We start from the raw sequence: 58,793 nt of genomic DNA, 5'->3' as shown, positions 1-58,793 counted from the left end.
AAGCAACAATTAAAGGCTTCACTTCAAAGTTTCGCTTCTTAGAACAGTTTGAGAAGCAGAATGCGTCCAGAAGTGTCCATGCCCGAAATAGGGATTCAAATTATCAAAAAGGGAAAGGAAGTTGTAAGACTCTTGCCTGCCCTCTTAGTTTCTAAATCGTGGACTCAAATAGAAAATCTGGTATAGCAGCACCTTCAGAAACATGTTGAATCACATACTTTCACAAAATTTACATTTACAGAAATTCTTTATTCATCAGATCTAAACACCGCTAAGCATCATCGTTATCAGCACCAAGTATCCTTTGGGAATGATCACCTTCTTTTGGAAACTTTCTGCATATTGCAGTTTCACAATATGCATTCTGAAAGCCTGGAGGAGTTTTTCTTTATATATAAAAAAAAAGCAAGAAAGAAGAGGCTTGTAAAATGGACAGAAAATAGATACAGCTGCTCCTTAGAGCCTCTCACTCAGCATCAAAAGCAAAGCTTGAACCATGGAGTGCAATAAGTTACCCTTGCATATGCTTGTATGCAGAAGTACGTATACAGGTCTGGGTTTGGCTGATCCAAGTCCTCTTTCCACGCATTATAGGTTCCATGCATGAGGTTTTAGTGTTTGACATATTAGTAACTTGTAGGATGAGATAAACACCCAGTATTGGCACAAGAATGGAAAGGAAGTACCTTGGGGCAGAACTCCTTTCCAATTTATTTTTATTCGGACCTGGGCCACACTCCAGGAGGCAACAAGACTTGCATGCCAAACACCTACTTGCAGACAACTTGACTAAACTGCCAGGGCGTTGGGTGGAACCAATTCCGAAGTCCTCTTTCAGGAATTCTTAGCACGAGCATGTACGGTAGCAAATGTATGAACAGCAAGTCTTGTGTTTGAACCCCCATCAAAAACATTGCAAGATGAGATGACAGATTGCAGAGCCTGAGCATAAGCTGAAAAAAATAATGGAACAAAATTAGCTTTTGGTATAAGCTTGGGAAAAAGAAAGAAGAGGTGGGGAGGAGGTGATGGAGAAAGCATGATAAGAGGTTTCTAAAATTATACGTAGTGTGACAGTAGATAACTTCTATACCCTCTCCCACAGTATAGGACACTGATTCAGTACCTACAGAAATATTTTTTCCATGCAATCCATAATTTGAGTTCATTGCCACAAGATGTGACCACTGGCTTATTGAGTGCTTTAGGTAAGTCCATGGAGGGTAGGTCTGAAAAAATGGCTATACTAAATGCCACTAGATAGATACCAGTCGCTAGCAGGCAACCGTGGAGAAGTGTTGTGGCCTTCATATCCTGCTTGTGGTTAAACCGATGCAGCTGTTAGGCACTGCCAAGAACAGGATGCTAAAGGGACCTTTGCTCTAATTCCCCAGGGCTGCTCTTATGTAAATGTTGTTAACTTGGATACAGTTAACTCAGAATCGGTATTGTTCTACAGCTACTTGCTGAATCAGGAATTGAGCAAAGAAGACAACCCCTTGCTTTTGACCAAGATGCGCTTCCCAACGTAAAGAACATTCACAGGATCCATGGGAACTGCCGCAGCGCCACTGAGCAGCAGGCACGGTTTTAGCATGACCGCTCAGAGATGCAGCTGCTAGGAAGACAACAGTTTGGGGAAATAGTTTAAAGTTTCAGAACAAGCTAAAAGGCATACACAAGTGCTTGCTACATTGCAACCTTGGTAGAAGAGTCTTGGCTTAGAATGCATATTTGTGGATCCAGTACAGTGGTACCTCGGTTTTCAAACATAATCCATTCCGGAAGACCTTTCGAGCTCCGAAACGTTCAAAAACCAAAGCATCAATTTACAGAAAACTCAATACAGAAGCCGCGTGGCATGTTCGACTTCAAAAAAAGTGTTTGAAAACCGAAGCATTTACTTCCGGGTTTATGGTGTGCAAAACCCGAAACATTTGTCAATGGAGATGTTGGAAAACCGAAGTACCACTGTATATATCCAACCACAGGCTTACTAGTAAAAACAATTTGAATGGCAACATTAGTTGCTTACCAGCAGCTGCAGCCTAGTCTCAAAGCCCTTCTACTCACAGAACTAAGATGTTCTGTAGCTTGAGCAGGGCTAATGGAATACCCCAAAGTATTCCCTATATGGAAACTATGAAGAGAAAAGGATAGTTGAAAAGAAAATGCCATGGGATGGATGTTTAAGCAAAGTCATTCAGAATAAATTCCAGTTGGTATCTGGTTAAAAATCCACTGGCATTTCTGTCTTTCATGAGACTGCAACCTACTCTGCTAGGTACTAGGTGTTTCAAAATACGCTGGTATCCTCTTCCACATGAGGAATGCTAAACAGCTGCTGGGAGGAGCAACAGACGCCAGTAATAAAGAATGTCAGAAAACCTTGTACCTTTGTGATTTTTGTAGAACACACAATTGTTGGCGCAGCTATCAGGATGAGAGTCCCAGAAATCCGTCCCACAGAAGCACAGCAGAGGCAAGCTGATATTATACTTTTTGATCTTCTCTCGCATCTGGGCTCGTAATGCTTCTACATATCTGAAACAAAACACACACAAAAACACCCTTACTTTTGTCTACTAAAAACAGATAGAAACTAACTTTTGGCCCTGAAAAGGAACCCCCAAAGTGGTTTACCAACACAAAGCAAAGCCAGTTTAAACAATAACAGGATTGATGCATTAAAGAAAAAGGGCCAATCTTTAATGAAGAGCTGTAATAAAAATGCTTTCACAGCCTGCCTAAGGGTATTCAGGGATGAGGGCAGCCTAACCTCCCAAAGGGGTGTTTTGTGTGTGTTGGTGACTGATGGCCTTACGGACTGGCCAATTATTAGGCCTTGCGATTAGGTTGCCCAAACGAATATGGGGAGCAGGCACCTGGGTTCATTGCAGTCCTTGAACACTGCATTGACCCACATGGCCACATAGCCCTGTAACCACCACTAACTTTGGTGGTTGGCTGCGTTTGGCTGCAGCCGTTGCAGTGGCTTTGCTGGCTGCCAAGAGCTGCTGCAATTCCTCTTATGACTTGCAGGGATGTTGGCTGATGTTGCAGGCTGACTGACCACATAGTACCTAGCTCTCAGGAACACCTGGGGTCTACTGGAGTTCAGCTATCTTTGCCAGTATGTCCTCCCTCTGAATATGGCTGCTGGGGACAAAACAAGGGAGGGGAAGGGCTCTTGTCAGCACACTGCGTTGGTTTGCCATTGCGGAAAAAGAGATGCTAAAAAGAGAACTAGATGGGCATTTGGTCTGTAGAACGTGCTCTCTGTTGCTGCAGCTGGGATTTTAGGAAGAGAAACAAAGCCCCCCTCGAATATTTCAGCTCACCTAGAATATTCTTTATTTCTCTGTTGCCTTTCCGCTACCTTTTTCTTCTCCAGCATATCTCCCAGTTTAAGATGTTCCAGTTTTTCATAAGCTTTCCCTTTGGCATTAGCATCTCCTTGGGAGGCCCTCTCTTGTATCTTCAGTTCCCCTGCCTGGTATGTCTCCTGTATCCTCGGTTCATTGTCATAGTGCCTCTCTTGCACCCTTTGCTTCTCCTGCATCCTCTGTTCCTCTGCATGGCGTCGAAGTTCTTTTTCCTTCTTTATTCTATGGGCAAGAAGTGTAATTCTATTTATTCTTTCACAAGATCACATGCAAAAAGTGCAGGCATAAGATTTAGAACAGGCATCCCCAAACTCGGCCCTGCATATGTTTTGGGACTGGTCCTGTTAGCTAGATCACTGGTCCTGTTAGCTAGGGATGATGGGAGTTGTAGTCCCAAAACATCTGGAGGGCCGAGTTTGGGGATGCTTGAATTAGAACAACATTCTCACTTCTGCTGTTACATTCCTGTGTGGAATACAGTAATTTTAAGATGGTAAGCACTGGTTAAAATTCAACCAAACTTTCCTTTGGCTCCAGCATGGTCCAGGCTTGGTAAACTCTAAAAAATTAACAGTCCCTAATGTGTTTCTGTACTGTGAGCTGCATGACACATTACATGTTACTACCATCTTCTTACTTTGCCTGTCTACATTCAACCTCTACTAGGTGTACTCCAGAGCAAAAACATGGGCCATGTATGGTAGCATCCAGGAGCGACCAAGTCCTTGCTTCAAAACTTAGCCATGAACTCATTAGGTGGTCTTAGGAAAGAGCATCTACAAAATAGGAATACTATTGGTCTAACCCAGGGTTTCCCAAACTTGGGTCTCTAGCTGTTTTTAGACTACAATTCCCACCATCCCCGGCCACTGGTCCTGCTAGCTATGGATGATGTTAGTTGTAGTCCAAAAACAGCGAGAGACCTACGTTTGGGAAACTCTGGCCTAACCTTATAGTGATGTTTTTGAATCCTAAGAAAGAGCAATAATCAAGTAATATTAATAAATCTGCACAAGTCGATTTTTAAACAAATTATTTGTTTAATTCATAAATAACATTTATATTATGCATATCTTCAATAAATCCCCAGTGACAAATAACCATCAAAAAACCTATGCCAAAAAATAAAAAATCAAGGATCGGGGGGGGGGGGAACCCCAAAGGTGACTGAAAAACAAACATTTTCCAACAAGCTGGATTACTGGCAAACAGGGAGCCAATGTAATCTCCCATAGCAGTGTGTTCTGTATATGAGCTGCTACTTTTTTACTCACTTTAAATTATAAACTGCTTTAAAAGCTCCATCAAAGCAGTTATTAGCCATAAGTGCTAAATGGAACTTCCACATTCAGAAGCAGTATACTGTGGACAAGTGGATGAGGCCTAATGCCCCCCTTGTGGACTTCCCAGACACACCTGGATGGTGACTGAAAACAGCAGGCTGAACTATATGGACCTTTGTCTGAATGAGCAATACAGTGCGCAATACAGATTTGTTGCAACTGCTGCCAACTCGCTAAATCAAAGCTATTCAAATAGAGAGGAAAGGCACAAGAACGTAAAAACATTTACTTAACAAAGTCATGCTGCTGGAGGAAAATAATCTCATTTGACACTTCTCTTCCCCCTGCAGCAATTTCCTTAATATTCAATATTTAAACAAACTTTACTGCATCATAGTAAAATTTTCATCTATAAAAGCCATGGGAGTATTGGCAGGCCAACCTTATCCTAAATAATTATAAAAAGATAACTAACTCCTCCCCACCCAGCTAGTAAACTGAAACAAATATGCACAAATCCGCCATGGAAGTACAAGATTCTTCACGTGTTATCGAAAACACAGCTGGCTCAAGGTGCATTTTCCTTGGGTGATCTCTGTACTATGAGGAGACTGAAGGAATCCACCTGGATGCATTTGATGTTATGCTGAAGAGGCTCTAATTAATTATAAAAATTATTTTATCGTTTGGCAATTTCTCCCTTTTTATCTTAACAGCAAAAATGTGTTTACGGTTTTCAGTGACTCCATGGCTGCCATGATACGGCCCTAATAAACTGAGAGCAAAAAGATGGTCATGTGTGGAACACGTACTTCTCCATTTTCCTCTGCCACTCCTTCTGCCTTTGCTGCTCCTTTACTTGTTCTCTTTCAATATCCATGAAGAGGCGCCTGTATCTCAGGTACTGGCCTTGGCGCTATAGGAAAAAAAGACGCATTTTAGAGCAGTAGCGGACACGGCACACTTACCATGCTCCAGATGCTATACAGAGAACTATTAGCAACCATTCCACCTGGCTGCAACAAAGAGAGAGGCTTGGACTCACTGCCATTTAGCTGCCTCTCTGCCTGAATTCTCTCCGTCAGTAGCTATTCCGTCTACTCACAGAACCTTTACAACAGTGAAGAATTTTGTTTTTTTAATGCACTTATTTTCACAGTGTCCTGCTTTTCTCTTTGTGCTTTCGAGTCACATCTACTAGACTGCCCATCTGTGTTTGTTCCTTCATTTTTGCAGTGACAAGGAAGCATCGGGTACTTTATCATTACTTTAACAAACAAAACTGAGATTCCAGAAAGTAGGGATTCACTTTTTCTGGATTAAATAATCTAGCATTTAAGAGTACATGTTGCAAATACCCCAGGATCTTGAAAGTGCAAAATGCTTATCTATAGAAGCGGCTGCCAGGGCTCTTCCTGTACAAAATCTAACATACTACATACTCTTATTGTTTAATAAGAATTTTTTTGGTGCTTGTCCCCACAAGTGTATTTACAGAGCTCAATAAAGTGGCAGCATTCTGCAACTACAGTCATGGTATTACAATTTATTGAAGTGGTTCAGTTACAAGACACAAAGACCTCCTGAACCAGGTTTCCCTCTGCTGGCCAGCATTTAAATCACAACTCTGTATTTTGCTGTGACTCCTTATTTATGAAAGTGGAAAATTCTAATGCCTGGTTTATTCTCAAGTTTACCCTTGGGTTTTAAAGAACTCACACTCTGCCAGTCACTCATATCTCATTCGAAGTCCCAAACCAGAAATGCATCTCTGTTTATTTATATTGCCTGCTCTGGAGATGTTTTTATAAAAGAGGTAGTACCAAAACTGCATTTTAAAAGGTTTTGGTACGTTAAGTACAGGAGGCAGCACTTAAGCAACTCCATGTTTGAATTCTGGCAGCACTAGAGATTTATTATAGTGAATCCAGTTAGGAAAGTTTACCATTTGTCCGCTAACCAGCTGCTAGAAAATAGCAGAAGTGTGAACTGTCCTTGCCCATCCCTTTCCCCTTACTTACAGCTGTTTAGCACCATCCTAGGCCTAAGTCCCAGTAATTTAGGATGTGGCAGCAGGGCTTAATGAAGCAGCATAGCCACATCATCACCCAAAGCCCATAGGAAGGCTGGGGGAGGAAGAGGAAAGGAAGGAAGGAAGGAAGGAAGGAATGTCTCTTTGCTAAGCCAGTTCTCAGGCTGGTGCAGCAAAGAAGCACAGATTGGGCTGTCTACCATCACCTGAGAGCAGCTGGGACATTTCTGAATCCAGCAAAACTTGTGTTGGCCCAGGTCTGCTCCCTCACCTCCCCCAAAACAAGTGGTTTCCGCTTGCTACTCCAGCAAAATGGGGCGGGTGCAATGGGACTCTCCCCTGCCATCAATAGAACTCCCCTGCTGAAGGCGGCAAGCAGAGGGATACCTCCATCTCCTCCCAGTACAGTAAATTGGGGAGCTGGATTCCTCTGCCCAGCTATAACCAGTGGCAGTCATATTTTTATAATGATGACACGTGTGTGTGTGTGTGTGTGTGTGTGTGTGTGTGTGCTCGCACACACACTGACTCTCAGTCCAATGTCCCTTAAAAGGTAAGCAGAGACAGAGGATCACAACTGCTGTCACCACAGCCTTGCATTGTTTCCTCATGAAAATTCATTTGCAAGGTAAATTAATACAAGACTGTATACCTGCTTCTTTGATTCTTCTTTCTCTGTTCCAGACCAGAGTACCATGGCATCTCGAGGTTCATTGCCAACTGTGGGATAGGTACTTTTCAGTATCTCATTATTAACCTGCAAGGAAATCAGAGCAAGTAGCTAACTTCTCACCTTTTGACATACATCATTATAAAAGGCTTCCTCTGAAGTTTTAACATATAGCCCTTCTCCTCTCTTAGACTTTGTATTTATATAGTTAGATATTGATATAAAACCCAGCAATGGACATGATCCAGCCACAGCAAAGCAGTTTTTTGTTTCACTGCTGTTCACTGAAAAGGTTCATGCATCTGCTTAATTTTCTCATGGATGTCAATGGGACTTTAAACTGTTCAGCTTTGGGGGGAAACATATCCCATGTTTGATGTAACATTCTAAACTTCTGGTGTGCAATATTTTAGGTTTATTTGAGTCCAGTAAGTAGTCTGGAAGCAGGCATTAATCTTATTGGTCCATTTTATGAGAAACCCATAAGAGAATGGGGCATTTATATAATAAACATACTTTAGGCTGTAAATGTTTAAAGAACCATTGCAATGGATCAAGTAGATGTAGGAATGTTAAGGAAGGTGAGAGAGGATATATTGTTTTGATATTATCCCTCCTCACTCATGCTAGTGAGTAAACAGCAGAGCACATTCCCTTTGTAACTTACTGGAAGCAAGTTGATGATTTGTTACAATCCTTTAATTAAGCAATTTAGTCTGGCTTGTCCAGTCTGGATTGTTCCTGTTAAGTTTCCCCTTTATTTCCCTCTTAAAATAATAATAATAACACAACACAGTCTTCTTTGAAAGAATAAAGTTTTGCTCACATTCAGCTCACAGCAGTAATCTGAAGGCAGGCTTTATCTTGTGGTTACAGTGAAAAGAAGTCTGAGCTACATCTCAGACTTTCAGCTTGTGGGCTCCATCCTATGGGAAGGTTGAGCCATGCACTGGCTGAGAGTCCAAGAAAGTAGGAGTCCAAGAGAGAGAAATGGTTGCATGGCCAGCCCTTTTAGCTGGTCAGCTAGGGTCACGCCTATCTACCTGGTCACACACAGGGGGAAGAAGCTCCAGAGCAGGTATGACAGGAAGTCCTCCCTGTCTGGAGCCACATTCCTGTGTGTCTATTCTAGGCAGCAAGAAAATGTTGTACTTGACTGCTCTAGTAATAATACGTCCCACAGTATATACCCAACCCAATATTCCAGGGTCTTTATTGTTAAGACTGTCCTATAAAGCAGGGGTGAGAAACTTGTGTCCTCCAGACATTGTTGGACTCCAAACCCCCCCCCCCCCAGCATCCCTTTCCACAAGCCATGCTCATCCTCATCCCTGCAATAAAGAGCGGTTCAAAATTAGTCTAGCAAACTATAGGAAAGCAAGCATCTGTTTGCAGCTAGGAAGACATAGGAAGTCTCATGCAAGCCATGAGAAGAGTTTAATTGTCTTCCTCTCCTTCAATGTCACAGCCTCTCACACAAGGAAATAGGAGAACAGCAAGGGCAATATTCTCCTGAAGCAAGTGTCTCTGCTGAACACAGAACTAGTACAGCTAACATCAGCTGCAAGACTGGTATTGGAGAAATCTAACATTCTCTACTGTATAGTATGAGTCTTTGTTCCGCTGTCCTTGTTCCTGCTCTCGAAGTTCAGCTGGAAGGTCGTGGTGTCCCACAAGAAGAAACTCGTCCCTGTCACCCTCTTCTGCATTGCCTGGAATTGTCTTGGGAGATGCTGGCTTCTAAACAAAATTGAAGACATTATTTCAAAAGCCTGTTACATGAGCCTGCTGAGACTGAATAGCTGTACTGAAACGTGCAAGTCATTTTGCACTGCATTAGCCACTTAAGGGCAGGGACACGGGTGGCGCTGTGGTCTAAACCACAGAGCCTAGGGCTTGGACGATCAGAAGGACGGCGGTTCGAATCCCCACAACAGGGATTGCTCGGTCCCAGCTCCTGCCAACCTAGCAATTGGAAAGCACATAAAAGTGCAAGTAGATAAATAGGTACTGCTCCAACGGGAACGTAAACGGCGTTTCCGTGCGCTGCTCTGGTTCGCCAGAAGCTGCTTAGTCATGCTGGCCACATGACCCGGAAGCTGTCTGCGGACAAAACACTGGCTCCCTTGGCCTACAGAGCGAGATGAGCGCGCAACCCCAGAGTCGTCCGCGACTGGACCTAATGGTCAGGGGTACCTTTACCTTTACCCACTTCCGAGAGTTTTTATTTTTATTTGAAAATTGGTACATGTAATATTCAAAATAAACACACAAACCAAACAGGGGAGATGGTTTCCTCTTCTGAAATCCTGCCCCAGTCTTGAGACACAGTAGCCTGGTTCACATGTCACATTAAACCATAGTGTGTATTGAGCAAGCAGCATACTCAAAACATTCCTATAGTACTCTCCCCTGCTCCTGCTGTGCCACAGACGAAGCAAGCTAGAGTCCAAGGAAATCAACCATTAATTCCAATTCAGATGACCCAACAAGCCAGACTGGCTTGTTTTGTTTAATGTGGTATGTGAACTGGACCGGGATATTGGCAGATCCATGTGTCAGGGACAGGTAAATCATTTGCCCCGCCTCCAAAAATCCCCGGGCAAAACAGTCTTAAGAGAACAAAGTCCCCCCACCCCACCCCAGCTGAACTTTGAAGGGGGAATAATGCTACAGGAGAAATCTGCCATTAAAAAACCTGCTTGCTGGTAAAAAATATGGAGGAAGGGTTTAGTTCACCTTTTTCGTCCATGCTGTGCCTTAAATCACAGATGAATTTCCCTTCTGTTTCATAGGGATTTGGCAGGGCCTAAGTTGGGTCATGCCACTGCCACACAGACATTTTCAAAAATGGCAAAACATCACTCTTAACAGGGCAAGTTTCCCACATAAGAGCTACAACTTTCACCTGATTGCTTGATGTTGTAAACAGCTAGATAAGCTATCATAAGATCATGTTCTCATCACTTCAGGCAATTACCTAATAGGAGATAAGGCTAAACACACATTTGGTATCACATTAAGTGGACTGTCTGAACTCACCTAGCTAAAGTCACCCAATAGCAAACTTTAAATACATCTCTTGGTCTGAATGAAAACTCCCACTCGTTGTCCTCTGGGCTGGTATTACTTTGAGATTATGAACAATTATGTTTTTAAACAGAAAGCTGATTAGTGTTAGGAAAGCTACATAAGGCTTTAGCACATAGGTCGGCAACGTCCAGCCCATGGGCCAGATTGCAGCCCATGAAGGCCGTTTAACCGGCCCATGAGCTGCCCGGTCACCGAGCCACGCGCTTGGCAAGTCCTCCACGTGCTGCGCTAAACCGGCGCAGCGCGGCGTGGGGGACTCACCGAGTGGTGCCGGAAATCACTTCTGTGCATGCCCAGACACGATTTTTGGCTTCCGGACATGTGCAGAAGTGATTTCCGGAGCCCTGGACATGGGCAGCACGGCACCAGAAATCGCTTCTGCACATGTCCGGTGAATGTCCAGCCCACAGACAATTGTCCGTGGGAATCATCCGGCCCACGACCGGGAAACGTTGCCAATGCCAGCTTTAGGAATACTGGCCCTATTATCTTAATGCATAGTTATGCTAAAGATTCAGAAGTGGTAGAATCCAACTCATTCTTCATTTATCACAAAATCAGCTTCCTCTGTTTGTATGTCTGAGGGCACTGGAGAAGATTAGCATGGCAGAGAACCCAGAAGCACAGAGCAGGAACTGAAAATAAAACTGGTAAGTTGAAACTCAGAGATTACCTGTACTTGTCTATTTACAATTACTCCCAGGTAATTGTATAAAGGACCACAGCAGTGATGGCGAACCTATGACACGCGTGTCAGACGTGACACACAGAGCCCTCACTGCTGGCACGCGCCCCATCGGCCCATTCACGCTGTTGTTGTCTCTCCCCCCATTTGTTCTCCTGCTCCTCCTACAGCTTGTCTCCGCTAGAGCTTGTCTCCACTACAGCTTGTCTCCACTGTTAAAACCCGGATCCTTTTTTTTGTTGTTGCTGGTAGCCAGAGATTGGTTTTTAACCCTTTCTCTGCTGTTTTTTCTGGCACTTTGGCAGACTATGATTGGGTGAAACAGCGTTCATTTTTTAACCCGTTCTGTGCTGGGTTTTTTGGCGCTTTGGCAGACTATGTCGGTGCTGCGTGCTAGTTCCAGCGAAGGTATTATTCATCATTTATTTCTGTTCTCTTCCCCCCCCCAAAAGCACAGCAGCTTTGGGGCACCCCCCCAAAACAAGCAAAGCAACTGTTGCACCCCCCAAAAAAACCTCCAAAACTTTGGTCAGCAGCTCCCCCAAAAAAGCTCAACAACTCTGGGTACTTTGTGATAAATAAGGGGTTTTTGGTTTGTTTTGTTTAAATAATTAGTTTTTGGTTTATTAAATACAGTTATATATTACAATTATACATTTTTGGTACCGTATTTAAACTATAAATATCGCAAAATTATGGTTTTTGTCTCGAAGTGACACACCACCCAAGTTATGCTTGGTTTTTTGGCGAATTTTGACACACCAAGCTCAAAAGGTTGCCCATCACTGGACTACAGCCTCAATCATGCTTCAGAGCTAGCCAAGCAGGTTATTGCAAGACGATATTGCAAAATGTACCAAAATAGAGAGTATTTTCTCCAGTTGTCACCTGTATGCTTGGACGGCTCTCCCAAGCACCTCCTGGAAGTTCTGGAGCAGGATCACTTTCTGACACAGATTTCCGGGAAGCCAGCCTGCGACGGACCTGTTGCACAGTTTTTCTTACCTATGAAACAGAAAATATATAAAATACTACTCACATAATCAAGAATTATAAGCAGGCTCTTTTATTTTTATCTGACTGCTCTTTTATTTTTATCTGCTCTTTTATTTTTATCTTATTCAAAAATAGGTGGCCTACTAATAGAAAGTATTGATTTCTGGAAGTGCTTTTCGTTTTTTCAACAGCCTAATGAATATTTAGTATTTTGTTTTGTTAAGTCAAGAAGAGCTAGATAGAAAATATGTACTTGCAGATTTGAGCTTGCTGTGCAGCTTGGAAGGTCTGTGCAAAAAATGGTGGCTGGGGGACAGAGCATTAAAATAATTCTGGAACAGACTCAAACAGGCCTCTCTGAGCAGCATGCTACAAGTATTAAAGTCTGCAACCAAGGGCCCCATGTTCTACTCCCTAATGGATCTTTGTCTTGCAATGAACTGCAGAGCCCCAATAACATGCTATGAAAGCACTGATAAGGCTTTCTTCTCATGGGGCATTATCAGTGTTACACAATATGTATTGACTCGTGTAAATGTGCTCATCAGCAGGTCAATACACACACAAAGAGTAAGTAGCACAGTATGTACGCATGTGAATCTCTGCTTGGGGTGAATCTCTGCTTGGGGTTATCTCTACCAGAACTTGCATTTCATTTTGAATGTTTTCAATCATGTTGCCTATAGCCACAAAAGCCAAGATCCTGTACTTCATGTGTCTGTAGCAAGTATGAATTGCCTTCCCTGAGCAATACAAATATTTCTGCATTTATCTCACATTTTGGGCAAAAGTCAGAACAAACATGGTATTTTTAAGGACTGATGTTTTTATTATGTTTTTAGATATGTTGTAAACCGCTCAGAGTGGCTGGGGAAATCCAGCCAGATTGACATTGTATAAATAATAAAATTAATTAATTAATTATTAATTATTATTATTATCCAGGTGCAAATAAAAGTTGTGTATATATCAGTTTTGCATTAGTAAAAAAAACATTTGCTGACTATTTATTGGATACTTAAGATACTTAAGGACTGAGGCATCATATGCCAATGAGACTTAAACTTAAAATGCCCACAAAACTCAACAGAGCAAAAGGTTGCTACAGAGAGAAAACACTCACAGTTTTAGCATGCTCTGAAAACTGAACATCTAGCACCTTTTCTTCCAAGTCCGCCTCGTAATCAGGCTGCTGAACAGAGTTGATTTTATTACCAGAACTACAGATAGCAGAATCGGTGTTATGTCTGTACAGACACGTGCTTTTCTTGGGGGTCAATTGTAATGCAGAATCTGAAAACCCTATCACAACAGAGCTTTCTTTAAGAGCCTGCAGAAGAAAAAGGTAAAGAACAACAGAGTAATAAGAAGACGATAGATACAGTACATCCTAGCCTACTTTGTTATAAGCAATGATAGTCATTTAAAGGGTTTGGATTGATAAAACTGACCTCAGAGGTCATACCTCTTTATCTTTTCTTATTTACAGTGTATTCTAGTGATTCTAAGACCGATATCAAATTGTTATTTTCCTATCTGGTGATAAATTAAAATGGGAAAACAGAAGTGAGCATATTTGAGAGATGTTCCAAGGTGTGGTCTGAATGCAAATGAAGCCGCAAAAATGCTGAAGCTAAGCAGGTCTGCAAAGGGGCAACCTGTGCCCCCCAAACTCTTTTTATGTGGTCTCTAATACCCACCGAAGCTGTCCCATTATTTCATGCCATAAAAATCCCTTCCTTCCTGTTTGCTCCTATCGGTAATTTTCCCGACCTTTAACAATGTTTTCCACCTCTTCCTATGTTGTTTTGGAACAATTTGGAAGGACAGCACTTTATTTTATTTATTTTCCATACGTCATTTATATTTAACTTTGTACTGACTACATGGCTTGGTGAAGAAAAAATTGTCGAAGCCAGAAAGAAATTACTTCTACTTGCTTTCCTGACCAGTAACTGTATTAGTTTGCTGTACTTTTATAAATATCCTCCTTGTGCTCATTTATGAACGATTCCATTCAGGGTAGTCTTTCTTCCGGATTATTTAATCCAGAACACTTTTGTTTTTGGCTCCTCTCATCAGCAATGCCATGCAGCCCTCGATAGATGACACCTGAGGGAACATGGTCCTTGACAGGGGAAAAGGTTGTACTCCCCTGATGTCAGGGGCCATAGGTCCTAGATTAATGGAACTCTACAGCTTGGAACATCATGATGCAAGTTATCACCACAAATCCTAAAACCAAATTAATAATCTTTTCCATTGCACACGGGCTTCTACTTATAAAACAATGTTACTTGCAAGGAAAGAGCCTACATGTGTAGTTAACAAAAGAAGCAGATATAAGGAGACACTGTCTTACTGCTTCATAGGACTTCTGAAGCTGGTGTTTTCTCCTCATCTTGATGTGCTGGTTCACCCTGTGCTTCACCTCCTCTTGAAAGCGTTTCAGAAGCCTCTCTTTTTCTTTTCTTTGTTCTTTGTATGCTTCTTCAATTTGAGCTGCTGCAGCCTAAAGAAGATTGAAGATTGTTGAAACCAAGAGTGGGTGGAAGGTAAACTGAAGTTCATCCGTGAAACATTAGCCAATTTTGTGTAGAGCATCTAGTTGGTGGGATTTTGCAAATAATGCTGAACTAGATAGAAATTGGTCCGATCCCACAATGCACTTAACAAAAAATGCAGTCTTAGCATCACCTTGCACAGATTAGGTATTCCTTAAATGTTACTAGATCCCAAGTATTCAGTCTTGCTTGGAACTCTTAATACACTGGCCCAAATCCCATGTTAATGCTAAGGCAATATATGACTTACCGGTAGCTGCAGGTAGCATGGCCAGGGAAAGAGTGAAGTAGTCACAATTTTTGCTCTCGCTTGTTCATACTAAGCAATAGTTTGGCTTAGCATTACATGTAAACCAGGCCACTGACAGACAGTAAGGTTTGTGTGTTTTTGTTTGTGTATGTGTCTTTAAAGGGAGACCAAGATCACTCAAGACTCAAATATGCCTGCCTCTGGTTTTAAGAAAGTTATTCTGAAAGAGAATGGCATATCACCAACAACATAGGATACACAAGTTATGCAAGAATAGAAGCTGGGTTTGTAACATAATTATATAACCTAGATTTCAAGAAAAGATTTTTTAAAACAAACAAACAAACACACACATACATACATACACACAGACATTACAAATTACATTACAAATTTAGCAAATACAATCCTGACATTATGTAGTTCCTCATTCAAAACCCCCACCACCAGCAGCTCTAGAGAGTTTGCCAGCTGGAGAAGACAGCATTGGGCTAGATGGACTACCGATCCAGCTCAGTAGAAAATATCATATTTCAGAAAATGATGTTTTGGAGCGTTCAAAAATACTGTAGCATATGGGGTGTCCTTTCTTAGTACTTACAAAAACTGTGTTCTCGTTTTGCTCTGCATCATCTTGGGCACTCTCCACCCAAGCCCCAACAGCCACCACACGCTGCGTCCTCTCTGCTAACACGTTCCAGTTCACTGCTGCTGACTGAGGCCTCCCTTTTTCCTCAGTAGATCTCCAGGGATGCTGCTGCTGCTGCTTCTTGGAAGGTAGCATCTCAGTAGCAGAGTAACTTCAAATCAGGGACATCTGGAAGGAGTCTCTGTTGAAATACAAGATTGGGCTCAAGATCAGCTTCTAGTTGCACTAACACACCACTACCAAGTCAAACTTAACATGTTCAAATAGGGCAGGGGAGATAGACCTGTGGCCCTCTGTATGTTGTTGGACGTTCAACTACCACCAAACCCAGAGACCATGGCAGTTTTATACATGCAACTCCCCGTTTGCATGGGGTGTGTGAGTGTGTCACATCCCAGGTCACCCATTCAAAAAGCCTGCAAACAACCCGTTCCATCCCTGCCCTGCCCCTTTTGTTACAGGTAGGTAGCCGTGTTGGTCTGACGTAGTCAAAACAAAAATTTAAAAAATCCTTCCAGTAGCACCTTACATAGCTGCCAAGTTCCCCCCTTTTTAAGGGAAATTCCATTATGCTGAATAGGCTTCCTCACGAGAAAAGGAAAAACTTGACAGCTATGGCACCTTAGAGACCAACTAAGTTTGTCATAGATATGAGCTTTCATGTGCATGCACACTTCTTCAGATACACTGAAACAGAAGTCACCAGACCCTTATGTATAGTCAGAGGGTGGGGAGGGGTATTACTCAGAAGGGTGGTGGGAATGGGTGATTGGCTGATAGGAGTAGTAAACCTGTTGAAGACTGTTAACGACTGTTAATGACTGCAATTGGTCTTGCAGGAAAAAGCAAGGGATGAGGTGCTAAAGAAAGCTTTATCATGTATAATGAGTTAAGACTCCAATGTCCTTATTCAGACCAGGTCTCTCCATGGTTTTAAGCTTGGTAATGAGTTGGTAATGCCCCTTTTGTGACGTTTTCTGGTCACTTCCATCTTTGGCGCGATGCATGAGTGTGCAGTCATGCATATACCCTGTTTCTCCGAAAATAAGCCGTGTATTGGACGTGCCTAAAACGGTCTAGAAGGCCATGCATTCTGCATCCCTCAACTGGGGTCACCAACTGGCATGAACCCCCCCCCCAGCCTAGCCCAGCTTGTGTTTCTTTAACAGAGTTTTGATCTTCAAAAAATCAACTGGAGAAGCTTCTCCAGATTGTCATTTAAGCTATTTATATGCAATTGTTTATAAGTTTATAAACAACTAGCTGGCCCTGCCAGAAAAGTGGAGACCCACTTTTCATATAGATTTAACTATCACTAAGCAATGTGGGGTCGGGAGGGGGAAAGACACCTTATCTTACTCCTGCTTCCTTCATCAACACTAGGAGCTTTTCCACAGAATGGAACTAAAACAGGGTCCTTATGTCTACCAGGGTTAAGCCTATGTTTTCAGCATTTGTATATACAAACTGCTTTAACTTTTCTTTTTACAAAAGAAGAAGAAAAAGAAGCTTTAAGCACTTCCCACCTCCAAGGAAATCGCATTACCAGAACTTCCCCCGGGGACCGAGGCTCCTTGCAGGACGTTTTGAGCCCCTCCGCTTCTACCCACAGCATCCCGGAAAATTGCCTCCGCCGTTGTCATAGCAACTCCCTCCGTCCCCACCCGCGTACCTGCCCTCACGGACGCCCGCCGCGACGGGTGGCGGCTGTTGCCATGGCAACCGCTTCAGGCCTCGTCTCTCTTTCCGGCCCGCCCCGAGCAAAACTCTTCCCCAACCGGAAGCGGGCTGCCAGAACCCCGTGCCCCCTTCCTCTCCCTCCCCTCCCAAACCGTTCTTTTTTGAAAACTGCCGCTTCCGCCCCGGCAGCGTTCTGGCCCCGCCTGCCCCCTTTACAGGCAACCAATCCGGAAGCAGAAGCGGCTTCGACGTCATGGTCGCGACGCGCCCCCTTTTAGAACTTTAGAATTTCGACGCGCCTCTTTAGAATTGGCCACGCCCCTTAAGGGATGACGCGTCCGCCTGGCACTTGGTCCTTCAGTGTGAGTTGCCTCGCTTAAGTTGGAGGGAAGTTGGCATGGGCTGTTCCATGGTGGACATATTGTGAACTGCCCTAAGATCGATGGGTACATAATAATAAATAATAATAATAAAAATTTTTAGGAGCCTGACAGAAAATAAGTTTGCACATGCTCAGAGGTACTTTTGTTATTGGAGCAGAGCTTTATGTATTACATTTATTATTATTATTATTATTATTATTATTATTATTATTATTATTACTACTACTACTACCTGTCCTTCACCCAGAACAATTAAAACCCAATATTAAAAAGAATTTAAAGCAACTTGCCATCACAGACATAAGGTGGGTTGTAGAAAAATAAATCCCAAGTGCCAAAGACCAGGGCGAAGAGGTGTGTCTTCAGCCTTTGCTAAAAGCTGTGTGACAAAGGGCCCAGATGCACCTCTGCAGCACTTACTAGAGCTCACACTTTCTCCAGCAGGCTCCAGGTAGCATGCTGGCTTCCCCTCCACCCATTCTGTTTTCACAGCAACCTTGTGGGCTTGATCAGGTTGAGCCTGCCATTGCTAAAGCCACCCAGTGAACTTTATGGAAGAGGGAGAGTTTGAACTTTGGTTTCCCCAGTCCTAGTCCCTTGCTACACTACACCACATTGGCTCTCCTAACACTCTCCCCAGTGCTGATGTCCATTGGCTATGCTTAATGAAAAAATACCCTACAGGTGTGCAGGTGAACATTGATGCTTCCGGAGAGGTGTGGCCAGCAGGCACATTTGCTCTTATTAGGTTTGGGATTAGCTATTATTCTCTGTGCATCAGGATGTCTCAAAATATCTGTAAAAGGCTCCAAAATACAGGTAATCACCCAAACTTATCTGACTATATCACCAACAAGTCATTGAAAGGGTAGACAGGCTCTGAAAGATTTGAATTTTGCTATGAATCGCTTGCATTTCTAATTAAAAGCTAAAGGCTTTTAATTAGAAATTAGGAGACTCTTGAGTCTAATTCTAATTAGAAATTAGAATTAGGAGACTTGAGAGTCCCATGGACTGCAAGAAGATCAAACCTATCCATTCTGAAGAAAATCAGCCCTGAGTGCTCACTGGAAGGACAGATCCTGAAGCTGAGGCTCCAATACTTTAGCCACCTCATGAGAAGAGAAGACTCCCTGAAAAAGTCCCTGATGTTGGGAAAGATGGAGGGCACTAGGAGAAGGGGACGACAGAGGACGAGATGGTTGGATAGTGTTCTTGAAGCCACCAACATGAGTCTGACCAAACTGCAGGAGGCAGTGGAAGACAGGAGTGCCTGGTGTGCTCTGGTCCATGGGGTCACGAAAAGTCGGACATGACTAAACGACTAAACAACAACAAAGGCTGAATTTCAGCTGGCTAAAGTTCTTTTGATAAGGCTCAATGTGTTTTACAAATAAAAGCTATCTAGTTACCATTAAGTTCTATGGAGCCTACTAGTCCCAGGAAACAATGCATAAGGTTACAGTCATGCTGATCCTAATAAACTGGGTATTGTGCTATTTACTACTGTTCTTTTGTGTGGGTGTGTGATAATGGATCAACACAGCTGCCTGAATTTTTGGGCTCTCCTTTGGGGGCTGTCAGAATGGATGCCTTCACGTCAACATTTACCACTACACCTCTGCTACAAGGATACATCGCAGTTACAGTATTTCTGATGGTCCTTCTCATCTCTGGTACCCTGTTTCTCATATTTTAAGACATGCCCATAAAATAAGCCATAGCAGGATTTTTAAGCATTCAAGGAATATAAGCCATACCCCGAAAATAAGACATAGTGATAGGCGCAGCAGCAATGCCGGCCGCGGCAGGAGGAGGAGGAAAAAAATAAGACATCCCTTGAAAATAAGCCATAGTGTGTTTTTTGAGGAAAAAATAAATATAAGACGTGTCTTATAATATGAGAAACACGGTAGCAGGCTGGGCGTCATGAGGGTTTTATCTGACTATATAATCAAAACGTCACCAAAAGGGTAGACAGGCCAGCTGGAATGAAGGCCTGCAGCATTCAGCAATATATTGGCTTGCCTTGCTGAAAACAAAGCTTTTGTTTGTGACTTTGCACTGTGTGGAGGCCAAGAACTCCAGCAGCAGAAAAGAGTGTGGAGAGATTAGCTGTTTCAATTTAAAAACAGAACGGGGAAACTTATGGGATGGGGGGAAAACCACCCCCTCCTCGAAAAAATTTTTTTCCACAGGAATAGCTCAGAAATCACTGAAATGCACACACCAGCCTCCCAAGTCCCTGGCTCTGTGGATAGATTCAAAGCAAAGGGTTTTAATTGCTAGCATTTGGAAGACACAGACAATAAACAGGATCAAATGAGCATTTCGGGGACCACCACTTCTTACTTTAATCAGCCTTTTTGGAACAATTGGCATGTTCCACTTGATAGTAAATAATGAATTTTATCGACAACAACAGAGCTGGAATAAAAAGTGTTTAGTTAATTTCTGTTGTTGGCTGTGCCCGGTGACTGTGTCTGAGGCTTTGTACACATTACCAGCTTAAAACACAGCTAGGTTGCTATTTTCTCAGTTTGGATCAAGTGTGGTTTGGAAGGGAGGGGGCACAATAGAAATGATAGGATAGACACATTGTGATCAACATTCTGCAGGTATAGATTGTGGCTAAGACTGTGTGTGCACCCCTTAACAAACTAGCACAGGGTATTGAGTAAAGGGGAATGTGTACACAGCCTTGTTCAGAAGATTTGGGATGACAAAAGGAGACTAATTGGTACTTGAAGCCTGGAATGCTGGCCTAGTTAGGAGGGTGTAGGGAGGACAGCAGAGCTACCGGTAGTGCTGAAGTTCAAAGTAGCAAAACTCAATAACTGTGGAAGCTTAACGTGGTCACAATCGTTATTGTTTCTGTTCCACTACAGTTTGGTTTCTGCTAAAACCTACCTTATTTGTTTTGCTATACACTATGGTTGAAACTTATGTAATCAGTTACCTAACTCATTTCAATGCATTTCAGTAGAAGAGAAATGTTTTTGTTTTTAAAAATGCAGAAAATAACACAGTTATTTATGTAACTTTGCAGACTAAAACAGCAACACAAGCAAACACAACTCGTATTCACTTGTGTTATTTCTATTCCTGATATGTTGGACAAACATGCAGATTGTGGGGATTTCTGTTCCCATTTTTGTTTCCGGTATAATTTTCTGACAGCTTTGTGCTTTGTCGTTGTACTATGACCTATCCTCTTGAGAATCAATTGACTGGAAGGTAGAGTAGAAATCTTCAGGATAAACACATCCATTGGCCAGGGTTAAGGGTTGCTAGGCTGTGTGGGTTTCGGTTTGGGGTATGTGGTGTTTTTATATTTTTGGCATGTGTGTTTTATTACAATCTAAGCCACCCCACCCATGAAGATCATTCAGTTGAAAGGTGGAACATATGCCTTACCAATAAATGAATAATCAATGTTTTTGAACTAAGAGTGGCTCCCTAATTTGAACAGGTCAAAGACTATTGGTCTAACAAGCCTTTGCCGGATCCATTGTTGGGAAGCTATCCTGTCTGCAAATGTCACAACCTCTCCAGAAATCCTCCACCCTGCCAACTGATGCAACTCCCTGAGGCAGATTTGCCAGCTAATAGCCAAAGCCCAGGATGAACTGCCGCCACAAGGAGCACAAACTCACAGAGTACCTTTTCAAGGCCAGGGCATGCAAATGGCTCCCAGAATTCCCCTCTGTCGCCTGCCAGAACGTGCATTTCAGAGAGTTGTGGGTACAGCGTGGCATGTGTCAAGCTCCCTAGGAACTGTGGGAGTGAGGCTGCAGACAGTGATCTGGAATTCTGAGCCACCCTCCTTGTTCCAAGAAACTCTGAAAAACAAATCAGGCTTTTGCTGCGATATTATCTTTGCAAAGTTTGGGAATATTGGTCATGTGTTGTTGTTTTTTTAATGCATGGTCAGCTAATCCCTTGAAACCGAGGATGTAAGGCTCACGAAACTGGAAAACATCAGGTCTGACCAAAGGAGAAGAAAAGGGGGAGAGGGGGGGGTGGAAAAACCAACACCCCACAACAACACACAGAGGCTCTGTCTATTGAAAGAGGACTTGGCAGAGTTCAGTGGTGGCAGAACAACTCCAAGCGGTACTAAGGGACGTGCCCAGAGTGGACAAATCATGCTAATTGTGTGCGAGAAGGACCTAAAACCAAACCCAAAATGAAGAGAGAAAGAGAAGTCTTGTCCAGAGTTCTCAGCGTGTCGGGGTTTGTGCACGTAGCTTGCCTTCTTATAATCAACTACACAGGTAGGAGAGCAGCACTCTTGAAAGCCTTTGGGGGAAAGGGCTGTGCGGTTTGGCAGATGCTCTTGTGAGGGGATGAGGGTTTGGTTCAGAGGTGCTGAATGCCCAGGCACAGAGGTGAGAGTCAGTCAAGTGACAGCCCTCAACACCTTTGTGTTGCCTGACGCAACAGGGTCTCTGGCACTGGGGGAACGATTTCTTCCCTCGCATTTCAGTGTCGTGAGAAAAGACTTCATCAAAGCATTATTTACAGAGGAGATTACTGAACTGTGCATCTCTAAAATTGGGGCAGCACTTTTAACCATGTACCCTCTGAATTGGATGAGTTTTATTTTTGTAAAACAACAACAACAACTTTGCTGTGGCATGTTTGTGGCACAGACAACCCAGTTCCAACAGTGCTTCTCTGAAAAACACTGTAATGCTCAGACAAAATGTCATAGAGAGTCTATGCTTTGAACTCTCCATCCTCTATTTTAGCTTAGGCTCAATATATTGTGTGGGCTCAGAAAGCAAATTGTGTCTATGTGGTTTTTAAAAAATGTTTTTCTGGATATGCTGTGGACCTTATTTAACTTCCATTTATGCAACAACAACAAAATCACCATAACTGGTGTGATGTATGGAGGATCAAGCATATGACTTCCCCCAAATAATCTTGGGAACTGTAGTTTCCCCCCTACAGAGCAGCAATTCCCAGTACCCTCAACCAACTACAATTCCAACATTCTTTGAAGGAAGTCATGTAATTTAAATGTGCATACTTTAAATGTATGGTGTGGATCTTGCCATTGTGACAAAGAGACTGTAGCTACAAACTAGGAAGTCCTCAGTTCGAAATTCAGCACTGCTATGAACTCAACAGGTGATTCACTCAGTTTTACTCCTCTCCCCCATATCTGCTATTCAAGGGAAATAAATGACTTGCCTTTTGAGGTTATTGGAAGTATTGGATGGAAATATGTGTAAATTGTTTTACAACCTCTCAATCAGTAAATAAATGCTGTGATAGATAATATGTTAATTTCCATTAACCTGATCCTAAACATATGGGCATATTTCAATGTTAGTTCTGATATCATAGAATTGGATAGTTGGAAGGAACCATGAGGGTCCTTTAGTCCAACCCCCCGCAATGCAGGAATCTTTTGACCATTTCATTAAGTTAGTTCTGGTGTTGTTGCCATTGAAAACCATGGAGTAGGACTTAGCTATGTTACTGTCATAACAATGAAAGCCTATGCATGTTTACATTCAAGTACTGTAAATAAAGAGAAAGTGACTTGAAACAATGCAAAAATAACAACAACCAGATCTGTGATACCAGAAGCATATGTCACCTAAGAAGGAGGGAATGACTCATTTTGCAGTTACGTAAACAAACAAACAAACCACAAAACCACCACTGCAATTCTGTGCATGCCTGTGCAGCAGCAAATTGTGGTATATTCAGTGGGTTGACCAGGCTCACCAGATGATGTTGGACTACAAAGCCCATAATACATGATCATTGGCCATTCTGGATGGGACTGAAGAGAGTTGGAGTCCCACAACATCTGGCGGGGGGCACAGTTCCCCATCCATAGCTGACCTACTAAATGCATTTAATCTTGTAGCTTTAGGCAACCTGGGCAGGAATATTCACTGGACACAGTGCAACTTCTTTCCAAATGAATGGGCACCGGAGTTTGCTGTGGCGTAGCTTGAAACTTCCTATGCCACATGGCTTTCCCCACCTTATCTTATTTACAAATATCTGCTTTCCCCCCAAAATGTTGTTACGAACCTATGTCTTAATATAATTTGAGTGATATAAATGGCATTGTATTCATTTTACAAAACCAAAACAAAACACAACCCTTGTGGTTTAACTTGTGTTAAGGGCTTTCCATATTCACTCAAAATGTTAAGGCATTGCAACTGTTAAGGGTGATAACAGATGTATTATGCAGGCAATATTGATAACCTGTGATTAGTCCCAGTTTCACTACCTGCTTGGAGGTGGATGCCTCTTAGCGGTAGAGGTGTGGACCTAAGTTCCAGATATGTCTGTTCACTGGAATAGATATACTAGTGTATACAGTCTATACAAATGAAGTTACTATGTATTTCAAGCCCCATAAATATCATTTCCCCACCCCACCCCCAAAGTCTCTCTTGTGTATTCAAAAGCTGCCCATCAGAAATTAGTTTCCCCTCCCTCGTGCCAATCAAATGATTTTTAATCATCTCCTGTGATTTATTTCCCCCATCTCCTCTAAACATATTGGCCTACCAGGACTGTAAACCCTTTCAAACTTAGGCCTGATTTGTGATCATTTTCATATCCCTCTCATCTCCTCATCCGATAAGGTCCTTTTTTATTCCTACCATAGCCCCACTGTGATTTTTCCTACCTATCGCCGAAGAATTGATGCTTTTGAATTATGGTGCTGGAGGAGACTCTTGAGAGTCCCATGGACTGCAAGAAGATCAAACCTATCCATTCTGAAGGAAATCAGCCCTGAGTGCTCACTGGAAGGACAGATCCTGAAGCTGAGGCTCCAATACTTTGGCCACCTCATGAGAAGAGAAGACTCCCTGGAAAAGACCCTGGTGTTGGGAAAGATGGAGGGCACAAGGAGAAGGGGACGACAGAGGACGAGGTGGTTGGACAGTGTTCTCGAAGCTACCAACATGAGTTTGACAAAAAAGCAGGAGGCAGTGAAAGACAGGAGTGCCTGGCATGCTCTGGTCCATGGGGTCACAAAGAGTCGGACACGACTAAACGACTAAACAACAACAACAACAACAACAACAACATCCTTTTGAAATCCCATTAGCTAACACTGGCTACAAGCATGTTATACAACACATGAGCACATTTTAGATGCCCTTCTTGAGCTAACACACAAACAGCTTCCTAAAAGATGCAATATAAACAAAGATATTTCCTCAAAAAACACCCTAGCAAAGATTATGGAAAAAAATAAGAGGTTCTCCTCCACTGAAACTGCTGCTCAAACCTCTGGAAACTGCTCCTGAATAAGACGTGCTCTGGGCAGTATGGGCATACCTTGCTCTGGGAGGATTTTGCCAGCATTGGTTGGATGAAGGAGAATTCCCTCATGCAGATGATGCCTGCCAAAATCAGGTTTCTTTTCCCTCCACTCCATTTGGGCTCTGGCCTTCAGTGCCAAAATGTTTTGGCCTACAATTCCCATGATCCCTAGCTAGCAGGACCCAGTGGTCAGGGATGATGGGAATTGTAGTCTCAAAACATCTGGAGGGCCGAGGTTGAGGAAGCCTGCCATAGAATATAAGCAGGGACCCCCCCCCCAAGCACAAGCCCCAGTTTGGCCCAGCAAGGCCATTTCCCCCAAACCATGGCCACCTGCCCCACGACGGACATAATATATGACATCAGGTGTGGAGCAGATAAAGGACCCATTGGAACTTCAAATGAGCTTCTAATTGTTCCTTTGCTAGCGGGGCTTGCTGACACCACCTGTCAACAAGCCCTACTCGGGTCACCTGGAGCAGTGATAGTTGCAGGGGTTTGCAATCAGCACTGATCACCTTGAAAGCTATGCTTTCCTTGGATTCAAGGTGCACATGGAAACAGAATTCAAAACACCTTGTCGTACCAGTTACAACACATTGGCAGTTACAGAAAGCCCATTTGAACAATGTCAGGTGGGTAGGTCTGCCCACTTGTCAAAGGTGGCCTGTGGGGAGTAGGGGAATTAATTCACTACCCCTGCCATCCTGGCTCCCAACCTCATTATACTGGCGTCCTCATTATACTGGCAAGATGAGATTGAGTGCTACAGTTGTGGCCTTATAATAAATATTATTATCCAGGGAAACAGAGAGAGTATGATGAAATCCATATATTGCTCAGAGCCTGGGATATGTCCCCCTCTTTCCACCCACTCATTTAATTTACCTTTGAAGGTCCTCCTCTAAGAACTATGTAACACTTGTGCTATTTCCCCCCCCCCCTCGCTGCTTAAGATTGTATGCATCTCTCTCTCCCCCCCCCCCCCCGGACCTCCATCAGTTGTGCTGCAAGCATACTTGGAACACTGTGTCCCAGGCTTTGAAGCTGGACAAAGCTGAATGAAGAAGTGTTTCTCTAGAGCGCACAAGACTTTCATGCCTGCTTTGATCTGAAAGTGGCTCTAAACACACTTACACAGATGGTGCTTCTGTACAGAACAGTTGAGAAATCTGCAGGTTGATTGCAAGATGGTGGTTGTGTGTCCGTTTACATGCCCTGCGATGTTGCGACTTGGGCGAGGCTGTTTGCTAGCGTGTATACAGTATAAAATGAAGTCATATATATGTACACCGAAGTGTGATTTGTGCAGGAATTTTGCAGCATGTCAGGCAGCATACTCAATACATCAATACCAAATGCAATACATCAATCGCTCAAGCAATAGCTCAAGCAGCCCTGTTTAGGGAAGTTTTTAATGAGTGATGTTTTCATGTATTTTTAATCTTTCGTTGGAAACCACCCAGAGTGGCTGGGGAAACCTGCCCAGATGGGCGGGGTATAAATAATACATCATCATCATCATCATCATCATCATCATCATCATCATCATCATCATTTTCCTTTGCAGCTCTTCCTGTGCATACCAAACAGCACCTGAGGGCTGGTTCTGTTATTACTTTTATCCATGCAGGGACTAGCGAGTTTGACATGAGACTGGGAGACGTGGGTTCAAGTCCTACCAGTGCTATTTTTCTAGAGTTGCTGGAACTCACCACAAACACCTTCCTTGTCCTCTTAGAATGGCAGTGGCACCCACCTGAGAGGTGCTGGAACTGAGTTCCTGTGAGTTTCCCCTGCGGGGGGGGGAAGCCCTGAGTCATACCATTACCCATTGTTTGGCCTTGGGCAATCTGAAATGAGTGACCAACCTTCGGCCCTACAAATGTTGTTGAACTCCAATTCCCATCAGTCCCAGCCCGCATAGAGCACATACCATTTTTAATCCCCTCTCTTAAAAAACAACAACCCTCTTTCCCAAAATAAAACAATCTAGTTGAACTCTGTCTACTGTGCTGGTTCCCTAGTTGTTGGGAATTCTTTTTCTTCTAGAATCAAAGGGAGATGTAGCCTGACCTCTGCCACCAGACAGGACACTGAGAGGTTTCACCCCCTACTTTGCAGGAAGATCGTCAAGGCACACTGGAGACCAACTTTACCCTATTCATTAGCTGTTGAAGGACCAGCTTCTCTAAAATTTGCTTTCCCATTCTCTCCTCATTTCATCCCTCCCTCTCTTGCCTATCATATTGCAAGCTGGCAGACAGAGACGGTCATAGCTTTTAAATATGTGCAGTACTTAGAACTTTTAGGTGCTATATAAATATTAAATCATAATAGGCTATGTCATACCATTCAAACCAGTGTGAATTAATTCTGAATTGCAATCTATTTTTTTTTATTCGCAAACATATTGCAGATTTCAACTCAACGCTCAATCGTCCCCACTTCAATATTCCCTTCAAACTTGTTTGATAACTGCAGATGGACGCCTCTGTTTCAGGACTTGTCAATCAGTCAATCATTTCCCCTTTCCAAGCTCTGCTATATGCTGCTTTCCAAAACCAGTTTATGACCTGTTCCGCCTTCCAGAGCTTATTGTTACCTAGGTAACGCCTGGCCATTTTGCTATTCAAGGTGCTAGCCTTGCTTGTCCGTTCCCATGAAGTCATGAATAGGTGCGGCTGGATGTGTTATGGCTGCCACTCAGTATTAGGAACCCTTGGACCCGCGGAAGAAACATATGCAATGGAATGCCTTCTTGCTGAATAGAGCCATTCATCCAGTGGGGTGGCAGTTCGTTGCACAGAGATTTGGAAAACAGACATGTGCCATCATCTAATTTGCAGCTCATGGATTATATTTATGGAGGGCATTTGGTGGAAGAGTTAAGGCTGGGAAATGTTAAGGCAAAACTCCAGTTTGATTGCACATGCATTTTAAGAAGTCTTTCCTTATGGGGCACCTGTATGAGTCTGAGCATTCATCCTGATTTGCTTTCAGAGCAATTGCGTGTCTTTATTTCCCCCAGTTCTTAATTCAGTTCTCCACATGTCTTCAGCAATTTTTGATTTTTTTTTTTAAATCCTCCTGAAGATCCCGCAGCATTTTAGTACAGGTTTCTCCTAAGAAACACAGTTTGGTGTGCAGTCGACTAATGTTCAGATTTTTTGCAAGCAATTTGTCATGATAGAATGCATTTTGTGTGTTATTTCCACTTACATGTTGAATGTTATGCACACTTTCCCCTAACAGATGCATTTTTGTAAAAAAAAACAAAAAAAATCTTTTGGTAAGCATTTTTGTAAACATTAGTTTATGGGGAGTAAGTCCTACTGATTTTGTTAGTTAGTTAGTTTTCGACACCTGAAAGAACTCCTCCTTCTGGATGCCAAGATCCTTGGATGGGGCCCCACGGGTTGTGCTGCTACCTGCTCACAACGAGCAGGATGAGGGCCTTTCCCACTCTGGTGTCCAGCTTATGGAACTGCCTTCTCCAAAATAAGGCAAGCGCCAACACTGATGTGCTTTCTATGTTTCCTAAAGACCCATCAGTTCACCTAGGCATCTGTATGTTGTCCATAGTGTATCTGGGTAGTGTGTCCAGCTGCTCTCCTGCGAATATGCTGATACACCTCCTTGCCAAGGATGCAAGGGACCCTAGGTAGGGTGGCTCCGCCTCTTCCTCCTCTTAGGGTCCCAGGGGTTCTTCATCAGGTATCCACCTGGAGGGTGGATCCTCACCACTGAATCCAGCCATTGCCATTCAAGTTGTGTGCATGCAACCACATCCTGTGATTGATTATGTGGGGCGGGGCTCCCCTCCCTCCGGTATTTTATTAAACTTGGCACCCCTGGGCATGACAAGACTAGGCAAAACTGCATACAAAAACGTGTGCATTAGGAGAGATGTGCATTGAAACACTGGCAGATTTTCAGGAGGGCTTAAAAAGAAAATCACAGAGCGCTGAACGTGGAGCGCTGAATTTAAGGTGGGCAACATGAGAAAGGAAAAGAAGCCAGAATTGATCCTCCATTCCTCCCTGTCCAGAGGGCTTTTTGCCCCCTCACTCCCCTCAGGCACCACATCTGAAGGGGCGTATCAACTTGAGGGTCTGAGACGGTGCGTTAAGTGGCCCCCGAGAGTCCAAAAATGCTCTGAACTCGTACAATTGCCTCCCTTGCTGAGAATGGGGGATAAAAGAAAAAAGCAAAGCATGGCAGATGAAGCTTTGCAATTCATGGAACTGTCTGAACTGACTGGGAGAATCCGTGACAGGAGAAAGGAGACGGAGGAGGAAGAATGGAAGAAGTTTAAGACTTATTTGGAAAAGAATTATAAAATTAAAAAAAGACAATAAGGGAAGTGGAAGTACAAAGAGACTGAAGAAGCAATAAGATATAATAAGATGGGAACAAGTTTAATTGTAAAATGAGCAACAAGATTTTTAGACTATAATGAAATATTGAATATTAGGAATGAGTGATTAACAGTTGCAATGTGTATTTTAGAAAAAGAGATGATTTAAGAAGTAGAGAGTGCTGTATTAGTCAAGAATAGAAGCGTGGAAGGAAGGGAAGGAGGAAGTCAACAGATTAAGATTTATAATGGATATTGTTAAAGAAATGTTTTTTCTTTTTTTCTTTTTTTGTATTTTTAGATTTTATATCTTTTTTCTTTTCTGTATAAAATCTAATAGAAATATTTTAAAAAAAAGAAAAAGAAAAAAGCAAAGCAAATCTGGTGTGTTTCTAAGGAGAGGGCCCATAGCTGCCAAGTCATCCCTTTTTTTAAGGGATTTTCCCTTATGCTGAATAGGCTTCCTCGCGAGAAAAGGGAAAACTTGGCAGCTATGAGAGGGCCATAATGAAGGTCTCTTCTGGGGTTTGCTCAGGCTGTGCCAGGATAGAAGTGCTGCTATTGGGGGGCGGGGGAGACTCAGCTGTCTCTGCTTCCTTTGTCCAGCTGTTGATTATTACATTTGCCAGGTCCTTGATGCAGCCTAGTGAATCGCAAATGTTGATCTTCCTTACACTGCAAGCTTTTAAACTTGGGCCAGGAAGGAACTAAAGCCCAACAACTACAAGCTTTGTCTTCGGCTCCTGGCAGTCTCATTTCTGCCCCCCATAAGCTGGAGCTGGTGCCTAGGAGACCAGCATGCCCCCACCTTCCCTCTTCCTGCAGGGAGCTACTATGCTAAGGATACAAAATGTACTGAAAGAAGAACCAGCCTTCCAAAACAGTCATCCTAAACACTTTGCCAACACTTATTCCCTCACTCCCTCGGTTTAAAGGAAATAATACACCGGATTCTGTTCCCAGTATCCAAGCAGTGGAGGAGTTCCCCAAAAGAACATCTAGTCTAACCCACCTGCTGTGTGAGACAAGACCACCCAGCCACTTCTTCCCTCATCATCAGCATAAGGAGTCGAAGCAGGATTCGCACCAGCATCTGGCACCTTTGGGCAGCTGCTGGGGCTGATGCACTTTCCCATGCATTTCCCCTTCACTTTCCTCATCACGAGAAAGTCTGAACTTTGGTGGAAGTGGGTTTGTTGTATGATGCCTAATCAGCTCTAGTTGTGCGACCTGAATTTACCGGTAGATGTGATTTGACGCTATGCCAAAACATCGGCATTCTGGAAGATCATTAAATGGATCTGGGTGTGCAGATATTATTTTTGCGTTTAGCAAAGGTACCTTCTCTGGAATAGGAAGAAAATGTCAGTTCTGTTACGTGTTCCATGTTCAGTCTCTAAAGAATATGAACTCGGTGTTTCATTTATTTTCACTGTACAGTAGCTGGTTTCCACCGTGTTTTTTCTCCATCAAGTGTTAGTTCTGAATGCAAACTGCACAGGTTACAGATTCAGGTAGGTAGCCGTGTTGATCTGATGCAGTCAAAATATGTATATATATATATAAAAATTGTCCAGTAGCACCTTAGAGACCAACTAAGTTTGTTCTTGGTATAAGCTTTCTTGTGCATGCACACGTCTTCAGATACAGATCACAGAAGTGTTCATAACCTCTTGGTAATCTGAAACAGCAACGTTTCCCAGACCAGGCCACTTTGAAATGAATGTTTTCCTCTAGGGTTGGAATGCATGTTCAGGTTTGTCGTCTTGGCTATATTCAGTAGCTATCTGTGGTGTTGATATGTTGCTTAAAAGTGTGCCAAGTGGATTATTCTGCCTCAGTATTTTCTTAGCCGGGTATCCTCTTTCGGCTTCCCTGATTGCTTGGGGGCAGCGATATGGTCATGTGGGGACAGCTGTAAGACATATGGAATGACTAGGATCCTGCGGCCCTAAATTAGGTTCATTGTCATTCTTGAGTTCATCTGGAATGTGAAAGCAGACAAATGCATTCTTCAGTTGAGCAAATGCAATAGGCAATACCAGGCAAGAAGGATATCTCTATATTCATTTGCTTGCACTGGCTCAGCCTCTCCTGCATTTAACACTTCCCTTTCAATATGCCCATATTTCATTGGATGTCAGGACTGGCCACCCATCTCCCATCCATTCAGAACAGATGAGATATGGAAAGAGCTTCTCTCTGTGAGCAAGCATAGTGATGGCTAATGTGGGTCATTCCCTGCCCCCCAAACTGTGGATGGGGCATGGCTATACCATTATGTGGCCCTGTCTCCTTTTGTCCCTCCTTAAGACTTAGCAGTCATTTTGTGTTAAGTCGCACCTCCACGGCAGCCATTTTGTGACTGGCAACCATGACACTTTCTAAAAATTCCAAATGCCCCCCCCCCAAATGTTTGAAACTCCTGATCTGTTGGGTACATAGCTGCCAAGTTTTCCCTTTTCTCGCGAGGAAGCCTATTCAGCATAAGGGAAAATCCCTTTAAAAAAGGGATAACTTGGCAGCTATGGTTGGGTAAAGATGTAGCGGTTAGAGGTGTCTTCCAATTGGCAATACCCTATATCAGTCATACTCAGAGCAGACCCATGAAAATCAATGGACTTAAGGAACCTGATACCATTTATTTCAAATGGTTTATTCTGTGTATCCTTTTGTTGAAGATAACCCATTCAGTTGATCTGTTTCTTCTGCCATTGTCACAGTATAAGAGTTTGCTCCTTATGTCATTTCCAATGCTGCTCGGGTCCATTAATTTCAATGTGTCTTCTCTGAATAGAAGTTAATTTGATATAACCCAAGAATGTCTGCTTGGCTTATTTGCTGGATTTCATTTGAACTTCATGTTCTTGGTGGATAGAGTCTTGGATTTCCATCCTCATGGACTGCGGTGCAACAATAAACTTTCCTTTTGCTATTAGACCTTCCAGTTCACTGAGTTGTTCATGGTCAGTAAAGTATTTTTACTCTTCTCTGAAGCATTTCTATACCCCAATATGATATTCTGTATATCCTGTTCTGCTAATGGACAGAAATCAGGACCATGGAAAGCTCTCAGTCAACCTTGTGGGCTGTTGTTCTCCCAGCTATTACACATAATGAAGATATATTGTCTTAGCAGAGAACTAACTCTGGGGATGCTGCTGGGGGAAGGCCCAGTTTTAGGCGATTCCCCCATCTCCCAATAGCCACCATTCTTCAGGAAGGGCCCTGACCCCTCAAAGAAGCCCTTTGGGCACTGGTAGGAAAGAAGGACAGGAAACATTCCTTCCTTAAGTTACCTTAGGGCCCAAGTCAATATATTTTAAGTAATTAATTTAAGGTTCATGGCACCATCCCTCCCCTCAAGCTTGTTGTTTTCCCCTCACATATGCAGCCGTAGAACTTGGAAACTGTTTTTTCCCAGGAAGTAAAAGCTAGAATTTACAACTGAAACCAATGCATGGCATTGTTTAAATATCATGTCCACTTTGATAAATTAGATCTGGCCACAGACACACTGTGCCTGCTCTACTAGGGAAACTGAATGCAGTTTCTTCATAGCCACTGCCAACACTTCCATAATAAGGGTGGGAAGAGCTTAAAACAAACAAAAACAAACCCAGTGCCTGAGTCTAAGGGACTCATCGGAGTGCAAGCTCCATTAATGCAGAGTGTGAAGGGGGTGCATTAACAGCTGAAAAAGAAGATTGAGAGGTAATTGCATTACCGTCTATAGATCCTCTGACCTTTTGCAGAAGTAAATGGATACATTTGCTGTAACATCTCATGCGACAATAAAAGAAGTACAGAGTTCTTCCATTCATTTCAATAGGCCTGCCTTCGAAAGGCCTTACCAGGCAGTAAGAGTAGAGAGCCCATTGTCTTCAAACCCTGATTCTGCAGCTGATTGGCCAATGTGGAAGCATGATCTTTCTGCCGAGGAGCTCCAGACGATGGAGATGGTTTTTCCTGTTTAATCCTTACAGCAACACTGTGAGCTTATTTAGGCTGAGAGTGAGGACTGGCCCAAAGTCACCCAGAGACTTTCATAGTTGATCTGCCACACTTCCATCCAAAAACACAACACCAGCAGCACTTGTTTGAAAGTAAGGACAAGTCCTCTTGCCCATCATATGATGTCATCAGTGATGTCACCTGATAGGTGGGGTGTTGTGGTTTCAGGGAAATGGCCTTGTAGGCCAAGATTGGTCTGCCGGCCAGAGGGTCTCCAACTCTGCATTCCTTGAACATCTCTACCCAAAAGCCCAGTTAAAGTGATTTCCTTCTTATTATAAACAGGATCTGTCAGCCACGAAGGGCTCTCTTCCCATCCTGGTGTTTTTCTTATGTGCAAGCTGGGGGGTGGGGGAGAGATTGGAGTGTTTTTGCAGACATGCCACCTGCAGTTCTGTTTGACTCTGCATTTCCATATCACTCACAAGAAGACCCGGATTCAATTTGGAGCTATTCTGATTGGGGCCCACTTCCCGAATCTCTCCAAATCAGCCCAGTTTGACTTGAGATTCTTCTGAATCCAGTGCACACCTCTGGTTTGTTCTACTACCAGTGTGCCATGTCCCTGTATTCTGGGGTGGGGATGTCTCCTGGCAAACCAGCCCTACAAGATAGTCCTTTTCCATAAAGCATCAAAAATTGGTTATGGAAGAATGGGTTGATACACATAATGATGGCAAAAAGAAGCAAATCAGCCCTCCGTCACCATATCGTAGAAGGCATTTGTGGGTGGTTTTACCTAGCCCTTCTCCAGCTGTGATACTGCAAAAGCAACCATAACGAGTCCAACTGCATGTCACTGGAGGTGGAACAGTTCAGTGGCATGTGAGCACCGTGTGTGGCTGGCTGAATCTGCCTGGCTCTGCATGTTGATGGTGTATCTCTACATCCTCCAAAAGCAAAACAAAGATGCACTCTCTGCAGGTGATCGGAGTTCACAATGGTTGCTTGGCAGACATTCCCTGACAGCCCTCCTTACAAAAACATCCTGATGCCCAGTATACCACGCTCCCTTGGCTTTGCTACTGTTCTCACACTTTCTTTGTACATGGTGCTGGGAGGTGAATACAGGGCCAACGTTTGCCTAGCTACAAATTAGACAGGGAATGGAGAGCTCAGTGTCTCTTTAACCCAGTGATTTATATCTTTTTAAGGAAAAGCAGCCTTGGAAGGCTGAGCTTGGTAGCAGAGAAACTGTTTAAAGCAATAGGATACTGCATTAATTGCATAGTGCAAATGTTTCTGCCAATTGCGTTCCAACTCACTGGGGGTTGAGGAGCAATGAAATGGCAGGAAGGTTTCAGCTGCCTTCACTCACTCTCAGCGTTCAAAATTAGCCAGGTGCCAGGCACATTTTCACCTGGCTATTGGCCACTTGCGACCAAGAGAAGAAGTTGCCCAGGCACCAGAATGGCGCCTGATGTCTCCATCATCTGGAGGTGCATGTTTTCACACACTAGAACTGAGACCTCCCTCCCTCTGGCTGAAACCCACCCCCTGCTAGCAACACATCCTGTCAAATTCTGTCCATTATCTTTTATCTGCCAAACCAGAATGAATTTTGGGAACCCAAAAATCGTATTGGAAAAAGAAAAGACTTTTGAGCCGCTTGTCCCTCAAATAGCAACTAGGCATTCTGCTTCGGTGACTGTCATCCTGGTTTAAGGAGACATTTGGTGCCTAACTTATGCAGTCATACCTCGACATCTGAACGACTCGACTTCCAAAGGTTTCGACTTCCGACGTCGACAAACCCGGAAGTCTTTTCGACGCATGCACACTCTGGGCCTGCGCAGATTTGCGAAATCGCGCTTGGCGCATGCACAGAATGGGCACTTCGACAACAGAAGACTTCGACTTATGAAGAGCGCCGCGGAATGGATCGTCTTCGTAAGTCGAGGTACCACTGTATACAGTTGTACCTCGGGTTACAAGCGCTTCAGATTACAAACACTTCAGGTTACAGACTCCGCTAATCTCGGGTTAAGAGCTTTGCTTCAGGATGAGAACAGAAATCGTGCTCCGGCGGTGCGGCAGCAGCGGGAGTCCCCATTAGCTAAAGTGGTATCTCAGGTTAAGAACACTTTCAGGTTAAGAACGGACCTCCGGAACGAATTAAGTTCTTAACCAGAGGTACCACTGTATCTGAGTTTTTAACATTGCCCACTCTCACTGAGCTATGATTCCCAGAGTTCCCCGAGAAAGACGGGTAGACTGTTAAATTGCTTTGGAAATTGCAGCTCTGTGTAGGGAACAAAGGTCTCCATACAACTCTAACCACACTCTTAATAAATTGCAGTGCACAGGATGCTTTGGAGGAAGCCATAAGTGTTAAAAGTGGTATGATATTGGTTTAAATGTATAGTGCAGATGGGACCTTACTTCAAGAATGAAACAGGAAGCCCTTCCACCACATCCAATGACAGCAGGCTCACTTTGAGGGTGCAGGGTATGCTATCTTAGGAGACTCAAGAGGAATGGCTGCCATCCCAATCAGCATATGCCACCTGAGTTAACCACCTCCCTCTGCCTAATGGTAGGGCTGGCCTGCTGCCATCTCCTGCTTCCCAATCCTTTTAACAGCCATTTCACAGCCATTTCCCCTGTGAAAATTACCTGCTCCCAGAAGGTGCTCTGCCATGAAAGACAGGTGTGTGCTGCAGTTAATAGCAACTTTATGGAAGGATTTCTATTGGAGGAATGGCATGGGAGAAGAGGGTTAACCTCTTATTATTATTATCATCTCAACAGCATGGTGGCCAGGATCCAATCTCCCCACCCCCACACCTTATGTGACTGGTTTTAGAGAAAGGCAAAGACTCCAGGAGTTCTCCAGTTTGGCCTGGGCAGTAAACAATTAAATAAAAAATATATATTTCCACTTTTTAAAAACATCATCATCATCATCATCATGTTTCCCCGGTGCTATTTTTCCTTGAAAAAGAGGTGCCCGAACTCATCATGAACACCTCCCTCATTCTTTTAGAATGGCAATGGCTTCCCACCTGAGAACTGCCGGAACTGAGTTTCCGTGAGTTCTGGCTGGTGAAAAGCCCTGGGTTTCCCCTTCTGTTTGCATCAGGCAAAGGGAAAGAGAGAGCGAGAGAGAGGTTTGCATACTAATAGATCTCATGACTTCGGGACTTGTTTAAGCCTTTTCTTGTGCTTCTGCTCGCAGCTCCTAATCTAGCAGTTAATTGTCACCCAGATGATTCATGTTTCCCTCCACTGCACATCAATACTGGTTTTGTTTTGACCTTAGCACCCAGGCTGCAGGCTGAAGCCATTTTGGAAGCAGCTCGTCTGATACGGAGCATCTGCTCTCTCCCAACCTGGCAGCAAAAGGCATGATCTGTCCTCTTTTGCCCCGGGCTGCATTCACTGAACCTCAGTGGTGCCATTGGGCCTGGTAGGGCAGGTAAGGCAGGGAGGCTAATCACAGGTGGAGCCAGAAGCAAGGGTAACTAATTTTATTTCCACCCAATGCTAAAATGAAGGAGAAGGAAGGCATCTGAGGGCAGGGCCGGCTCTAGGTAGACCCCTGGTGGCGCGGTGCGCCAGGCCGGTAGGTAGGGCGCCACGCGGCAAAGCCGCGCGGAAACCATGCTGCGCCTTGTGAGGGTGGGGCGCTGGAGCGATCTCCACCCCTCAGCACCAGGGCGCGCGACCTGCTCGAGACTGCCCTGCCCGAGGGCCTCGGCAGACTTCTGAGGGCCACATGCATGTCAGTGACATGTAGGGCTAGAAGCAGAAGTGGGTGGAGAAACGAAATTCTACCTTAGTATAAATTTTACCTTTGTACTGTTACAGATCTGGGGTCATCTGGGAGTGATTGTTAGAAATCCATAAAGATTTCTATTCAGATAATACTTGGAGTTTTGAAGGGAAGGTGCCAGGCAAGTGAAAAATACAGCTAAGCTTCCCCCCCCCCCGACCTGAGATAGAATTCGTTAAGAATGACAAAAGGTGCTGGAAGCAAGTCATTAACCATCAACCAGGCAGGAGGCTCTGTTGGTATGGGGAGGAAGCTGCCAAGGTGATTGGGAAGCATGATACCACACAGGAAAAATATCTCCTTTTGGAAAACAGAGGACTGGATAAGAGGGGCGAGCAGATAGAGGGAAAGGAGTTACTTGGAGCAGGGCTTTTTTTGTGAAGCGGAAAGGAAGCGGGCAGAACTCCATGAGCAGCCATGAAGGCTGGAACCACCTTGGCAGGCTGGGGCAGAGTCACAGAGATGGCACTCACATAGCTGCCAAGTCTCCCGTTTTCCCCGGGAAACCCCCGTTTTTACTTACCTTTTCCCGGTGGTCCCCCGTATCACTTCGTCTCCCGTTTTTCTCCATTATTTTCTCCTGCCAGCGGCCATTTTTTTCTTTCTGATTTGCCCTTCTATGGGCACAAAAAATGGCCGCCACCGGCTTCAAACGTCGCATCTACGCATGACCGGAAGTGCGTAGATACAACTTCCGGTGTCGGCGGCGGCCATTTTGGTGCCCATAGATGGGCTGGTCTACGCAACTTCCGGTGTCACACGGCTGCCGGTCCCGGATTCTGCAGTCCGGGACTTGGAAGGTAAGCACTCAGGATGCCTTAAACCAGGCATCCCCAAACTGCGGCCCTCCAGATGTTTTGGCCTACAACTCCCATGATCCCTAGCTAACAGGACCAGTGGTCAGGGATGATGGGAATTGTAGTCCAAAACATCTGGAGGGCTGAAGTTTGGAGATGCCTGCTTTAGACTCCAGTGATGCACTGGTATGGGGAACAAGCCCCTCTGGAGATGTAATGCTCCGAACTCTTTCTGGACAAGACCTAGGTGTAAATATATGTACAATAAACCATTTTTTAAAAGACACTAATCTCAGCTGTGCCTTGATGTCTCAGCAGAAACACACCCCTAAGGGAATGCCTGGAACCCCCTGGAAACGTGCTGCTGCTCAGCAGAGATTGGGGGTGGCACACAACCTTTTTAACAGCGCATTAGGCTAGTGTCTGTAAAGATCCACACACCCTTCTCTACCCTTCTTCCCAGCAAAGTAGGAGTCACTGAGAGCATTCAAGGACATATTCCAGCCAGGGGGAAAAATACTCCAGGAGGGCTGGACCAGTCTGGGGTGTGGCAAGGGTAAAGGGTGTGGCCTGGGAAGAGGATTAAGGGCCAGAGAGAGAGATTTGGAAGGCCACATTTTGCACCAGATCCCAAGGTTTCCCACAGACCCTTCAAATGCCCCTATTTTCCAGGGAAAGTCTCGGATTTTACAGAAGCCATCCCGGTTTCTGATTTGATCTTGGAATGTCCCGCTTTCCCTTAGGACGTCCCTTTTTTCACCGGAGAAATGTTGAAAGGTCCCTGAGCCAAGGGGATAAGTAACTATGCAACCTTTCAAAGACAGCCCTGTATAGGGAAGGATTTTTTTAAAAAAGAAGTTTAATGTTTTATTATGTAACAACCCAGTCCGATGTATAGATATTATTATTATGGAGTAGGACACGCCTATTTTCATTGGAGAAATGTTGGAGGGGATGTTCCCCTTCCCTGCTATACACACTTATTGTTCCTTATCTATCTCCTTATCTATCCAGGCAAGCAAGTGGCATTGCCAGGATTCAAGCACACTTTCCTGCTAGGCAAAAATAATCAAGAAGAGTGAAAAGCAGTGGTAGTGGAGGGCATGGCCTGTGAAGAGTGGGTATGGCTTGTGGGGAGGATGTGGGGCTGCATAACGAGTATTGTGAGGCAACATTACCCCCCCCCACCCTGAGATTCTACACCCCTGCTTTAGACCCTTGCTTCTGATTAAGTTTTACCCCTTTTTGGCATCCTTTTGCAAACTGAAACCTTTCTTTCTGCATGCTCCTTTGTTTCTTCAGCATCACCCCGATGTTAGCCCAAATGCTGATGAGTTTATTCCTATGCACAGGGACACATTTCTGAATCAACAATGTGAAGCCATGGCAGCCTTTCAGACATTCTTGCTCTTCTGGGTGCTAAGGAGAGAAAAGGGCGCACAAGCTTTGCCTCCCTCCGCTGTCTTGCCTGGACCCCAATGAAATGTCAGGGCGAGGATTTGAGGTTGTTTCCAGGTTAACCATTGTGAGGCCTAGATCACCATCTACCTTGCCTCATGCCATTTAGAGCCAGGGCTGGAAGCATTAACTGCTTGACTGCTGTGTCCATGAAACTGTGTTGGACTCAAACACAGTGAATTAACTGTGTCCTGTCCTTACAAGCACAGTCCAGCCTCCACTGCTTATTCTTGTTAATTCAATTCTATCTTTAGATAATTAAAAGTTTTTAAAATCAACATCATCTTTATTTTTTGTTGTAATTGTTTGCTGTTGATCATCAAGAGACTCGATCATCTAATCATAGTATATCAGTGTGGTGTAGTTAGACTTAGGACTCAGCTACATTAGCCAAAAACAACAACAGTGTTTTAAATGTGTTATAAACATGGAACACCAGATGGTGCTGTAGAGCACAAAACATTTCCATGCGATTTTACATAGGGTTTTCCCTCCTTTTGTTATAACCATTTAATTTATGACTTATTTATAGTGTTTCTCCCCTGTGTGTAGATCTACCCTTAGAGTGTTGAACTCGTTTCAAATCCTCACTCAGCCATGAAGCTTACTGGGTGCTGTTGGGTAGATCACTGCCTCTCAGCCTCACTTACCTCACAGGGTTGTTGTGATAAAAGGGGGGGGGGTTGGGAGGACCATGAACGCCACCTTGAGTTCCTTGGAGGAAAGGTTGGACATACAATGAAGTGTTGACTTTGTTGACTCACAACAAAGTGCCATGGGTGCCAGCACAAGATCGCTTCTACTATGGGAAAAAGAAAGAAAGAAAGAAAGAAAGAAAGAAAGAAAGAAAGAAAGAAAGAAAGAAAGAAAGAAAGGTGGAGGGACTCTATAGCAGTGGATACTGTCACAAAAAGCACTGCTATATGTGATACAGTGTTACCTCTACTTACGAATTTAATGCGTTCTGAACACACATTCGTAAGTAGAAACTTTTTTTAAGTCGAATCCCATAGGAATGCATTGGGAGAAAAAATTCGTAAGTCAAAGCAACCCTATCTAAAAATTCGTAAGTAGAAAAAATCCTATCTAAACTGCATCCAAGATGGTGGACGGAGCTCCATTCGTAAGTAGAAACATTCGTAAGTAGAGGTACCACTGTAAATAAAAATAAATACTGTTTAAAGGTGCTATCCGAGGGTCCAGGGTGGCGCTTATAGAGTCATAGGATACTGCAGACCTCCCTCTCTGTGGGTGGAGAGGAAGTCTCATTACAGGGGGGCTGCAGTAAATATGTCATCGGATATTATTATGGTCACATCCACACCAGAATTGATGGGATATTTCTATTGTTAACGTCAACTGAATATGTCTCAAACTCTTATATTTGCACATTATATTTGCACATTAAAAAAAAGATATGGAGGGCCCACACCTGATCTAACCTGTAGCTCTGGTGGGGACACTCATACGCCGAGCCGACGGCTTCCGGTTTTGGCTTTTCCAGCACCAGAGCTCATACCACCTTCTTCAAATGATCTCTACCCCTTAATGCTAATGCTGAGTGTCCTTTGCTTCTTCTTCTTCTTCTTGCTAGATCTGCTGGAAGGAGTCAATATCACCAGCCCGGTGCTGTTAATCCACGGTACGGTTGGCAAGTCGGCCCTGCTCTCCGTGAAATACACCAGCACCAGCCGCGACAAACCCGTGATCAAATGGCAAGTGAAGCGTGACAAGGCTGTGACGGTGGTCCAGTCCATCGGCACTGGGATCATTGGTAACTTGCGCTCGGAGTACAGGGACCGGATTAGAATCTTTGAGAATGGCTCCTTGCTGATCAATGAGCTGCAGCTCTCTGACGAGGGAACGTATGAAGTGGAAATCTCCATTACAGATGACACTTTTACAGGGGAGATGAACATTAACCTTACAGTGGATGGTAAGTGAGCCTTAGAAAAAAATGAACCTTTTTTTTAGTTCATTGATTAAGGTATTTATTTATTCTCTAGGTGGGGGAAAAGAGACTTGGGGGAAAAGAGACTTTCATGCAGCTTCAACATATAATAACACATGGTTTGGACTAGGAATGGGCAAATCTGTCAATTTCACTTACTCCTTTTTCACATATTAAAATCCATAGAGCCTAGGGCAGGGCCATCTCAAGCATGTCAGGCGCCGTGGTGCGGAGATCGCTCCAGCGCCCTCGCTCTGGTGGGCGCTGGACGCAGCACGGCTTCCATGTGGTGCCCCCCTGCCAGCCCGGCGCCCTGGCACCCCACACCACCCAGCCTACCCCTAGAGCCGGCCCTGGCCTAGGGCTTGCTGATCAGAAGGTTTGAATCCCGCGACGGGGGGAGCTCCTGTTGCTCGGTCCCTGCTCCTGCCAACCTAGCAGTTCGAAAGCATGTCAAAGTGCAAGTAGATAAATAGGTACCGCTCCGGCAGGAAGATAAACGGCATTTCCGTGCACTGCTGTGGTTTGCCAGAAGCGGCTTAGTCATGCTGGCCACATGACCCGGAAGCTGTACGCCGGCTCCCTCGGCCAATAAAGCAAGATGAGCGCTGCAACCTCAGAGTCGTCCGTGGTCCCTTTACCTATATATATATATATATATATAGAGAGAGAGAGAGAGAGAGAGAGAGAGAGAGAGAGAGAGAGAGAGAGAGAGAGAGAGAGAGAGAATTAGCAGCATTTCAGTGCAAATTTCTCTTTTATTTAATGCAGTGTTGCCTAATCTGCACAATTGTGCAAAGCATTCCCCCCCCAATTTTTGCACGCTGTTTTTGTATGTTATTTTCACTAATTTATATACACACTTTACCCTGGTGTGTGCGCATTGTTGCACACCTTACCGGGCTGCAGAACTGCCTTTCAAAATTCAGAGAAGTGTGAATTTCAGAGGATGGCTGAGTTTCGGCTTACGTACAGTTTCAGAAAATGACAATTAGGTAAGTTCACTTTTAAACATGAATTGGATAAAAGATTTCTCTCTCGTCCAAAGCTTGGGACTAGCTGAAAACCTTTTGCAAAACATCTTCCGCAGTTGCTTCTATAAATGAAACCTCCTCCTGTATATACCCTGTAAGTTCAAATCCAGTGGAGAGCTTGGAGACACTGTACTGCATTGTCTCATGCCAGCTGGCTTGGATTTCAGTGTCGTTGTCAAAGCACCGCTGCCACCATGTGACAAACGCTCTTTCTTTTCTCTAGGCTTGCCAAGCTGGCCATTTAGCCTCCTCCTATAACCCCATGGCTTCTTTAACTTGCTGTCCTGCTCTACCACCCCACTGCCAACCTTCGCTACTCCTCCAGCCCTCATGTCTTTACATCAGGGGTCAGCAACCTGAGGCCCATGGGCCACAAGTGGCCCACGGGGGTTGTTTAACCAGCCCAGGAGCCACCCCTGAACTAAGCCGCCTGCTTGGCAAGTCCCCGTTTCCTGTGCTAAACCAGCACAGCGTGGCATGGGGACTCACTTCCATGGCACTGGAAATTGCGTCTGTGCCTTACCTTCCAAGTCCCGGACTGCAGAATCCGGGACCAGCAGCCGTGTGACACCAGAAGTTGTGTCAACGTAACTTCCAGTGTCGCTTTGCCCTTCTATGGGCACCCAAAATGGCCGCCGCCGGCTTCGAAAGTCACTTGTACGCATGTCAGGAAGTACGTCGACGCAACTTCCGGTGTCGCTCCGCCCATCTATGGGCACCAAAAATGGCCGCCGCCGACACTGGAAGTCACGCCTATGCACTTCCGGACATGCATAGATGCGACTTTTGAAGCTGGTGACGGCCATTTTTGGTGCCCATAGAAGGGCAAATCAGAAATAATGGCCGCCGGCAGAAGAAAATAACGGGAGACAAAGTGATACGGGGGACCACCGGGAAAGGTAAGTAAAATCGGGGTTTTCCCGGGGAAAACGGGGTACTTGGCAGCTATGGTCTGTGCAGATGGCGGAAATCATAGGGGGGTGCGCACAATCCGGCCCACGGAGGGATCTCCACTGGAGTGAACCGGCCCAGGCAAGGTAAACCTATCCACTGGAGTGAACCGACCCATGATTTACATCTTAGGAACACTAATGTGTGGAATATGCTGTCCTGAAAGAAGCAATGGCAGCAGCTAGTTTCTGTTGGGAACCAACAGACTCCCCCCCCCCCCAAATCAAAAGAATACATGAGCTGCAGATCGGCAACAGAGCTCCTCATTCACCCTTTATTTTGTGGAAGCTGCCTTTAAAGACCATCAACAAAGGCCAAACATTGCTGAGGCACAAGATTTCTGTGCAGCTACTCTTCATAGCAACTCCTAATATTACTAGCAGTAGCTCCCAAGTCAAATAATCTCAACTAATTGCATTACCAGTCGTTACGGCTCAGAATAGTGTCGCAGAAAATTGGTGCAACTCATCAACCTTGGGGAGATTTTATGGAAAGGATAACTAAGCCATAATGCAGGCATCCCCAAACTGCGGCCCTCCAGATGTTTTGGCCTACAACTCCCATGATCCCTAGCTAACAGGACCAGTGGTCAGGGATGGTGGGAAATGTAGTCCAAAACATCTGGAGGGCCGAAGTTCGGGGATGCCTGCCATAATGCATCATTGCCACGGGGAGAAAAATGGGTTGCATCTGACAATACCTCTTGCTGAACACACTCTTGTGTGTGTGGTGATAAGTGAGGATGGGGTTGAAATTCAACTCAGTTGTCATTCAAAGGCAAACCTACCAAATTTGCAGTTTCAAAACAACGTGTGGACTTAAAAATCACACTTCTCTGAATTTTGCAATGCAGTTCTCTAGCCAAATAACGTATGCGGAAATGCCAAAAGTGAGGTGTGCGTAATAATGCATATATTTGTGAATATATCACATTAAAATGCATCACATCGGGGAAAATTTCTTTGCAAAAATGAGTATGGTGGGAGAAATTCACACCAAATTATTTATCACTTTGCAAAAACATAAGGCGGTTCGTTTATAAAAACACAAAGAGTTTCTATGTATACATTCCCATGTTGGTGTCACAGTTCACATAGACAGTTTCCAAGATAAAATTTGGAAATCAGCTGTGCCATCTGAGTTTATGAATACTGGATTGCAAACACATGTGCCCCATTCAGAAGGTATGCCACTCCCTGAGTGAAGGGGCTTTCAGTGAAGGGGCGTCTTGCTTTTTGCCTTAGTCAGCAAAATGTCACAGGCTAGCCCTGCAGCCAGGGATCTGAAATGGAAACAAAAGACCGTTATTGTTAGAAAACATGGTTAGAAATTACTTTCCACCAAAGGAACATAAGAAGAATCCTAGAATCGTAGAGTTGGAAAGTACCCCAAGTGTCATCTAGTCCAACCCTCTGCAACGCAGGGATCTCAGCTAAAGCATCCATGACAGATAGCCATCCAACCTCTGCTTAAAAACCTTCAAGGAAGGAGAGTCCATCACCTCTTGAGGGAGTCAAACCGCTCTTATTATCATAAAGTTTTACCGCATGTTTAGTTGGAAGCTCCTTTTTCGTAACTTAAAGTCATTGGTTTGAGTCCTACCCTGTGGAGCAGGAGCAAATGAGCTTGATCCATCTTCCTTGTGAAAGCCTTTGAGATATTTGAAGATGGTGATCATATCTTCTCTCAGTCTCCTCTTCCCCAGACTAATCATACTCAGCTCCTTCAACCACTCCTCATAAGGCTTGGTTTCCAGACCCTTGATGTCAGGGACTGGACAGAGGAGGAATGATGGAGACTGCCTCCCCAGCCTGAGCCTTCTAGAGAAGAGGAAGACATTACAGATTTACAACAGTGGTTTGCGGGAGGTCATAGCTCAGAGGCACAGGAAGAGAGAAGCTGAGAGATAATGGGAGATGAGGAGGGGGAAGCAGAGGCTGGCTGACACGTTATCACTAGAAAGCATTCCAGACCCCCACTTCTCCCAGAACCCAGTGAGCATTGAAAGTAGGAGAGCAAAGGGCTTGGAGACAAATGGCCCTAAGCAGCCACCATAAGGTGCTGTTGACTATTGAGGAGAGAAGCGGGGTGGAGATTACTCGGAGCAGCGCCATTACTCCAAGAGGCAGCTTTTCCAAGCCCCTCTCTGAATACTGAATAAAAGACCTTGGTAAGAACTCTCCTTGTTTATCTATTCCTCCTGACAGCCTACCATGTGGGGATCGGATTCCCTGATGCATGGCACTTGATCATCTTGATTGCCCTCCTCTGCACACATTCCAGATCGTCAGTGTCCTCCAGTGGCCCATCTCGTCCACCATCCCATTCTCACAGTGACCAACCAGATAGGTGCTCAGGGTAGCCTGCAAGGAGGACCTGAAAGCAACAGCACTCTCCCTGCTTGCGATCCCAGAAGCATACTGCCTCCAACTGCGGAGGCAGAGTCTGATCCTCTTTTAAGGCCATCTTAAGTTGGTGACCACCACTGCCTCTTGTGGGAATGAGCGCCATAGTTTTTATCATTTTCTTCACTTTTCCCCTGACTGAGAATCTTTGCTTCTTTTGTCTTTGTCTTCCTAGTTCCAATTTCAAAGCCTCATGTCGCCCTGGCCTCTTCCACTGTGCTGGAGCTCAGCGAATATTTCACTCTGAACTGCTCCCATGAAAATGGCACAAAGCCCAGCTACACGTGGCTGAAGGACGGCAAGCCCCTCAGCAATGACTCCCGGCTGATCCTCTCCCATGACCAGAAGGTGCTGACCATCACCAGAGTCCTGATGTCTGACGATGACACCTACAGTTGTTTGGTGGAGAACCCCATCAGCAACGGGCGCAGCATCCCGATAAAACTTACCGTGTACAGTAAGTATGGTCAACGCAAATACCGTACACAGAAGGGACAACATGGGGAAACTGGAGACTGGGTCTGCCTTCATTATTATATATCTTGTCATGTGAAAAAACCCAAAGCCTTCCTTTTAGGAATTCCAGTTGCTGAAATCCTAAGGGAGCAGAAAAGACTACAGTGGTACCTCTACTTACGAATTTAATGTGTTCCGAACGCACATTCGTAAGTCGAAAAAATTTGTAAGTCGAATCCCATAGGAATGCATTGGGAGAAAAAATTCATAAGTAGAAAAAATCCTATGTAAACCGCATCCAAGATGGTGGATGGAGCTCCGTTCGTAAGTAGAAACATTCGTAAGTAGAGTTATTCGTAAGCAGGGGTACCACTGTATTTATATATGCGACCACGGCTGTGCGGATGTTATTGGCCCAGAGATGGAAAGAAGATAAAGTTCCTACCAGAGAAGAATGGCAGATCAAGTTGATGGATTATGCCAAAATGGCCAAAATGACCGGAAGAATCAGAAAGACCTAAATTTTAATAAGGAATGGGGGAAATTTATAACTTATCTTAAAGACCATTGTAAACAGTTAAAATTGTTAGTAGGATTGGAATATCACTTGTAGTCTAACGGTGAAGTTTGGACACAATGGAGAGGCAAAAAATTTTGGATTATCAAAAAAGATGCAGGAGGAAATGATTAACAACAGGACACACAAAGGGGAGGAGGGAAGTACAGTGGTACCTCGGGTTACAGATGCTTCAGGTTACAGACTCCGCTAACCCAGAAATAGTACCTCGGGTTAAGAACTTTGCTTCAGGATGAGAACAGAAATTGGGCAGCAGCAGGAGGCCCCATTAGCTAAAGTGGTACCTCAGGTTAAGAATGGTTTCAGGTTAAGAACGGCCCTCCGGAATGAATTAAGTTTGTAACCCGAGGTACCACTGTACAAGAGATTCCTTGGAATCTTGTTTTTATGTTGTAAGTTGGATATGTGAGTGTAAAATTTTAATTTGGAAAACCAATAAATAAATAAAATTAATAATAATAGTAATAATAATAGTATTAGTAACAGTAGTAGTAGTAGTAGTAGTAGTAATAAATAAATAAATAAATAAATAAATGCAGTGGAACTGGAAACAAAGGCGAAAAATGTCCTGGCCTTGCTGAACCCAACATTCCATTACTTTCCAAAAATTTCTGGATGTTCCAGATTTTAAAATAATGGGTTTTATCCAGTGCTAGAGTAGATCTATTGAAGTTAATGGACACCTGCACTATACATATAAAGCAGCATGTATCATTCCACTTTAAAGAGCCATGTCTTCTTCCAAAGAATCTGGAGCATTGTTAGGAAGCTCCTTCTTCCCCTTGCAGTGTTATAATTCTCAGAGAGGGTTAACAACCAATCCCCTTTCTCCTGGTATCTACCCATCCTTTTGACCTGTTGCCTCGGTGATGTGGGAAGAGCAGTTGGCACTCTCTCACCGCTGTTAAAATAAGTGTTATGTGCTGCTTCTTATAACTAGGGGTGGGGGAGAAATACCACTCAGTTCATGTTGAAAGATGAACCTCCCTGATTTGCGCTTTCTGCGCCAAACAGTACATGAACACCGTCATCCGCTGAAATGGGCACGTCTCCAAATCTTGCAGTGCAGGTCTCCAGCAAAACAGGTGAAACTTGCTCTAACATTTGCCTTGTCTTTTGTGTCTCTGTAGGAAGGAGCTCCCTCTATATAATCCTTTCGACTGGGGGAATTTTCCTTCTGGTTACCTTAGTGACCGTCTGTGCCTGTTGGAAACCATCCAAGAAGTATGACGTTTAAAATTATATATGTGTTTTATAACCTGAATGAAATCTTATACAGTATGTTTATTTGGGGTAAATCAACACCAAAAGGCACTTTCGGGGTTCCCTGTCCCCCCCCCCCCCAGAGGTGTGTAGCATTCTCTCTCTGTAACAAGCAGCATCATACCATTTAAAACCATTATGGCTTCCCCCAGAGAATCCTGGGAACTGTAGTTTGCTAAGGGTGCTGATTATATTTTAATGGATTATTGAATATTACTTTATTTGATATAAGTTGTTTATTTTAAAGTGATATTTTTGTTATAGCAGTTTTTAATTGGATCAGATTAATTCAAGATTGTTGGATCAGATTGTTATAAGGTGTGTGATCTTTTTGTTGTTTCTTTGCATAGAAAGGAGGCACACAAATTAAAAGTGAAGTGAAATGAGAGTTAGACTGAGAGCTACAATTCTCAAAGTTTTCTGGGAAGAGGGATTGTGGGAATCATAGCTCTGTGAGGGGGGACAGGGAGCGCCTTAAGTACTCTCAGCACCCTTAACAAACCACACTTCCCAAGATTCTTTGAGGGCAGCCATACTGCATTAAATGTATAGTGCAGGTGGTTGAAAATTGTAGTTTAGAGCAGGCACTTATGGCAAGCTGCTTAATTGGTGCCCCCCAATGGCACTTGGGGGGCCTGTTGTCTTTGAGTCAGCCTTGGCTAAAACAGTATCTTTATAAGCCGCTGGTCCTCTTATCATTGGCAAATTCCTTAAAGCTTGTATGAACAGTTGTGGCCTCAGTCCAGTATACCTGAAGGAGCGTCTCCACTCCCATTGTTCTGCCCGGACACTGAGGTCCAGCGCCGAGGGTCTTCTGGTGGTTCCCTCGCTACGAGAAGCCAAGTTACAGGGAACCAGGCAGAGAGCCTTCTCGGTAGTGGCACCCACCCTGTGGAATGCCCTCCCGCCGGAGGTCAAAGAGAACAACAATTACCAGACCTTTAGAAGGCATCTCAAGGCAGCCCTGTTTAGGGAAGCTTTTAATGTTTGATTTCTGTATTTTAATGTTTTGTTGGAAGCCGCCCAGAGTGGCTGGGGGAACCCAGCCAGATGGGTGGGGTATAAATAATAAATTATTATTATTATTATTATTATTATTATTATTGTTGTTGTTGTTGTTGTTGTTGTTGTTGTTGTTGTTTGAGGGCACATGTACCCAGGATGCCTGTTAGTGCTCAAATTATGTCCCCCACCCCCAAGATCCTGCAGTTTTAATCCAATGATGCCTCTCCGCCGTCTTCTTAAAAACAGTAGCTGACACAAAATGTTGAGAGTTTGGGGCAGCTGATTTGAGCACTGATGCTCGGTTGTATATAGTCCCCCCCCCCCGGTAATTTTCTTTTTCCATTACAAAATGTAGTGGCAGAAATTTCCACCTGTAGCAGAAGACTGACTGGAGTGGTGGAGGCTTTCTTAACCCTTTCCACTCTGGCCATCCCCCCCCCAGCTTTTTTTTTTTTTGCTCCTGATGGGAAAAGATGTGTGGCCCATGTCAGTTGGCCCTTATGTCCCAGTTGGTGTAAAGAGGAGGCGCACGGACTGGTTCTGTGAAGAGTACAGTGTGTTAACAAAGCAGTCTGGGGTTGTTTTCGCCCTGCATTTACCGCACAACATGACAATCCAACTCACTTTTGGGCAACTCTCCTTTGCTAGGAGAGGATCACATGTAGGGTTGATTTGCAGGCTGCCAGGACCAAGTAGGGCTGGCCCCCTTCCATTCCAAGTGGGCTGTGAGGGAGCCTCTTCCCAAACTGAGCAAACTCATGCAAACTTTTGCATCCGCAACGGCTATTTTCAGTTTCCACTGTCAGACACATATGCTTCTGAATACAGTTGCTGGGAATTGCAGGTGTTGTGGTGCTCAGGGGCAGCTTGTGGGCTTCTTACTGGCATCTGGTTGGCCACGGTAAGTACAGGATAGAATCATAGAATCATGGAACTGTAGAGTTGCCGGGGACCACGAGGGTCATCTAGTCCAACCCCCTGCAATGAAGAAATATTTTGCCCAATGTGGGACTCAAACCCACGACCCTGAGATTAAGAGTCATGAGTTCTAACAACTGAGCTATCCCAAACTGCTGGATCAGATGGGCCATTGGCCTGATCCGGCAGGCTCTTCTCACTTTCTTATGGTCTTATGCCTTTTGTTTTGTTTTGTTTTAGAAACAAACGGAAAATGGAGAAGCAAAATTCCTCTGAATATGTGGACCAGAATGAAGAACAGTTGAAGCAGGATGGTAAACCTTGAACCTCTGTGTTTGAATTCTGACTCTCAGGCTGGTGTCTTCCAGGAACTGGCAGTGCTTTATTTGCTGAGCCTGGTTTATTGTTGTCAATGCTAAGTTGCAGGCAGCAGTCCGAAAGGAGCCAGGGGGTCAAATTTGTAGAGCTAGATCATGGGGCGCCTACATTGAAAGGCTGGAGCAGGAATGGGAAACCTGTGGACATGGACCCAAATTCCCATCAGTGCTGAAGCTGCATTCCTCGTTTTCAGGGGATGAGGACTCAGGAGCTGAAAAGGCATGCAAGGTCAGCCCCAGAAGCATGTCCACAAGATGCCCAAGGGTGTGGCATTGCTATCCTTGGACTTTGAGGACTCCAGTGCCAAAGACCTAGTCAGACCAGAGACTCTCCTGCTGCGTTGCCCTTTAAAGTGAGGTTGCATCTTGCAGCCCAGGTGGTGTTAACAATCAGGCTATGCCTCCTGCTACTGTTACACAAGCACTCTGTTCCCAATTGCTCTTTTTGCTGGAGCAAGACCAGAGCTCTGCTTCCCCATTACACAGCCTCATGTGTGCAGCGCTTTGTAAGTGGAGTGGTGGTCAGGCTTAGCAAGGATCTTAGCGATGGCAGCTGAAAAATGGGGTCTCCCTCAGTGGAGACAGTGTGCCTCTGGTTGTTGGGGAACCCGTAATAAGGGAAGGCATTTAGCTGCCTGTTGTTGGGATCAAGGTGCTGGACTTTTGGTCTGATCCAGCAGGGCTTTTCTTAACTTCCCTCAGTCCAAAAGACGGGATCCGCGAATCTCAAAATAAATAACATTTGGTTTAATCTACCAAGGCTCTCCTGCCTGCCTGCCTGCCTCTTTCTCCCATGCTCACTTGCATAGCAGAACCCTTTTCAGACTTGATTGAAAAGGAATAACTCAATTCCATTCTCGTTTTAATGCAGTGGAGATTGTTCCCAGGAGTGGAGAGCATGAACGCAAGAATCCCGTCGCTTTGTACATCCTGAAGGACAAAGTAAGTTTCAGGTGTCGTGCTTTGGGGACGCTTCAGCCTGGTACTCTGCTGATTTAATAACTTTCAGGCCAAAGGGCAAAATGCTAAGTAAGGATGAGGGAGAAAATTGATTCAGTTCACATTTCAAGGGGGACCAACCTAATATGCACTTTCAGAAATGAAACATGAACCCAAACACATTTGTCCGTTGAAATCGACAGTCCCCCTAATTTTGCAATATAGTTGTCTGCCCAAATAATGTGTACAAAAATATATATGCAAATGCTAGAGTAATGACTTGTACAGTAAGGGAGATTATAATGTATGGAGAATCAAGTTATTTATGTATTTTAAATAATACCAACTGCTATATCTACTGATAAATGGGATTTGTGCTATTTCTCTCTTTGTGCACAAGTGACACCCTGTGGTCCTTTGGGCACTACCCTGCCTGAAGTGCGTAGATAGCTCTCCATCTGTCCATATTATTATAGTAGCTCTGTATATGTTCTGGCACGCATGTCTGTTTGAATAGGGTGTCCTTAATCTTAGGAACTGGCTTCCCAATTGCTAAATGCTGCCCATTACTTTCCCACGACTCATGAGCGACATCTTCTGGTAGCAATTTTTACTGTGCTGAATGCAGGCTGACCACAACCTGTGCAGCTGTGTCCCATACAAAATTGGAATAATAGTAACATATTTCACTTGATGGTTACTTGTGTGCATGTGGTAACATTGCCTAAGTGGACCAAATTTTCATACAAAGTGGGCCACAGGAGCACATTGACACAAAACCTGCGGGCTCTGCAATGTCTTGCCATGTTGCATGGGGGTGGAGAAGAGGCCAAAGTTTTATGCCCCCCTCTAGCCCTTGCGTTGCTTTCCCAAAGCTGGCTAAGTGAGGCATGAGGCTTTGGCAGGGCCCTAGAGCCTTTCCGCCTCCTTTCCCAAGCTAGGAAAGTGCTAAATAGGCTTTGGGAAGGAGACAGGAGGACTCTAGGACTCCTTCCCAAAACCCAACACTTTGCTTACCTGGCTTTGGGAAGGTGGCACAAGGATTAGGGGCTTCAAATGTTGCTGAGGGGTGCCCCCCCAAAGGCCTCTAGGGCTGCATGCAGCCCAAGGGCCACATATTGGACCACCCTGGTCTAACCACTATATAAATAATATATAAATAATATTACCCGGGGGGGGGGGATATTTCCCCCTATCTCATGGAGTTACTGCTTTTCCTGCCCAGAGTCCTAGTATTTATATTTACATATTTGTTCCACCTTCCCTCCAAGGATGTCAAGGTGGCATTAACACATTTCCTCCTGGAAATTTAGGCTGGGAGACTGTAACTGGCCCAAGGTCACCCAGCGAACTTCATAGCTGGGTGGGGATTCCACCCCTTATTTCCCAAGCCCTAGTCCAATGCCCTAACCACTACAGCAGTGGTTTTCAACCAGTGTGCTGTGGCACCCTGGGGTGCCTTGAATGATGGTCAGTGGTGCTGCGGGTCAACACTGGCCTCTGTCCCTCTTTCCTTTCCTCCTTCCTCTGATGCCCGCTTGCACCTCTGCCTCCCCAAGGCTTGCACAGCTGTTTGTTGCAGCAGCCCTGGCTACAAGCTCCCCAGGCGAATGGTGCCTCTGGGGCTTGCCATGGGGTGCTTCCCAGGCCCCTGTGGAGCAGTGTAGTTGGTCAAGGGAGTCGTGGACCCAAAAAGGTTGAAAACCTCTGCACTACATTGTAATAGGGACCCAGGTGGCACTGTGGGTTAAACCACTGAGCCTAGGGCTTGCTGATCAGAAGATCGGCAGTTCGAATCCCTGTGACGGGGTGAGCTCCCGTTGCTTGGTCCCAGCTCCTGCCAACCTAGCAGTTCGAAAGTACGTCAAAATGCAAGTAGATAAATAGGAACCGCTACAGCGGGAAGGTAAATGGCGTTTCCATGTGCTGCTCTGGTTTGCCAGAAGTGGCTTTGTCATGCTGGCCACATGACCTGGAAGCTATACGCTGGCTCCCTCGGCCAATAATGTGAGATGAGCGCGCAACCCCAGAGTCGGTCATGACTGGACCTCATGGTCAGGGCCCGGTCCCTTTACCTACCTTTACACTGTAATTTGATGCCACTGCCATATTACATTTATTTATTTATTTAGACCATTTCTATACCATTTAATATAGAAGAAAATCTTGGTGTACAGCAAACTGAAACAACAAGCAATAATATGTGTCACAAAAACACACAGTAAAAACCATTAATATAATTTATTCATAAATATAGACTGAGATCCCTCTCCTTCTGGCACACCTCCTCCCCTCTCAGCCTCCTGGCTCTCACCCAGACCCCCCCCTGCAAACCCCCCCCCAAAACCTACCTCTGGGGCCATGCACAAGAGTACAGGGCTGAACTAAGACATTTTGCTGCTTGGGGTAGAGCAGAAAATGATACTCCTATCATGTCAAAGTGCATACCATAATAAACCATGGCAAAAAAAAGAGAGCATTTTTGGCCTTTAGGCAGAAAATCGCACAACCACCTTTCCCCTTCCCTGGCAATAAAAAAAATACCATAATAACAAAGTAAAATAATGAACACTTTGCTGCTCTTTCACGTCACTCAAAATCTGCTTCCTGAAGCACTCTGCCTGATGGTTGGGCCAGCCCATTTCCAAAGTGCTTTTTTTTGTTTGTTTTTTAATATAATAAACTTTATTGAGATTTAAATCAAAACATATCAAATTAAAACAAAACAAATTACAACAAATCAACTCAAAACCTAAGAATTCATACCGATATCATACTTCCCAATTTACATCTGAAAAGTAATTGATATCTAATACAGAATTTGACTAAACCTTCCTGTCTAGTCTTTTCCTCTATGAAATCTAAATAAAAACATACACTTAATATTTTTCTTAAACGCATCTAACAAATACATTTCCCTCTTTTTCCATATACTTCCTCTTGCCATGATCTTGGTCTCTTTAAGCTTTTGATTGGTTACTGCTTCCCTCACCAAATATTTCACCTGTATTTCTTTTTGTTTTATAATCTTTGCATACAGTACTGCACTCTAGAAATGAATCCAGGATTTTAATGTGGGACATTGTTGCTTCATATAATTTCCAAATTTCCCCCAATTTTGTTCAAAATTTTGTTTACTGCCGCCTCTAATCAAATTAGTTAACTTTGCTAAATCTACATATCCAAATTTTTTTCCTGCCACTCGTTAATTTTTGGTATATCTTGTCTTTTCCAATACGTGGCTATTAATATTCTTGCAGCTGCAGTTGCATATAAAAATATTTTTGGGTCCTGTTTTTTAATTCCCTCATCTATCATACCTAATAGAAAATTTTCAGGATTCTTTTTTACGTTGTATTTCAATATTTTTTAAATTTCTTCAAAGATCTGATTCCAAAAGGGTTTTATCTTATCACATTGCCACCACATATGAACAAGTGTCCCTAATAATAATAATAATAATAATAATAATAATAATAATTTATATTTATACCCCACCCATCTGGCTCGGTCTCCCCAGCCACTCTGGGCGGCTTCCAACAGAAAAACAGAACACAGTAATCTATTAAACATTAAAAGCCTCCCTGAACAGGGCTGCCTTCAGATGTCTTTGACACCTCCAGCATAGATTATTTTTTGTCTTATACATTTTGCGAATCTTAACTGGTGCTATGTACCACCTATGAAACATTTTAATCATATTTTCCTTAATTCCTTCCGAGGCTGTAAATTTCCAAGAAACTTCCCATAGTTTTCCCCATTGTTCCACTCGAAAGTGCTTTTGAAGTTCATTGCAGTATGTTGTGGTTCTGCAACACTCATCTTCTGACTGCAGCTAATTGCTTTTACTTGCTTCCCCAAGGACTCTCCAGAAGATGAAGAGGAATCCCTTACCGAGTCCCGAAATGCTGCTGAGCCCTCGCCGCCCAGCTACTCCAGCTCTCCCCCTCCTCCTGGAAGATCACCTGGACTGCCTGTCCGGTCTGCTCGCCGATACCATCGCTCGCCAGCCAGGTCTCCGGCCACCTCCAGAACAACACACATATCTCCTACCAGGTCCCCAACCCCCCCAGGGCGCACCCCAAACACCACACGCTTGGTGCGGACTGCTGGAGTTCATATCATTCGAGATCAGCAGGGGGAGTCCAGCACTGTGGAAATCAATGCCTGAAGGCAGCCAGCAGTGTGCACCTGTCTTGTCTCTCTGCGTGTGCAGCGAGGAAGCCTTGCTGCACTTGTGAATGTTTTCTGGGGTAGCAGTGAGTTTGCGCCCGGCGTTGTTGCTTCTTTTTTTGCACATGCAAATGCATGTTTCCTGTTCAAGGGGAGATGCCTGGGCTCTGCTTGTAGGTAAAAAAAGTGAATCGCGCAGTGTTCCACAGGGCTGGATGGACCCACTTTAAATGGTTTACAGTAGTTTCAACGCTCCTGCTTCCATACATACGTTTTAAAGGCACTAACTTGCTATTTGTAGCACCCGGGGAGTTAGCACACTGGTGTCGCTAAACCTTTTGCTTTTGGGAACGATGCCCAACTAATTGCTTCAAAGCCTGAGGTTTCCATCCAAGCCTTTTGAGGTGATAATGCAGCCAAGGGTGGCGCTGTGGTCTAAACCACTGAGCCTCTTGGGCTTGCCAATCGGAAGGTTGGCTGCTCAAATCCACACAATGGGGTGAGTTCCAGTTGCTCTGTCCCAGCTCCTGCCTACCTAGCAGTTTGAAAGCATGCCAGGGCAATTAGATAAATAGGTACCACTGCAGTGGGAAGGTAAATGGCGTTTCCATGCACTCTGGTTTCCGTTACGGTGCTCCGTTGTGGCAGAAGCGGTTTAGTTATGCTGGCCACATGACCCTGAAAGCTGTCTGTGGACAAACGCCGGCTCCCTCGGCCTGAAAGCGAGATGAGCACTGCAACCCCATAGTCACCTTAAACTGGACTTCACCGTCCAGGGGTCCTTTACCTTTTTTTTTACCCTAATGCAGCCAATGGGAACGTATCCACAAGTCACATGTCTCAAAGGCTATCTGTGGCCTTCGGTGTGGTCAGGGATACCCTAACCTAACTGAATTTCAAGGCTAGGATCCCTCTTTAAGCCTTGTAAGATTCCTACTTGACATTATGACCTCCTGCTCATTATGTGTTGCTTGTGAGCCTGTGGCATGCTGCTAACCATGGTTGGCTGCTACAAACCATTGCCACTGTCCCCTGTGAAACTTGCATGTGAACACCTTCACATGCTTCCAAGTTCGTCCTACCCTTACTCAGAAGGATGTTAAGGAAACACAGCACATTTCAGAATGTTTCCAGGCCGTAGGCTAGAGGTACTCAGCTTTCCAAGGCCTCTTCAAACAGATCCCAACTCAGCTGTTCTTCTGCACAGGACACCCCAAGCATTTGTCATACCTTACAAGCACAGAACAGGTGGCGCTGTGGGTTAAACCACTGAGCCTAGGGCTTGCTGATCAGAAGGTCAGCGGTTCAAATCCCTGTGACGGGGTGAGCTCCCGTTGCTTGGTCCCAGCTCCTGCCAACCTAGCAGTTCGAAAGCATGTCAAAAATGCAAGTAGATAAATAGAAACCGCTACAGCGGGAAGGTAAACGGCGTTTCCATGTGCTGCTCTGGTTTGTCAGAAGCGGCTTTGTCATGCTGGCCACATGACCTGGAAGCTGTACACCGGCTCCCTCGGCCAATAATGCGAGATGAGTGCCGCAACTCCAGAGTCGGTCACGACTGGACCTAATGGTCAGGGGTCCCTTTACCTTTTTACAAGCACAGAACAGGAGGTGATCATAGCTCAATGGGAAAGCACATGGATTGCACGCAGAAGGTTCCAGATTCAACTCCTGGCGTCTCCAGGTTTGGTTTTTCTTTTTCTTTTTAAAGCATCAGGTGCTGGATGATGGGAAGGAATTTGGCTACAGAACCTGGCGCTGCCCTAAGAATCTCTGCCAGTTCCCATTCGCCCACATTCTTATTTACATCCAGCCTAGGGAGTGGCACTGACTAGTTAGAGCAGACAATAACAGCCTAACGGGGACAAATAGTCTTAACTGGCAGCTTCTATTTTTCTACTCATACTCCAAAAGGTAAAATATTATTTTTAAAAGTAGTTTATATTATGCCACGCTGTCAGGTTGAAATCATGATTGTATTTTTATTTGCCATTTTTTTTATCCTCCCCCCCCCCACCTTCCTTCCAAAAACTTGGGAGAGCATCTTCACAACAACCCTGTGTGTGAGGTAAGTTAGGCCCAGAGGTTAGCCGTTGACCTTTATTTCTAAGTGGAAATTTGAAGCCTAGTCCTAGCCTGACGCTCTGTGCACTACATCGCTGCAGGGTCTCCCCACGTGGCAATCCCTTGGTCATAGTCCAACCCAAGGGGCATTTCTGAAAGTGTGGTGGCCCGTATATGGCCTGCGTGTGTGAGCGCGCACATCCATCAGACTGCAGGTGGGGAAGTTTTATTTGACAGCATATGTGTGAATGCTTACTTCTGCGGGTGCATGCATGCCCACAGGGTGGACAGTGCAGTGTATGCTGATTTCTGAGCTGGATGACTGCAGAGAGGAGCTGAGGCTCTTCACAGTGAGCCCCTGGAAGGGGTGCCTGAGCATGCTGAGCCTTGATGGTAGGTGGGGCCTGGTAGGTAATGGATACAGAGTTCCAGGCAGTTTCATGTACTCAAATAAATGCAGGCTAGTCTATGAGTCTCAGAACTCAGCAGTGAGGAAAATAGAGACAAATCTGGAACGACTTGGCCCTGCCTGTCACTGGCTCTGACTCCACCCACTGTGGGGCTCCTTGCCTTCTGCCCTATTGGCTCCAATGGGCACCAGCCACCACTGTCTAACCCAGGCAGGTTAGAGACCGGTTAGACCAGGCATCTCCAAACTGTGGCCCTCCAGATGTTTTGGCCTACAACTCCCATGGTCCCTAGCTAACAGGACCAGCGGTCGGGGAAGATGGGAATTGTAGTCCAAAACATCTGGAGGGCCGAAGTTTGGGGATGCATGGTCTAACCGGTCTCTGTTTATACCTATTTCGTGGTACACTTGGGTTTGTCTGTAGTGAAGGGGAAGAAGGCATCGCTCTGCAGGAGTCAGTTTGTGCTAGCAAGCCAGGGATGCGGGAATCAAGAGCAGGTTTGACCCTAGAGTCATGCAGTGGCCAATGAAACAAACCACACAGCCACGCTCATTTCCCCCCAACTCCACCCTGGAAGGAAGCACCCTAGGGCATGCATTAGCTTGAATGAAATACCAAGCAGACATGTGCTTTGCAGTATTATGTCAGATGGAAATAAGTTATCTATTGCATTAAACCTTAGTGAAGAAAGTTCCTGTGAGATCTCATTTTTTTGAGTGAAAGATGCACACAGGGGAAATGTCTTAGAATAATAGAATGGTAGAAGGGATCCCGAGGGTTATCTAGGCCAACCCCCTGCAATGTAAAAATCTCTGAATCATACATGACCTCCAACCTCTGCTTAAAAACCTCCACCTCCTCTCATGGGAGTTTGTTTCATT

The 58,793-nt window shown here is 44.5% G+C and overlaps 2 protein-coding genes across 6 annotated transcripts; one reads left to right on the top strand and one right to left on the bottom strand.

The window, feature by feature from the left end:
* Positions 1–228: 228 nt before the first annotated feature.
* Positions 229–17,369, bottom strand: CCDC15 (coiled-coil domain containing 15). 5 transcript variants are annotated; one of them, XM_035140085.2, is made up of 11 exons: positions 17,281–17,369; positions 15,561–15,789; positions 14,508–14,657; positions 13,269–13,475; positions 12,038–12,154; positions 8,962–9,111; positions 7,354–7,458; positions 5,482–5,585; positions 3,342–3,608; positions 2,396–2,544; positions 229–953 (listed from the first exon to the last, which is right to left on the bottom strand). In XM_035140085.2, the coding sequence occupies exons 2-11, from the start codon at positions 15,741–15,743 to the stop codon at positions 835–837; spliced, it is 1,551 nt and encodes a 516-aa protein (XP_034995976.2). In that variant the 5' UTR covers positions 15,744–15,789; positions 17,281–17,369; the 3' UTR covers positions 229–834. The 5 variants fall into 5 exon arrangements, with proteins under 5 accessions (XP_034995976.2, XP_060139094.1, XP_060139093.1 ...); XM_060283111.1 differs by having other exon boundaries at positions 8,971–9,111; XM_060283110.1 differs by having other exon boundaries at positions 8,962–9,108.
* A 3,772-nt stretch (positions 17,370–21,141) lies between these two features.
* HEPACAM (hepatic and glial cell adhesion molecule) lies at positions 21,142–57,915 on the top strand. Its single transcript, XM_035139524.2, has 7 exons — positions 21,142–21,948; positions 40,984–41,325; positions 45,906–46,187; positions 47,894–47,987; positions 50,190–50,263; positions 51,198–51,268; positions 55,128–57,915. Exons 1-7 carry the CDS (start codon positions 21,861–21,863, stop codon positions 55,434–55,436), a joined length of 1,260 nt encoding a protein of 419 aa, XP_034995415.1. The 5' UTR covers positions 21,142–21,860; the 3' UTR covers positions 55,437–57,915.
* The last annotated feature ends 878 nt before the right edge of the window (positions 57,916–58,793 follow it).

This window comes from Zootoca vivipara, chromosome 15 (genome assembly GCF_963506605.1).
Source record: "Zootoca vivipara chromosome 15, rZooViv1.1, whole genome shotgun sequence".
NCBI classification, from domain to species: Eukaryota; Metazoa; Chordata; class Lepidosauria; order Squamata; family Lacertidae; genus Zootoca; species Zootoca vivipara.
This window is presented reverse-complemented; position numbering and strand designations above follow the sequence as displayed.

Excerpts from the sequence above, each read along its gene's own strand:
- HEPACAM (XM_035139524.2), top strand. The coding sequence starts at position 21,861 with ATGAAGAGAGAAAGAGAAGTCTTGTCCAGAGTTCTCAGCGTGTCGGGG. Across the intron at positions 46,188-47,893 it reads GATAAAACTTACCGTGTACA|GAAGGAGCTCCCTCTATATA; the intron begins GTAAGTATGGTC and ends GTGTCTCTGTAG. Across the intron at positions 47,988-50,189 it reads TGTTGGAAACCATCCAAGAA|AAACAAACGGAAAATGGAGA; the intron begins GTATGACGTTTA and ends GTTTTGTTTTAG.
- CCDC15 (XM_035140085.2), bottom strand. The coding sequence starts at position 15,743 with ATGCTACCTTCCAAGAAGCAGCAGCAGCAGCATCCCTGGAGATCTACT. Across the intron at positions 13,476-14,507 it reads TTCAGAAGTCCTATGAAGCA|GCTCTTAAAGAAAGCTCTGT; the intron begins GTAAGACAGTGT and ends TTTCTTCTGCAG. Across the intron at positions 9,112-12,037 it reads AGAGCCGTCCAAGCATACAG|AAGCCAGCATCTCCCAAGAC; the intron begins GTGACAACTGGA and ends AATTTTGTTTAG.